This window comes from Oncorhynchus mykiss, chromosome 29, assembly GCF_057628025.1.
Source record: "Oncorhynchus mykiss isolate SJ-2025 chromosome 29, ASM5762802v1, whole genome shotgun sequence".
Taxonomy (NCBI): domain Eukaryota; kingdom Metazoa; phylum Chordata; class Actinopteri; order Salmoniformes; family Salmonidae; genus Oncorhynchus; species Oncorhynchus mykiss.
This window is the reverse complement of record NC_143050.1, coordinates 5355254-5427342: the sequence shown is the minus strand read 5'-3', so window position 1 is coordinate 5427342 and position 72089 is coordinate 5355254. Positions and strand designations below refer to the sequence as shown.

General features: G+C 42.5%; 2 protein-coding genes across 2 annotated transcripts; one reads left to right on the top strand and one right to left on the bottom strand.

The window, feature by feature from the left end:
* The first annotated feature begins 4903 nt into the window (after window positions 1-4903).
* cfap298 (cilia and flagella associated protein 298) lies at window positions 4904-22983 on the top strand. Its single transcript, XM_090226359.1, has 8 exons — window positions 4904-4965; window positions 5361-5502; window positions 8374-8541; window positions 11547-11614; window positions 12914-13072; window positions 16973-17104; window positions 18911-19006; window positions 22763-22983. Exons 2-8 carry the CDS (start codon window positions 5364-5366, stop codon window positions 22871-22873), a joined length of 873 nt encoding a protein of 290 aa, XP_090082485.1. The 5' UTR covers window positions 4904-4965; window positions 5361-5363; the 3' UTR covers window positions 22874-22983.
* Window positions 22984-30276: 7293 nt separating this feature from the next.
* On the bottom strand, window positions 30277-52541 carry eva1c (eva-1 homolog C (C. elegans)). Its single transcript, XM_036968124.2, has 8 exons — window positions 51858-52541; window positions 48502-48701; window positions 44172-44295; window positions 43435-43581; window positions 42504-42647; window positions 33397-33462; window positions 32719-32910; window positions 30277-32531 (listed from the first exon to the last, which is right to left on the bottom strand). The coding sequence occupies exons 1-8, from the start codon at window positions 51988-51990 to the stop codon at window positions 32143-32145; spliced, it is 1395 nt and encodes a 464-aa protein (XP_036824019.2). The 5' UTR covers window positions 51991-52541; the 3' UTR covers window positions 30277-32142.
* Between the last annotated feature and the right edge of the window lie 19548 nt (window positions 52542-72089).

The following is a 72089-nucleotide window of genomic DNA, read 5'->3' as shown; positions in this document are numbered from 1 at the left end:
CTTCTACCACGTCCCTGTCATTGGTCGCCGGAGGAAGACGATAGAACCACCTTAAATGCATTTCTTGTTATGCTTTTAATCAGTGGTGTGCAGTATAGCCAATGGCATTAATCATTCTAGGAGGCTAGCTACTAACGCTTAGCGTCATGTTCTGTTCAAGATGATATTTTATAGGAAACAAAAGTGACTCTTTTTTTTCGTTTGTGTGTGTGTGTGTGGGTTGGTGTCCCTTTTTATAACCCATAGTCGAGAGTCATCTGTGTTGTTGATCATAATACTATATAAAGAAAAATGAAAACTACAATTCATATATTAGTAACTAAGGTTCCATCATTTTAAGTGCACCGCTAAAACTGCACATTTATGTATAAAGCAATGTGTGTTGTATGTATAATAAATGTCTATTGAACCTGAATGCTGTTGACTGCACTGGACTCGTGTTGACGACAACTTGTTTGTGTGTCATATTTACACGGCTGTGTAACTACTCGTCTTTGTCACAATACACATTCTTCTTCTGGTCTAGCCTTAGAACATGACTCTCGGTTCCATTACATTGGGGCTCCCGAGTGGCTCAGCCGGGTCTAAGGCACTGCATCTCAGTGCAAGAGGCGTCACTACAGTCCCTGGTGCGAATCCGGGCTGTATCACATCCGGCCGTGATTGGGAGTCCCATAGAGCGTCGTCCGGGTTTGGCCGTCCGTTGTAAATAAGAATTTGTTTTTAACTGTCTTGTCTAGTTACATAAAGGTTCCATACATAAAATACAAATAAATTAAGAGCCCAGACATTCGGTCTGAACATCAACGTACATCGCTTGCGGTACGGTTTTGGTGCGTATCTTTCATATCCGTGAGAAATCGTTTTCAGAAAACAAAAAGGTTAAATTACTTACACACCTTTTATAGGGTTAGTGTTCCCACAAGGCCATAACTCCATGTTACAGCGCGTTGTTTATGGAAAACAGACGGAAGACAGAGTGGACAATCTGTGCTAATTAGCTATCTGTTTCTGTCTATAAACGGAAGACAGAGTGGACAATCTGCTAATTAGCTATCTGTGTCTCTGAACACCTGTCTATAAACGGAAGACAGAGTGGACAATCTGCTAATTAGCTATCTGTGTCTCTGAACACCTGTCTATAAACGGAAGACAGAGTGGACAATCTGCTAATTAGCTATCTGAGTCTCCGAACACCCGTCTATAAACGGAAGACGGACGCAGTAAACATGTTTTTACTGAAAAATACTGTGTTAACCTGTTAAAACACTGCACATAAGTGTGTAATTTGCATTTGTGAAATTATTTTAATGTGATATGAGAGTAGAGTGATTTATTGTTTCTAGAACCGTACCACAATTGACAATCGATTGACGTTTAGGATGGAGCATTTGGCTGTTTTGGCTTCTAGAGCCAATTCACCTTTAAAAACAGAACATGTTCAAGGACCTTTTGGACTAGAAGGGGTAACGTTAGGCTTCTTTATTCTGCTTCTGGACCAAATGCATTTGTGTCAATTGTTATAATAATAAAAAAACAGCACCATCCTTGCCAACGTCTGGGTCAAAGGTTAATTGGAGGTTGGGCTGTTTTGAAGAGCGAATGGTGAGTCTGCACTCATGTGTTAGCAATTTTATGATTAATTTGGTAATGGAATGCGCAGTTTTAAAACCTGTCACTGGTGTTACACAGTTTATAGTATAGGGAAAGGAAATAATATTGATATGCCAAATTATTTTAATGTGATATGAGAGTAGAGTGATTTATTGTTTCTAGAACCGTACCACAATTGACAATCGATTGACGTTTAGGATGGAGCATTTGGCTGTTTTGGCTTCTAGAGCCAATTCACCTTTAAAAACAGAACATGTTCAAGGACCTTTTGGACTAGAAGGGGTAACGTTAGGCTTCTTTATTCTGCTTCTGGACCAAATGCATTTGTGTCAATTGTTATAATAATAAAAAAACAGCACCATCCTTGCCAACGTCTGGGTCAAAGGTTAATTGGAGGTTGGGCTGTTTTGAAGAGCGAATGGTGAGTCTGCACTCATGTGTTAGCAATTTTATGATTAATTTGGTAATGGAATGCGCAGTTTTAAAACCTGTCACTGGTGTTACACAGTTTATAGTATAGGGAAAGGAAATAATATTGATATGCCATCTTGTCATCAGATTTGTCACTGGCGTTACTGTTCCTGCTGTTAACACCATTGACAATCAATAACACTGCTAACTTTTTTATATCAACGTTAAGGTTTTGTACTGTTTCAATATTGTAATTTGTAACATAATAAGGCTTTCTTTTAGATATGGCAACAACAAAAATACATGTAATTAAGTGCTGCTGAAAAGCAAAGACTCTCCAGACAGCGCAGGGATGCTGACCTGGGGGAAGAGCAAAGACTCTCCAGACAGCGCAGGGATGCTGACCCGGGGGAAGAGCAAAGACTCTCCAGACAGCGTAGGGATGCTGACCGGGTGAAGAGCAAAGACTCTCCAGACAGCGCAGGGATGCTGACCCGGTGAAGAGCAAAGACTCTCCAGACAGCGCAGGGATGCTGACCCGGTGAAGAGCAAAGACTCTCCAGACAGCGCAGGGATGCTGACCCAGTGAAGAGCAAAGACTCTGGGGAACCTCTGGTAACCAAGTAAAGCACAGAAGGTTTCTGGGGAACCTCTGGTAACCAAGTAAAGCACAGAAGGTTTCTGGGGTACCTCTGGTAACCACAAAAGGAACCATGCGAATGAACCAGGAATGCACCAGAAAATAAATCACTCTCCCGACGGTGCCGGCTAAATGGCCACTGTCTCTCACCTCCACATCAAACAGATGTCATCGACCCGGATACCTCAGCTCCACCTCGCCCAGACGTCACTGAGGATCACCGCGGTGGTGCATTGTGAACCATGATGAACCACCATACCGTTTATACTGGAGGTTGAAGAACATAACATCACAGTCGTTGAAAATAAGAATTAGTTCTTAACTGACTTGCCTAGTTAAATAAAGGTAAAATAAAAAAAAACATGGCAAGACAAACTTTAGGACAAACTTTTCAAACATCACAAGTAAAAGTTAATTTAGTAGGCAAACTGTTAGTACTGGAAACAGGCCTATTCCATGAACATGTTTCACTGCACACACTGTTTATCATCAGCCCTTTTGGGAAAACCTAGTCTTAGTTTTACATTCAATGTTGTTTCTATTGTTCTTGTGTATCTATAGATCTCATAGACACGTTTTTATATCTGTACGACAACGTTAGGAAATGTTTATGGCTCGAGTGTTGTTGACTGGAGCAATAGAAAAACAAATATATCCTACTGATGAGTCAACGAGGTTTAATATGTATGTTCTGGTGGTCAGACACGTTCCTGATGAGTCAACGAGGTTTAATACGTATGTTCTGGTGGTCAGACACGTTCCTGATGAGTCAACGAGGTTTAATACGTATGTTCTGGTGGTCAGACACGTTCCTGATGAGTCAACGAGGTTTAATACGTATGTTCTGGTGGTCAGACACGTTCCTGATGAGTCAACGAGGTTTAGTACGTATGTTCTGGTGGTCAAACACGTTCCTGATGAGTCAACGAGGTTTAATACGTATGTTCCGGTGGTCAGGTCTTGACACGTTCCTGAATAATCAAGCAAACAACACCTGAGGGAATTGGCATCGAAAACAATTGCAACATCTTTAGTTGTTTACTGGGATCTTCTAAAGTAATAAAGAATTCCTTATAATTAAGTAAACGACCCTCTGCATTTACACGTTGGCTCACTAATAGGATATTATTTAGGAACCAATACTCTAAAAACAAAGAAGCATGTTTATACAATATGTCTGGATTATTCCATATATAATATCTGTGTGGAGAAAAATGATGCTTATTCATTAAAGGACAATGATAAGAAAACCACACAATATTTGACAGCCATGAGTTCACATTTATTAATGTTAAAACATAGACCAGACGCTTTGGGAAAGGATTCTATCACATTTGATCGATATGGGAATCTGACTAGCTTCTTTCAGAAAAAGTGTAGTATCGCCAGCCAGCTGGCTAATAATTATTTCTTTACCAGCTATGGAAATACTTTGTACAGGACTATTATTTAAAGAATTTGTAAGAAGTTGGGTGATTAATAAAATCAGACACAGTGAGATAGGACAATCTTGCCTAATTCCTCTCTAACTCACTTCTAGGTGAGGTGCCATGTTTCAGTTTGATAGAGCTGTTACCATTCGTATAGAGAGTCTTAATAGCCTTACAGAAAACGTGTCTAACTGTTGTGCCTTCAGATTTCGAGAAAAATTAACAACTAATGAAGAATTTTTCACTTCTCAAACCCCAACCTCAGGCTGGTCAGAAATATTTTTGGAGAAAGGAGGAGATAGGAATCCCTTTGACAAATGATTTGAAATAAACGTGCAACGCTCCATCAACAGACTGTCGACCAATCGTGTTTACGGTGTCATGCTGCGTCACGCCGTTGGTAAACTAATCGTCACGCAATCCCTTCTCAAAGTCAGTGTGAGTCGAGAAATGTGCCTATTTTCCTCGAAAGTACGTAATGTCACGATTCCAAAGCTATACAAAACCACAGATAGAAAGTTGATTATCTTACATCTTGGAAAATATTTGTAATGTTGTACTTATTGAAGAAGTTCATGCTTATATTGGATTTTTGAGTTAGCGTCCAATTAACTCACATTCACACCTTGAAGGAGAGCTTTTCTTGTCCCAGAATGAACAGCGTGGCTCTTCAACGTAATATTGGCAACGTACACAATGGGCGTTAATACTATTCCAATAAGAGTTTCCCCATCTCTTCAAAATTATCTCTGGTGTTTCGCCAGGGTTCCCGGATGTCTCGCGATACTTTGTTTACAAACGATTGAACACTGCGACACCTCTGGTACGCTGCTATTTTGTGTCCTTCCTGACGCTGCCTTTTCCACAGCGGTAGGTTTTTTGTCTATTGTTATAAAGTTAACTCTTATCCATGTCACAATATTCATTTGCCTGTAAAATGTTAGTAATTTGTATGTAGCTAAAAAATAAAAGTTGACGCTCAAGTTGTTTCACAGCTAACGCTACTTAGTTATCAACAAAGGGAAGTTGGTGTTTAGTTGCTATGGTAACTTAATTCCTGATTGAGCTTTCTAGCTTGGTAGCTATAACTTTTAGACTAGTCCGCCAGCTGACATAGTTAACGTTACCTACCGGCTCTATAAAATCTGTCTAGTTAGCTAACAACTTAGGGGGGGGGGGGGGTATATATAACCTAATATAATAGTTTAGGATTCACAACTGGATGGCTAGCTAGTTAGCTAGCTAATACTTTGACATCATTGCAGAGAATGGTGCAGCTGCACGTGAAACGTGGTGACGAAAGCCAGTTCCTGTTCAGCACGTCAGTCGACGTCCCGTTGGAAACCCTGACCCAGCAGGTCACAGCCATCTATAACACCAGGCTCAAAGTAGACAGGATATGCTCAGGTGAGTAACGTTAGTGGGTGTAAGAAGATGTAGCTATAAACCCTGCCTCTGTCTTGTGCCAATTAGTGGTCTTCACGGATCCACCTGTACCCCGAGACTCGATCCGGGCCCAGAATTCTAAATAACCTGTCTGGGTCGGATCTGATATGATTGTAACGGGTATGGGTTGTGTAATTTTAACTGGCTTGTCCGGAAGGGCCCCACACAGATCCAGAGAGAGAGACATTGTATCAATCAAATGTATTTATAAAGTCCTTCTTACATCAGCTGATGTCACAAAGTGCTGTACAGAAACTCAGCCTAAAACCCCAAACAGCAAGCAATGTAGGTGTAGAAGCAGGGTGGCTAGGAAAAACTGGACTGGGGACAGCAAGGAGTCATCAGGCCAGGTAGTCCTGAGGCATGGTCCTAGGGCTCAGGTCCCCCGAGAGACAAAGAAGGAGAGAATTAGAGAGAGCATACTTACATTCACACAGGACTCCGGATAAGACCGGAGAAATACTCCAGATATAACAGACTGACCCTAGCCCCCCGACACAAACTACTGCAGCATAAATACTTGAGGCTGAGACAGGAGGGGTCGGGAGACACCGTGGCTCCATCCGACGACACCCCCCGGACAGGGCCAAACAGTATACTTTACGCTGATGCTCTCGCTTTGCACAGGAGTGGCACATGTAGGTTGTTGTAGGCCAATCGTAAGTCATCAAAGCGGCAATAAGCTACAGTCACAGAACATCCATGTGTGGCAAAAGTTACAAGATATCTAATCAATGGACGATGGAATTAAAGATCCGCCATGCAAAAATGATGGAGTTAAATGGAGAAGTATAGGCTTCAACGACCAACAGGTAGGCTGCTACTTAATATTCTGAATGGAGTTGTTGTTATTTGTAACTGTAGGATCAGAAAGTCCTGCCTCAATTAGCCTTTCTATCTAACATTAGCTAGCTTAACTATCTTCTCCCGGTTTGACTACGTAGTCATAGTTGATTATAAATAACCTAGGCAGCTAGTAGTCTACTATAGTGAGAAGGGTTCAATAGCGGCCTGCAATTCAGGGCGTTCCTGCATGTTGGTATTCCTGCATCTGCAGGAACCCCTCTATATTTCTATTGGTCAATTTTTAAGCTAAGACAGGCAGGTGATGGGGGTGCTCCAGTACAGTAGGTGGCGTTAATGCACAATAACGTTGGATGCCAGCTGCCGATATACCCCACAGAAGGGGGCAACGGTTGCTAGCTAACCGTACACCGGTAGACAGTGTTCTTTGTCTCTGCCTATCGGTCACTGTTTTTCTGCAGTTCTGTTAACGACGGTGAGAGCAGTTGTTCGGCAGGCGGGAGCGAAGGACACTGTGTGCTAGCTTGGTCAGCTAGTCCGATACACAGCAGGCCGGTGGCGGGGGCGACATGTGCCATCTAACTAGCAAGCTAGCACATGGTGTCGCTAAATAGCAAGCTAGCTAGTTAGCTAGCACACGGTGTCCCCCCCCCCCCACCTGCTGTGCTAGCGGTAGGCGGGGGCATCACAGGTAGACAGCAGGCGGGGTGACACCGTGTGGTACATAACTAGCAAGATGGCACACGGTGTCACTAACGATGTCGCCCCAGCCTCGCACCTGTTGTGCTAACGGGGGAGACCGTTAGGCAGTGTCCTTCGCCCCGGCCTGTCAGTTCTGTTATTGACGGTCAAGTGCAGGTGTTTGGCAGTTTGGAGCGAAGGACACTGTCTACCGGTGTCGCTCCTTCTAGTTAGCAAGAAGGACTCTGGGAGGTGGGGGCGAAACAATTCGTGCCCCATTTTCAGAAGTGTCACACTCTCTCAAAATATGGCACTTCCCCCGCCTGCTAGATCGGCACCTCTCTCTACCTCCCTGTGTCCCTCTCTCACAGTACGACACCTCTCTCTCCCTTCTCTCGTGTCTTATCAGCTCCGCTTATTAAAGTAGCTTAATAAATTACCTTTTCTGCTGCTTCCCTCACTCGGACCGGGCCAGGTCTGGATCCGACCAGGTCTATACAGAACGGGTCTAGTTGTCCTCTGGTCCGTTTGGAACGAGTCTCTATATATATTTTTTTTATGAACTTTAGCAGAAGCTCCATACATAGCTGCATTTGTACACCATAGACCAGTATAGGCATTACATGGCTACATGTACAGTACCAGTTTGGACACACCTACTCAGAGTGTGCAAAGCTGTTATCAGGGCAAAGGGTGGCTACTTTGAAGAATCTCAAATATAAAATATATATGTTTAACACTTTTTTGGTTACTACATTATTCCATGTTTTATTTCATAGTTTGTCTTCACTATTATTCTGCAATGTAGAAAACCCTGGAATGAGTAGGTGTGTCAAACTCTTGACTGGTACTGTACGTTATACACAATAGAGCTAATTAGCTAGCTCTACACTATGTTGTATACAATACAGTACATTAGCTAGCTCTACACTGTTGTATACAATACAGATAATTAGCTAGCTCTACACTATGTTCTACACAATACAGCTAATTAACTAGCTCTACACTGTTCTACACGATACAGCTAATTAGCTAGCTCTACACAATACAGCTAATTAACTAGCTCTACACTATGTTCTACACAATACAGCTAATTAGCTAGCTCTACACTATGTTGTATACAATACAGCTAATTAGCTAGCTCTACACTGTTGTATACAATACAGCTAATTAGCTAGCTCTACACTGTGTTATACACAATACAGCTAGCCCTGCACTATATAATACACAATACAGCTAACTAACTAGCTCTACACTTTATACAAGACACACACAGCTTCCTTTGGCCAAAAAAAATGTATGGGTGTTAACGTGTCTGTGTTCCATTCTCCTGTCTCCTCCCTCAAGAGTTCCCAGAGCTGGTGGACCACGGAGTGACGCTGCCCCCCAACATGCAGGGTCTGACGGATGAACAGATTGTTGACCTGAAGCTAAAAGACGAGTGGGAGGAGAGGTGTGTCCCCAGCGGAGGACCTGAATTCAACAAGGATGAGATCGGAAGGAGGAACGGACACGGTGAGTCCAGAGGTGTATTCTTAGTCGGAACAGATTACTCCAGAACGTGAAAATGTATAATAAATAAAATCACACTTGTCCATTGGACAATTTATGTACGTTCCTCCCCATTTTGTTCCATTTGCTTCTGTTTGATTCCGTATGGTTCTATTTGGTCCTCTTTGGTTCTGTTTGTTTCCGTATGGTTCTATTTGGTCCTCTTTGGTTCTGTTTTGTTCCGTATGGTTCTGTTTGGTCCTCTTTGGTTCTGTTTGGTCCTCTTTGGTTCTGTTTGGTTCCGTTTGGTTCTATTTGGTTCTATTTGGTTCTGTTTGTTTCCGTATGGTTCTATTTGGTCCTCTTTGGTTCTGTTTGGTCCTCTTTGGTTCTGTTTGGTCCTCTTTGGTTCTGTTTGGTCCTCTTTGGTTCTGTTTGGTTCCGTTTGGTTCTGTTTGGTTCCGTTTGGTTTGATTTGGTCCTCTTTGGTTCTGTTTGGTTCTATTTGGTTCTATTTGGTCCTCTTTGCTTCTGTTTGGTTTAGGGATGCAAATTCTGGTCAAGTTTGCTTCCGACTAGCTAACCCTCATTAATTCGTCAACAAACGGTAAAAATAAAATCCGAAAACAGGAAAATGACGTGAACGACAGAAAATACCATGCATGCATACAAGGAGCTAGCGTAAGAACACTCAACTCCATTGCAGAGTTGAGTGATAACTGGTCCCGCGATTTGATAGCAACAAAATTGAGTCCCCATCAGCCGATACTTGTTAAATATGTACATTCTGAAAACGCTGACCTGTACAACTGTGGTCCTTCCATGGGATGCTGAAATGTATACTTTTTAATAAAAACCGTATTGAATTCATCCACCGACTTTTTAACAAATTTCTGTAGCTCAACTGGAGACAGACTCCTTGGCATACTACGTAAGCTGAAATTTAAATCCACACAGGTGGTTTCGCGCTAAATTGAGCAACAAAAATGAGGGGGAAAAAAAGTCTATGGTTGTATTCAATAAAAGTTTTTATTAAAAGTAGTAATGTCAGGACCATGCGGAAGGACCGCAGTTGTACAGGACAAACATAGGTACAGGTAAGCATGTATTGATCGGTGACTCCATGTTTTTTTTTTTTATATGAATAGCGTGATGAGTTATCAATATTGAACTCCGCCTCGTAATAAGAGAACGGACTTGAGCATTCCTCGGGCTAAACAAGCGAACAGATATTTTTCATTAAGAGCTTAATGTAAACATGGCCACAACGACAAACACCTATCGTCCTTACAGTCAAAAGGCTATAGTCTTATTATCGAACACGCAACTCCTTTTAATGAAGAAGCGAATAAAACGTCATTTTCAAACATTTGCCAAAATCTAATTGGCTGGAAAACACTGTTCTAAACATCACACATGTATTGTGAGCGGTTCTACATGTGCCAGAAAAGAGCATTTCCATTAGAAAGAGGGGGAATCTAATTGCAACAACTAGGATGTGTTGCTAATATCACTAGAATTGTGACTTTTGTCTTCTGGGCAAATGAAAAGAAAGTTGATATAGAAACCAATAGAACAGGAGAGAAATGCTGGTTAATGGCTTGAAGTCTTTATGAAAGAATTGCCTCCATGTTTCTATGTTCTGATTTTTGGCTAAGCTGCTTTGAACCGAGGTAAGACATTTTTAATCGTGGTCATCAAAACTGGGTTTTTTTTTTAAATAGGAGATGGCGTTTAGAATTGTTATTTGTTGCGCAATTAGTTTTCAAAAGCATGTTTCATTCTCTTACCAGATTTTTGAGGAGTTGCTATCACGCTGTCTGACAGGTGGTAGACTATTCCTCTCCTCAAACTAGGCTGTGGAGCTCCTCTGGTCCTGTCTGACAGGTGGTAGACTTCCTCTCCTCAAACTAGGCTGTGGAGCTCCTCTGGTCCTGTCTGACAGGTGGTAGACTATTCCTCTCCTCAAACTAGTCTGTGGAGCTCCTCTGGTCCTGTTTGACAGGTGGTAGACTTCCTCTCCTCAAACTAGGCTGTGGAGCTCCTCTGGTCCTGTCTGACAGGTGGTAGACTATTCCTCTCCTCAAACTAGGCTGTGTATGCTGTGGCATGTAATAAATTGGATATATGATGACTAACGCAAATACACACATTCGCCAATGGAATTCCACTAAATTATGCAAAAGAACCTATAGAAATGTATTTTCGTCAGCTAACCAATTAAAGCAGCTAACCAATTAAAGCAGCTAACCAATTAAAGCAGCTAACCAATTAAATCAGCTAACCAATTAAAGGTTAACCGTTAACATCCCTAGTTTGGTTCCGTTTTCTTCCATACACACTGTATATGTGACAAATTTGATGGCCACCATAATTTGGTCTGGGCCTGGATCCTGCTCTTTGTGGCCAGTGTCTTGGTCAAGGTGGGCTCCCTAGTGGCCCAGCGGTCTAAGGCACTGCATCTCAGTGCTAGAGGCGTCTCTACAGACGCCCTGGTTAGATTACAGGCTGTATCACAGCTGTCTAAGGCACTGCATCTCAGTGCTAGAGGCGTCACTACAGACGCCCTGGTTAGATTCCAGGCTGTATCACATCCGGCCGCGATTGGGCGCCGCACAATTGGCCCAGCGTCGTCTGGGTTGGGCCGGTGCAGGCCATCGTAGTAAATAAGAATTTGTTCTTAACTGACTTGCCTAGTTAAATTAAAGGTCAAAAAAAAATCTTGGCTTTAGTAAAGAGGACAATTGACACTTGTTCTAGCTGACATACAGAAGTTCTGTGTGCTCTTACCTCCACCAGTCTGGAGCCTGCTCTCTCTGCCCAGGGGCTTGGCTCTTGTATAGAGACTGGCAAGAGTCCTCCTGGCTATATTGTTGTGAACCTGAGAGAGTTGGGATCAATTCAGAAAGTACCACTGAAATTCCAATTTTCTCAATGCTTTTCAATTAGGAACATTTGTAATTTGGTTTACTTTCTGTAAATGGAATTAACCCTGAACCTGAGTGTGCTCCCTCTTCCTCCTCTTCCAGCTCCTAACCAGAAGATGAAGGAGGTGCTGAGGAACACTATGGAGGAGGCCAAGGCGGTCATCTCTAAGGTAGCTACGGTATTTAAATATCCAACACACAGACACTCATCTCTAAGGTAACTACTGTATTTAAATATCCAACACAGACAGTCATCTCTAAGGTAACTACTGTATTTAAATATCCAACACAGACAGTCATCTCTAAGGTAACTACTGTATTTAAATATCCAACACAGACAGTCATCTCTAAGGTAACTACTGTATTTAAATATCCAACACAGACAGTCATCTCTAAGGTAGCTATGGTATTTAAATATCCAACACACAGACAGTCATCTCTAAGGTAACTACTGTATTTAAATATCCAACACAGACAGTCATCTCTAAGGTAACTACAGTATTTAAATATACAACACACAGTCATCTCTAAGGTAACTACGATATTTAAATATCCAACAGACACTCATCTCTAAGGTAACTACAGTATTTAAATATCCAACAGACACTCATCTCTAAGGTAACTACAGTATTTAAATATACAACACACAGACACTCATCTCTAAGGTAACTACTGTATTTAAATATCCAACACAGACACTCATCTCTAAGGTAACTACGATATTTAAATATCCAACACACAGACACTCATCTCTAAGGTAACTACAGTATTTAAATATACAACACACAGACACTCATCTCTAAGGTAACTACTGTATTTAAATATCCAACACAGACAGTCATCTCTAAGGTAACTACAGTATTTAAATATCCAACACACAGACAGTCATCTCTAAGGTAACTACTGTATTTAAATATCCAACACAGACACTCATCTCTAAGGTAACTACGATATTTAAATATCCAACACACAGACACTCATCTCTAAGGTAACTACAGTATTTAAATATACAACACACAGACACTCATCTCTAAGGTAACTACTGTATTTAAATATCCAACACAGACAGTCATCTCTAAGGTAACTACTGTATTTAAATATCCAACACAGACACTCATCTCTAAGGTAACTACGATATTTAAATATCCAACAGACAGTCATCTCTAAGGTAACTACAGTATTTAAATATCCAACACAGACAGTCATCTCTAAGGTAACTACGGTATTTAAATATCCAACACAGACAGTCACGTCATCTCACATTCTAGGCCTACACCAGATATGAAAAACTACATCTAATGGATCACACCACACACGTTATACTGAGTCCCAAACGGCACCCTATACGGTGCATTACTTTGAACCTGGGCCCTATAGGGGAAGTAGTGCACTATGTAGGGTTTAGGGTGTCCTTTGGTGACGCAGGCCCCTTTTTTTTTTCTTATTTCTCCTCCTTTTGTGCTCTTCAGAAACAGGCGGTGGCTGGTGTGTGTGTTACCATGGAGACGGTGAAGGAGGCGCTGGACCAGCTGAGGGGCGCGGTGATGATAGTCTACCCCATGGGCTTGCCGCCACACGACCCAATCAGGATGGAGCTGGAGGACCAGGAGGACCTGTCAGGAACACAGGTAGGTAAACAGCAGGCCTCTTCCTGGGTCGTCACGTCACCACCAGATGGCTTCCCCATGGAGATCATCTATCCTTCTATTTATTAATACATTTATTAAATATTTATCTCAGTTGTTGTTAATTCTGTGGACTGGGTCTGTACATGGGATCACCTCCCTGACGTTACAGTGTATGGCAGGCATCACCTCCCTGACGTTCCAGTGTATGGCAGGCATCACCTCCCTGACGTTCCAGTGTATGGCAGGCATCACCTCCCTGACGTTCCAGTGTATGGCAGGCATCACCTCCCTGACGTTACAGTGTATGGCAGGCATCATCTCCCTGACGTTCCAGTGTATGGCAGGCATCACCTCCCTGACGTTCCAGTGTATGGCAGGCATCACCTCCCTGACGTTCCAGTGTATGGCAGGCATCACCTCCCTGACGTTCCAGTGTATGGCAGGCATCACCTCCCTGACGTTCCAGTGTATGGCAGGCATCACCTCCCTGACGTTCCAGTGTATGGCAGGCATCACCTCCCTGATGTTACAGTGTATGGCAGGCATCACCTCCCTGACGTTACAGTGTATGGCAGGCATCACCTCCCTGACGTTACAGTGTATGGCAGGCATCACCTCCCTGACGTTACAGTGTATGGCAGGCATCACCTCCCTGACGTTACAGTGTATGGCAGGCATCACCTCCCTGACGTTACAGTGTATGGCAGGCATCACCTCCCTGACGTTACAGTGTATGGCAGGCATCACCTCCCTGACGTTACAGTGTATGGCAGGCATCACCTCCCTGACGTTACAGTGTATGGCAGGCATCACCTCCCTGACGTTAGTGTATGGCAGGCATCACCTCCCTGACGTTAGTGTAAGGCAGGCATCACCTCCCTGACGTTAGTGTAAGGCAGGCATCACCTCCCTGACGTTAGTGTATGGCAGGCATCACCTCCCTGACGTTAGTGTAAGGCAGGCATCACCTCCCTGACGTTACAGTGTATTGCAGGCATCACCTCCCTGACGTTACAGTGTATGGCAGGCATCACCTCCCTGACGTTAGTGTATGGCAGGCATCATCAACTACATTTAACCGCGGGAAGATGGTCGGGGGCCTGGAACATAATAACAAATCATTTGTTAACCTCAAATTGACCTCAATAAGCCCTAACGTATACTGTACAGTGCATTCGGAAAGTATTCAGACCCCGTGACATTTTCCACATTTTGTTACGTTACAGCCTTACTCTAAAATGGATTAAATTGTTTGTTTTTTTCCCCATCATTAATCTACACACAATACCCCATAATGACATCACAATACCCCATAATGACATCACAATACCCCATAATGACATCACAATACCCCATAATGACATCACAATACCCCATAATTACAAAGCAAGAACAGGTTTTTCGAGAATTTTTGATTAAATATTAACTGAAATATGACATTTACATAAGTATTCAGACCCTTTACTCAGTACTTTGATGAAGCACGTTTTGCAGTGATTACAGCCTTGATTCTTCTTGGGTATGACGCTACAAGCTTGGCACACCTGTATTTGGGGAGTTTCTCCCATTCATCTCTGCAGAGCCTCTCAAGCTCTGTCAGGTTGGATGGGGAGCGTTGCTGCACAGCTATTTTCAGGTCTCTCCAGAGATGTTTGATCGGGGTCAAGTCCAGACTCTGGCTGGGCCACTCAAGGACACTGAGGCTTGTCCCGAAGCCACTCCTGCATTGTCTTGGCTGTGTGTTTAGGGTCATTGTTCAGTTGGAAGGTGAACCATCGCCCCAGTCTGAGGTCCTCAGTGCTCTGGAGCAAGTTTTCCTCAAAGATCTCTCTGTACTTTGCTCTGGTCATCTTTCCCTCAAACCTGACTACTCTCCCAGTCCCTGCCGCTGAAAAACATCCCCACAGCATGATGCTGCCACCACCATGCTTCACCATAGGGATGGTGCCAGGTTTCCTCCAGACGTGATGCTTGGCATTCAGGGCAAAGAGTTCAATCGTGGTTTCATTAGACCAGAGGGTCTTGTTTCTCATGGTCTGAGTCCTTTAGGTGCCTTTTGGCAAACTCCAAGCGGGCTGTCATGTGTCTTTTACTGAGGAGTGGCTTCTGTCTGGCTCTCTACCTTAAAGGCCTGATTGATGGAGTGCTGCAGAGATAGTTGTCCTTCTGGAAGGTTCTCCCATCTCCACATAGGAACTCTGGAGCTCTGATCAGGTTGTTGGTCACCTCCCTGACCAAGGCCCTTCTCCCGATTGCTCAGTTTGACCAGGCGGCCAGCTCTAGGAGAGTCTTGGTGGTTCCAAACATCTTCCATTTAAGAATGTTGTAGGTCACTGTGTTCTTGGGGACCTTCAATGCTGCAGAATATTTTTGGTACCCTTCCCCAGATCTGTGCCTCGACACAATCCTGTCTCTGAGCTTTACAGACAGTTCCTTCGACCTCATAGCTTGGTTTTTGCTCTGACATGCACTGTCAACTGTGGGACCTTATATAGACAGGTGTGTGCCTTTCCAAATCATGTCCAGTCTATTGAATTTACCACAGGTGGACTCCAATCAAGTTGCAGAAACATCTCAAGGATGATCAATGGAAACAAGATGCACCTGAGCTCAATTTTGAGTCTCATAGCAAAGGGTCTGAATATTTATGTAAATAAGGTATTTCTGTTTTTTATTTTTAATACATTTGCAAAAATGTCTAAAAACCTGTTTTCACTTTGTCATTATTGTCGATAATGACAAATAATTTAATCAATGTTAGAATAAGGCTGGAATGTAACAAAATGTGGAAAAAGTGAAGAGGTCTGAATACTTTCTGAATGCACCGTATAATGTTGGTCTAAAACATAGTAATTTGCAACCTTGCTTACATTTGTATAAGATCACGTCTCTCTACTATGTGTGAGAATACTTGGGAACAGATTTCTGAAATTAAAATAATTTGGAGCTGATTTACTGCTGTTTTTTACAGTCTTATGTCCAACAATTAATTTTGTTTAAATATATTTTTATTGCTCAGAATCCTGGTGTGTGTGTTGTCCAGATGTACAAAACCCCTGATTATCAGTTGAGATAACACCGAACCCTCTCCCTCTTTGTCCAATTGTCTCTCTGTCTATCTCCCCCTCTATTTGTCTCTCTCCCCTCCCTCCATTCTCTCTCCCCCTCCTCTCTCTCTCCCCCTCCTTCCCTCCTCTCTCTCTCTCCCCTCACTCCCTCCCCCTCCCCCTCCTCTCTCCCTCCTCCCTACCCCTCCCTCCCCCTCCTCTCTCCCTACCCCTCCCTCCTCTCTCTCTCTCTCTCCTCCCTCCCCCTCCCTCCCTCCTCTCTCCCTCCTCCCTCCCTCCTCTCTACCCCTCCCTCCTCTCTCTCTCCCCCTCCCTCCTCTCTACCCCTCTCTCTCTCCCCCTCCTTCCTCTCTGCCTCCTCCCGTATCTCTCTCTCCCTCCTCCCCTCCCTCCCCCTCTCTCCCTCCTCCCTCCCGCCTCTCTCCCTCCTCCCTCCCTCCTCTCTGCCTCCTCCCATATCTGTCTCTCTCCCTCCTCCCCTCTCTACCCCACCCTCCTCTCTCCCCCTCCCGTATCTCTCTCTCTCTCCCTCCTCCCTCCCTCCTCTCTACCCCTCCCTCCTCTCTACCCCTCCCTCCCTCCTCTCTCCCTCCTCCCTCCCGCCTCTCTCCCTCCTCCCTCCCTCCTCTCTGCCTCCTCCCATATCTGTCTCTCTCCCTCCTCCCCTCTCTACCCCACCCTCCTCTCTCCCCCTCCCGTATCTCTCTCCCTCCTCCCTCCCTCCTCTCTACCCCTCCCTCCTCTCTACCCCTCCCTCCTCTCTACCCCTCCCTCCTCTCTGCCTCCTCCCTCCTCTCTCTCTCTCCCTCCTCCCCTCCCTCGTCTCTCCCAGGCATCTCTCCAGGTGATTCCAGTGGAGGAGGCTCAGCTGTGGTGGGCTGCTAAGGAGTTGCATAGAGGGAAGAAACTACAGGATTACATCGGCAAGAACGACAAAACCAAGATCGTAGTCAAAATACAGAAGGTGGGTGGAGCTACACAACTTGTCAGTAGGGACAGGTGGGTGGAGCTACACTACAACTAGCCGGTAGGGACAGGTGGGTGGAGCTACACTACAACTAGCCGGTAGGGACAGGTGGGTGGAGCTACACTACAACTAGCCGGAAGGGACAGGTGGGTGGAGCTACACTACAACTAGCCGGTAGGGACAAGTGGGTGGAGCTACACTACAACTAGCCGGTAGGGACAGGTGGGTGGAGCTACACTACAACTAGCCCGTAGGGACAGGTGGGTGGAGCTACACTACAACTAGCCCGTAGGGACAGGTGGGTGGAGCTACACTACAGCTAGCCGGTAGGGACAGGTGGGTGGAGCTACACTACAACTAGCCGGTAGGGACAGGTGGGTGGAGCTACACTACAACTAGCCGGTAGGGACAGGTGGGTGGAGCTACACTACAGCTAGCCGGTAGGGACAGGTGGGTGGAGCTACACTACAGCTAGCCGGTAGGGACAGGTGGGTGGAGCTACACTACAACTAGCCGGTGGGGACAGGTGGGTGGAGCTACACTACAACTAGCCGGTAGGGACAGGTGGGTGGAGCTACACTACAGCTAGCCGATAGGGACAGGTGGGTGGAGCTACACTACAGCTAGCCGGTAAGGACAGGTGGGTGGAGCTACACTACAGCTAGCCGGTAGGGACAGGTGGAAGGAGCTACACTACAACTAGCCGGTAGGGACAGGAGGGTGGAGCTACACTACAACTAGCCGGTAGGGACAGGTGGGTGGAGCTACACTACAACTAGCCGGTAGGGACAGGTGGGTGGCGCTACATTACAACTAGCCGGTAGGGACAGGTGGGTGGAGCTACATTACAACTAGCCGGTAGGGACAGGTGGGTGGAGCTACACTACAACTAGCTGGTAGGGACAGGTGGGTGGAGCTACACTACAACTAGCCGGTAGGGACAGGTGGGTGGAGCTACACTACAACTAGCCGGTAGGGACAGGTGGGTGGAGCTACACTACAACTAGCCGGTAGGGACAGGTGGGTGGAGCTACACTACAACTAGCCGGTAGGGACAGGTGGGTGGAGCTACACTACAACTAGCCGGTAGGGACAGGTGGGTGGAGCTACACTACAACTAGCCGGTAGGGACAGGTGGGTGGAGCTACACACTGGTGCGTTACTGACTGGAGGAGATGCACACTGGTGCGTTGCTGATTGGAGGAGATGCACACTGGTGCGTTTACCTGTTACACTGAACGTTTATCTGTTTGCCCGCTTGAGCAGAGCGCGAGCCACTTTATCAGCTGTTCTCGGGTGTGACTGAGCTACGCGTCGTCGACATCTTGAAAATGGAGACAGAGTACATTTTTACATGTCAATAATCCAAAGTGGTTTCTTCTCTCATCTCCATATAAAAACACAGGATAGTTCAGATCACATCAGAGCCAATAAGATGAGGTAAGGAGAGGAAACCAGGAAGCAATAGTCCATGCTTTTCAGTTCGCTGTAGGCCTAGCCCTTGGTCGTAGCCTGGAGAGATAGATCTAGATGTTCTAGAGAGAGATAGATCTAGGATTGTTCTAGAGAGAGATTTAGACATTCTAGAGCGAGAGAGATAGATCTAGACGTTCTTGGGAGACAGATCTAGACGATCTAGATGGGGGATAGAGCTAGACGTTCTAGACGGGGGGATAGATCTAGACGTTCTAGACGGGGGATAGATTTTGATGTTCTAGGTCCCACAAATGGATATAATAGATTGATCACCCATGACCCAGTGGTGTAGCTCGTCCTGATGTTTTGACCATGTGTTTCTGTCAGAGGGGCCAGGGGGCGCCAGCCAGAGAACCTGTGGTCACAGAGGAACAACAGAAACAGATGATGATGCACCACTACAAGAGACAACAGGAACTCAAGGTGGGACTCACACACACACACACACACACACACACACACACACACATATATACACACATACATATACAGTGCATTGCGAAAGTGTTCGGCCCCCTTGAACTTTGCGACCTTTTGCCACATTTCAGGCTTCAAACATAAAGATATAAAACTGTATTTTTTTGTGAAGAATCAACAACAAGTGGGACACAATCATGAAGTGGAACGACATTAATTGGATATTTCAAACTTTTTTAACAAATCAAAAACTGAAAAATTGGGCGTGCAAAATTATTCAGCCCCTTTACTTTCAGTGCAGCAAACTCTCTCCAGAAGTTCAGTGAGGATCTCTGAATGATCCAATGTTGACCTAAATGACTAATGATGATAAATACAATCCACCTGTGTGTAATCAAGTCTCCGTATAAATGCACCTGCACTGTGATAGTCTCAGAGGTCCGTTAAAAGCGCAGAGAGCATCATGAAGAACAAGGAACACACCAGGCAGGTCCGAGATACTGTTGTGAAGAAGTTTTAAGCCGGATTTGGATACAAAAAGATTTCCCAAGCTTTAAACATCCCAAGGAGCACTGTGCAAGCGATAATATTGAAATGGAAGGAGTATCAGACCACTGCAAATCTACCAAGACCTGGCCGTCCCTCTAAACTTTCAGCTCATACAAGGAGAAGACTGATCAGAGATGCAGCCAAGAGGCCCATGATCACTCTGGATGAACTGCAGAGATCTACAGCTGAGGTGGGAGACTCTGTCCATAGGACAACAATCAGTCGTATATTGCACAAATCTGGCCTTTATGGAAGAGTGGCAAGAAGAAAGCCATTTCTTAAAGATATCCATAAAAAGTGTTGTTTAAAGTTTGCCACAAGCCACCTGGGAGACACACCAAACATGTGGAAGAAGGTGCTCTGGTCAGATGAAACCAAAATTGAACTTTTTGGCAACAATGCAAAACGTTACGTTTGGCGTAAAAGCAACACAGCTCATCACCCTGAACACACCATCCCCACTGTCAAACATGGTGGTGGCAGCATCATGGTTTGGGCCTGCTTTTCTTCAGCAGGGACAGGGAAGATGGTTAAAATTGATGGGAAGATGGATGGAGCCAAATACAGGACCATTCTGGAAGAAAACCTGATGGAGTCTGCAAAAGACCGGAGACTGGGACGGAGATTTGTCTTCCAACAAGACAATGATCCAAAACATAAAGCAAAATCTACAATGGAATGGTTCAAAAATAAACATATCCAGGTGTTAGAATGGCCAAGTCAAAGTCCAGACCTGAATCCAATCGAGAATCTGTGGAAAGAACTGAAAACTGCTGTTCACAAATGCTCTCAATCCAACCTCACTGAGCTCGAGCTGTTTTGCAAGGAGGAATGGGAAAAAATGTCAGTCTCTCGATGTGCAAAACTGATAGAGACATACCCCAAGCGACTTACAGCTGTAATCGCAGCAAAAGGTGGCGCTACAAAGTATTAACTTAAGGGGGCTGAATAATTTTGCACGCCCAATTTTTCAGTTTTTGATTTGTTAAAAAGTTTGAAATATCCAATAAATGTCGTTCCACTTCATGATTGTGTCCCACTTGTTGTTGATTCTTCACAAAAAAATACAGTTTTATATCTTTATGTTTGAAGCCTGAAATGTGGCAAAAGGTCGCAAAGTTCAAGGGGGCCGAATACTTTCGCAATGCAATGTACACACACACATATACACACACACACACATACATTCAGTTGAAGTCAGAAGTTTACATACTTAGGTTGGAGTCCATTAACTCGTTTTTCAACCACTCCACAAATTTCTTGTTAACACACTATAATTTTGGCAAGTCTGTAAAAATATCTACTTTGTGCATGACACGAGTAATTTTTCCAACAATTGTTTACAGACAGATTATTTCACTTATAATTCACTGTATCACAATTCCAGTGGGTCAGAAGTGCCTTTAGACAGCTTGGAAAATTCCAGAAAATTATGTCATTGCTTTAGAAGCTTCTGATAGGCTAATAGACATCATTAGAGTCAATTGGAGGTGTACCTGTCGAGGTATTTCAAGGCTTGCCTTCAAACTAAATGCCTCTTTGCTTGACATCATGGGAAAATCAAAAGAAATCAGCCAAGACCTCAGAAAAAAAAATGGTAGTCTGGTTCATCCTTGGGAGCAATTTCCAAACGCCTGAAGGTACCACGTTAATCTGTTTAAACAATAGTACGCAAGTATAAACATCATGGGACCACGCAGCCGTCATACCGCTCAGGAAGGAGACGCCTTCTGTCTCCTAGAGATGAACGTACTTTGGTGCGAAAAGTGCAAATCAATCCCAGAACAACAGCAAAGGACCCTTGTGAAGATGCTGGAGGAAACAAGTACAAAAGTATCTGTATCCACAGTAAAACAAGTCCTATATCGACATAACCTGAAAAGGCCGCTCAGCAAGGAAGAAGCCATTGCTCCAAACCTCCATAAAAAAGCCAGACTACGGTTTTCAACTGCACATGGGGACAAAGATCGTACTTTTTGGAGAAATGTCCTCTGTTCTGATGAAACAAAAATAGAACTGTTTTGCCATAATGACCATCGTTGTGTTTGGAGGAAAAAGGGGGATGCTTGCAAGCCGAAGAACACCATCCCAACTGTGAAGCACGGGGGTGGCAGCAGGAGGCCTTCAAACCTGACTCAGTTACACCAGCTCTGTCAGGAGGAATGGGCCAAAATTCACCCAACTTATTGTGGGAAGCTTGTGGAAGGCTACCTAGAACATTTGACCCAAGTTAAACAATTTTAAGGCAATACACTCAATTAGTATTTGGTAGAATGTAAAACTTCTGACCCACTGGGAATGTGATGAAAGAAATAAAAGCTGAAATAAATCATTCTCTCTACTATTATTCAGACATTTCACATTCTTCAAATAAAGTGGTGATCCTAACTGACCTAAAACAGGGATTTTCTACTAGGATTAAATGTCAGGAATTGTGTATTTGGCTAAAGTGTATGTAAACTTCTGACTTCATCTGTACATATACAGTCTATATAGTCTATACAGTCTCCCTGTCCTACAGTGAATATATATTTTTCAGTCTATACAGTCTCCCTGTCCTACAGTGAATATATATTTTTCAGTCTATACAGTCTCCCTGTCCTACAGTGAATATATATTTTTCAGTCTATACAGTCTCCCTGTCCTACAGTGAATATATATTTTTCAGTCTATACAGTCTCCCTGTCCTACAGTGAATATATATTTTTCAGTCTATACAGTCTCCCTGTCCTACAGTGAATATATATTTTTCAGTCTATACAGTCTCCCTGTCCTACAGTGAATATATATTTTTCAGTCTATACAGTCTCCCTGTCCTACAGTGAATATATATTTTTCAGTCTATACAGTCTCCCTGTCCTACAGTGAATATATATTTTTCAGTCTATACAGTCTCCCTGTCCTACAGTGAATATATATTTTTCAGTCTATACAGTCTCCCTGTAATTTCTATAAAACACGTGCCATGTTTTATATTCCCACCTCCCTACCAATCTGGTTCCCACCTCACCTTAATAATCTGCTTTATCTGAGTACATTACCATAAACCTTAGTGTATTGTCTGGTTTTATCTGAGTACATTACCGTAAACCTTAGTGTATTATGTCTGTGGTTTTATCTGAGTACATTACCGTAAACCTTAGTGTATTATGTCTGGTTTTATCTGAGTACATTACCGTAAACCTTAGTGTATTATGTCTGTGGTTTTGACAGATGCTGGACGAGGTGGAAGACGACAGTCACCTCCACTCAGACTGGTCAGACAGACAGGCCTTAAAGAGACAGTTCCAGGGCCTCAGCAACATCAAGTGGGGTCCCAGATAGACACACGGCTTTATTTATGTATTTTTTAATGCAAATTGTAAGCTTAAGTTTACAAAAAAAAATTAGGTTGGTTCTGCAATGTTGAAAATAAAGTGTGTTGACAAAAAAAAGTGTTTTTAAATATATATTTAGCCGTAACTATATACACACACGCCAACACACAGAGGGAGACCGACATGGATATGAACCCACACACTCACTATTGATGCCGTAACCCAATGGACTGTTGTTCTACAGAAACATTGTTCTCTCCAACCTCTGTTGTTCCACCTGGAATCTGTTCACTGTTGTCTGTGTGCCTGTTTTTTTTAAATGTTTTTAAAATGTTCTGTCCATCATCTTTATTTAAACTTAGGCCACGTGACAATGTCATAGAAATGTCACATTGGAAATGGTCAATAATACGTATTGTAATGAACTGAACAATCTTGCGTGTATGGATCCCAATGTCCTCTCTCTCTTTGGCCGGGGCTCAACCCTTTTTTCCTATTTTTTTTACCCCGTTTTCTCCCCAATTTCGTGGTATCCAATTGTTTTTAGTAGCTACTATCTTGTCTCATCGCTACAACTCCCGTACGGGCTCGGGAGAGACGAAGGTTGAAAGTCATGCGTCCTCCGATACACAACCCAACCAAGCCGCACTGCCTTCTTAACACAGCGCGCATCCAACCCGGAAGCCAGTCGCACCAATGTGTCAGAGGAAACACCGTGCACAGGAGTCGCTGGTGCGCGATGAGACGAGGACATCCCTACCGGCCAACCCCTCCCTAATCCGGGCGACGCTAGGCCAATTGTGCGTCGCCCCACGGACCTCCCGGTCGCATGGGCGCGAACCCAGAGTCTCTGATGGCGCTGCAGTACAGCCACTGCGCCACCTGGGAGGCCCCGTGTTTCAACCTTTTTTAAAGGTGCTACATATCTCCTGCGGAAGCAAGGTGAATTGACGCAACAACACATCCCATTTCCCCGTAACGTGGTGTAGACGTTACTATTTTACTTTCAGTTTCGTCCACCAACTTCAAACAGCAGTAAAAAATGATCGTTTTTGTTATTGAAAATATTCCACAGGGATTTAGATTTAATACAGGGACCTACATTATTCAGTGCTTGTTTTTCTTACATAAACTGAAATTGAGCGAAGAGTGTAGAATTTTAGCAACCAGGAAATTACAGAGCGATTTTTTTTTTTCTTCCATTCTGTCATTGTTGGTTGTGCTCGAGGAGGAGAGGACACCGCCTCCTAGTGACACCGATGGAAGAGAGTGAGGGTGCAGTTTCCCCATCGTGACAACAAAGGCAGTTCTGGCTTTTGTTGTCTAATAGAAAGTTTACATTTTTGAATGTAATTTAAAAATATATATATATATATATTGTGAAACACTATCATTCCACTATTACTGCAGATGTATTATGTAAATGTCCTTAAATTACAATGCAAAAGTCATTTTTTTTAAATGATCTTTAAAAGTCTGATGTAGTGTGCAGTGTTATAACGAGTCTGGCATTGAATCCCGACCTTTCTCTCTCTCTCTCTCTCTCTGTGTGTTCACTGACTCCCTGTTGAGTCATGGGTAGTTGACGTCCGGTATTCTGGGTGTATCAATCAGAACTTTCACTGAGGAGGATGCACCACGTTTCCTCTCTTTGTCCCAGCCTGGGCAAACCAGGCCTCTGTAACCCAGTGCTTCAAACAGCCAGGATGCACCACACTCCCTCTCTTTGTCCCAGCCTGGGCCAACCAGGCCTCTGTAAGCCAATGCTTCATACAGCCAGGATGTTACCACACCACAATTACACCCTATTCACTATGGAGTGCATAGTGAATAGGGGGCCTGGTCAAAAGTAGTGCACTATATAATCTATATGGGATACACCCACAGCCTCACTCACAGGGGGAAGTTCTAGAGTTCACACGGAAGGTTCCAGAACAACAGAGGAGGGGTGAAGGTTCCAGGACAACAGAGAAGGGGTAAAGGTTCCAGAACAGTGAAGGGAACTGTCCCTTGGGGGGGGGGGGGGGGTAGAAAGACTAGGATTCCAAACAGGTGTGAACTACAGAGCTGTTTACAAGCAGGACAGGGTAGAAAGACTAGGATTCCAAACAGTTATGAACTACATAGCTGTTTACAAGCAGGACATGGGTAGGAAGTGGAAACCTGGACACATAAGAGTGGAACATTTCTCAACCTTCTGAAGCAACATACTATACCAAAGGAACACCTTCCTAATATTGAGTTGCACCCCCCTCCCACCCCCCTTTTGCCCTAGGCATGGACTCTACAAGGTGTCGAAAGCGTTCCACAGACATGCTGGCCCATGTGTAGACTCCAATGCTTCCCACAGTTGTGTCAAGTTGGCTGGATGTCCTTGGGGTGGTGGACCATTCTTGATACACAGAGGAAACTGTTGAGTGTGAAAAACCCAGCAGCGTTGCAGTTCTTGACACAAACCGATGCGCCTGACACCCTCTACCATACCCCTTTAAAAGCACTTCAGTCTTTTGTCTTGCCCCATACACAATCCATGTCTCAAGGCTTCAAAATCCTTCTTTAACCCGTCTCCTCCCCTTTATCTACACTGATTGAAGTGGATTTCACAAGTGACATCAATAAGGGATTATAGCTTTCCTCCTGGTCAGTCTGTCATGGAAAGAGCAGGTGTTCTTAATGTTTTGTAAACTCAGTGTATATTGCTAACCGATACAGTCTCAGACTGTGTAATATTTAACGTCTTGAAAAGCGTCCCGAAAGACACCCTTATCCCCTATATAGTGTGCTGGTTCAGACCAGCACTCAGCCATGTGGGACTCAGACGCAAGTGTTTTTCATCGTCTCTGTATACCGTGAAAAAAGATAAACAATGTGCTCGGATCCACTTTATACAAAGTTAAATCTGCTGCCGGCTCCTCCTGTATAAAATCCAAAGAACAAAAAGAAAAAAAAATACAATATCCAATATGCCAACCTGTCATTGTGATGTCATTCCCTGTCATTGTGATGTCATTCCCTGTCATTATGATGTCATTAACCTAAATGTTTGGCCTATTCAGAACTTATTACAAAAAAACAAGCTGCAAGAAAAATGTAATTTCTCATTAAGGACTGCTGGGTGCAAGAGTCCATTTAAGATTATTTACCGGAGGTCTGTCCTACTTCTGTTCTAAAGTATGTCATGGAACATCTTGACCGACCTGAGTCTTGGAGGGCTGAGTGTTTTGTCATTTGATTTGTCAAGCGGGGGGGACCAACTCCATATTAACGCCCATGATTTTGGAATGAGATGATCGACAAGCAGGTGTCCACGTATCTTTGGTCATGTTGTGTACTTCAATTCTTTATTTCACCACTTCTTCCCCTTCTGGAAACCTTGGTTACAACCGCTCTCAAAAATCATCAGTAAAAAATACAAAATAAAGTATTTTTTGACACCAAACTCCACAAAGTAAGTCCTGCAGGCTCTAGTTTAGTCTAATCTTGATTATTGTCCAGTCTTGTGGTCCAGTGCTGCAAGGAGAGACCTAGTTAAACTGCAGCTGGTCCAGAACAGAGCAGCACGCCTTGCTCTTCATTGTAATCAGAGGGCTGATATAAATATTATGCATGCCAGTCTCTCTCTTGGCTAAGAGTTGAGGAGAGACTGACTGCATCACTTCTTTTAATAACATTGTGTTGAAAATCCCAAATTGTTTGCCTAGTCAACTTAAACACAGCTCTGACACACACACACTTATGCCACCAGGGGTCTTTTCACAGTCCCCAAAACCAGAACAAATTCAAGAAAGCGTACAGTATTATATAGAGCCCTTATTGCATGTAACTCCGTTTCATCTCATATTGCTCAAATAAACAGCAAACCTGGTTTCAAAAAACAGATAAAGCAACACCTAGTGGCACAACGCCTCTCCCCTATTAGACCTAGACAGTTTGTGTGCATGCATTGATATGTAGGCTACGCATGCCTATTATTAATTGATGTAGTTCTGTTCTTGTCTATTAATGTTCTGTGTTCTGTGTTTCATGTTCTGTGTTCTGTGTTCTGTGTTCTGTGTGGACCCCAGGAAGAGTAGCTGCTGCTTTTGCAACAGCTAATAGAGATCCTAATAAAATACCCTGAACAACAATGAATACGCTCTTGTCGTCTTTCTAGGTTGATCTAGAATGTTTGACACGGTTGATCATGAAACAATACTTGCTAAATTGCATTATTATGGTGGTCCTGATTATACATATAAATGGCTATATAATTATGTTTATGATTAGAAAACAATTTCTGTATGCAAATGGTTGTTCGTCTACCATCTAAGTGCGAAGATTTCCTGTGGCGTTCCACAGGGATCGATCCTTGGACCTTTGTTATTCCTAATCTGTATATCAATGACCTACCGTACTTCACATTCTTTTTTTTTGCCGATGATACCAACTTGATTTGATCACACACACAAAAAAAATGTCAATTCACAAATCAATGAAGCCAAGTCAGGCGTGGTGGCCACATTTTCCCGAATGGTTCCAGATTAACAAATGATCTTTAAATATCGATAAATCCCACTACATTGTATTCACAGGTAAGAATCTGAACTATATAATATATGTAAATGTGTATATATACAAAAAAGAGCCAGAATATCAAAATGGAATGAAATCTACTAGATTCCTCGGTGTACTAGTTGATGAAAAGTTGTCCTGGAAAGATATTTGTTTCCTACCTACACAAATTACTCATCACACAAAAGACATTGGCCAGACTAGCCACCTCCTCTAACTACTGGGCTCCATTTGCCCCTCCGTTTAAGAAACTCAATATATTATCTTTCCAAATACAACATTAATATACTCCAATTATTCACCTTCATCTACAAATATACATACTTCCCCGACAACCTAGCTAAACCCTTCAATGTATTCTTCCAGGTTCATTCCCAAATCCATAAAACCAGAGAGAATTCTCTTATCAGATACAGAGGTTCCAAACTCTGGAATTCTTATATTCACATTACCAAAACATCCCTCAATCACTTAGTGTAGACTAGGGGTCAGTCTGATGGACCAGACGATCCAGTAATCCCCTCCCTGTAGCATAACTGGGGTGTCAGGGTAGCCTAGTGGTTGGACTAGTAACCGAAAGGTTGCAAGTTCAAATCCCCGAGCTGACAAGGTAAAAATCTGTCGTTCTGCCCCTGAACAAGGCAGTTAACCCACTGTTTCTAGGCCGTCATTGAAAATAAGAATGTGTTCTTAACTGACTTGCCTAGTTAAATAAAGGTAAAAAAAAAATAACTCTCTCTCACACACACACACACATATAATCAAACATGTTTTTTTCTTGTATACTGAGTATATAAATATGTACATAATTATAATTAGTATGTTCTGTTTAACTGGTTTTTTTGTACTTCTATTTGTATGTTGTTTATCAACATATCAGTCCTTTTGGCTTTCCAAGTGGTGTTTTCATATGTTCTATATCTGCACTGTTTTGGTCTTTAACATGTGTTCTTACCTGTGAATAAACCACACCTAAAACCTACTCCAGCTGTGTATAACTGAGTAGTAGATAAGGAGTCTGGTTCTGTTACTCCAGCTGTGTATAACTGAGTGGTAAATAAGGAGTCTGGTTCTGTTACTCCAGCTGTGTATAACTGAGTGGTAGATAAGGAGTCTGGTTCTGTTACTCCAGCTGTGTATAACTGAGTGGTAAATAAGGAGTCTGGTTCTGTTACTCCAGCTGTGTATAACTGAGTGGTAAATAAGGAGTCTGGTTCTGTTACTCCAGCTGTGTAACTGAGTAGTAGATAAGGAGTCTGGTTCTGTTACTCCAGCTGTGTATAACTGAGTGGTAAATAAGGAGTCTGGTTCTGTTACTCCAGCTGTGTATAACTGAGTAGTAGATAAGGAGTCTGGTTCTGTTACTCCAGCTGTGTATAACTGAGTAGTAGATAAGGAGTCTGGTTCTGTTACTCCAGCTGTGTATAACTGAGTGGTAAATAAGGAGTCTGGTTCTGTTACTCCAGCTGTGTATAACTGAGTGGTAGATAAGGAGTCTGGTTCTGTTACTCCAGCTGTGTAACTGAGTAGTAGATAAGGAGTCTGGTTCTGTTACTCCAGCTGTGTAACTGAGTGGTAGATAAGGAGTCTGGTTCTGTTACTCCAGCTGTGTAACTGAGTAGTAGATAAGGAGTCTGGTTCTGTTACTCCAGCTGTGTAACTGAGTGGTAGATAAGGAGTCTGGTTCTGTTACTCCAGCTGTGTAACTGAGTAGTAGATAAGGAGTCTGGTTCTGTTACTCCAGCTGTGTAACTGAGTGGTAGATAAGGAGTCTGGTTCTGTTACTCCAGCTGTGTATAACTGAGTAGTAGATAAGGAGTCTGGTTCTGTTACTCCAGCTGTGTAACTGAGTAGTAGATAAGGAGTCTGGTTCTGTTACTCCAGCTGTGTAACTGAGTGGTAGATAAGGAGTCTGGTTCTGTTACTCCAGCTGTGTATAACTGAGTAGTAGATAAGGAGTCTGGTTCTGTTACTCCAGCTGTGTAACTGAGTGGTAAATAAGGAGTCTGGTTCTGTTACTCCAGCTGTGTAACTGAGTGGTAGATAAGGAGTCTGGTTCTGTTACTCCAGCTGTGTAACTGAGTAGTAGATAAGGAGTCTGGTTCTGTTACTCCAGCTGTGTAACTGAGTGGTAGATAAGGAGTCTGGTTCTGTTACTCCAGCTGTGTAACTGAGTAGTAGATAAGGAGTCTGGTTCTGTTACTCCAGCTGTGTAACTGAGTGGTAGATAAGGAGTCTGGTTCTGTTACTCCAGCTGTGTATAACTGAGTGGTAGATAAGGAGTCTGGTTCTGTTACTCCAGCTGTGTAACTGAGTAGTAGATAAGGAGTCTGGTTCTGTTACTCCAGCTGTGTATAACTGAGTGGTAGATAAGGAGTCTGGTTCTGTTACTCCAGCTGTGTAACTGAGTAGTAGATAAGGAGTCTGGTTCTGTTACTCCAGCTGTGTATAACTGAGTAGTAGATAAGGAGTCTGGTTCTGTTACTCCAGCTGTGTATAACTGAGTAGTAGATAAGGAGTCTGGTTCTGTTACTCCAGCTGTGTAACTGAGTGGTAGATAAGGAGTCTGGTTCTGTTACTCTAGCTGTGTAACTGAGTGGTAGATAAGGAGTCTGGTTCTGTTACTCCAGCTGTGTATAACTGAGTGGTAAATAAGGAGTCTGGTTCTGTTACTCCAGCTGTGTAACTGAGTAGTAGATAAGGAGTCTGGTTCTGTTACTCCAGCTGTGTATAACTGAGTAGTAGATAAGGAGTCTGGTTCTGTTACTCCAGCTGTGTAACTGAGTAGTAGATAAGGAGTCTGGTTCTGTTACTCCAGCTGTGTAACTGAGTGGTAGATAAGGAGTCTGGTTCTGTTACTCCAGCTGTGTAACTGAGTGGTAGATAAGGAGTCTGGTTCTGTTACTCCAGCTGTGTAACTGAGTAGTAGATAAGGAGTCTGGTTCTGTTACTCCAGCTGTGTAACTGAGTGGTAGATAAGGAGTCTGGTTCTGTTACTCCAGCTGTGTAACTGAGTAGTAGATAAGGAGTCTGGTTCTGTTACTCCAGCTGTGTAACTGAGTGGTAGATAAGGAGTCTGGTTCTGTTACTCCAGCTGTGTATAACTGAGTGGTAGATAAGGAGTCTGGTTCTGTTACTCCAGCTGTGTAACTGAGTAGTAGATAAGGAGTCTGGTTCTGTTACTCCAGCTGTGTATAACTGAGTGGTAGATAAGGAGTCTGGTTCTGTTACTCCAGCTGTGTAACTGAGTAGTAGATAAGGAGTCTGGTTCTGTTACTCCAGCTGTGTATAACTGAGTAGTAGATAAGGAGTCTGGTTCTGTTACTCCAGCTGTGTATAACTGAGTAGTAGATAAGGAGTCTGGTTCTGTTACTCCAGCTGTGTAACTGAGTGGTAGATAAGGAGTCTGGTTCTGTTACTCTAGCTGTGTAACTGAGTGGTAGATAAGGAGTCTGGTTCTGTTACTCCAGCTGTGTATAACTGAGTGGTAAATAAGGAGTCTGGTTCTGTTACTCCAGCTGTGTAACTGAGTAGTAGATAAGGAGTCTGGTTCTGTTACTCCAGCTGTGTATAACTGAGTAGTAGATAAGGAGTCTGGTTCTGTTACTCCAGCTGTGTAACTGAGTAGTAGATAAGGAGTCTGGTTCTGTTACTCCAGCTGTGTAACTGAGTGGTAGATAAGGAGTCTGGTTCTGTTACTCCAGCTGTGTATAACTGAGTGGTAAATAAGGAGTCTGGTTCTGTTACTCCAGCTGTGTAACTGAGTAGTAGATAAGGAGTCTGGTTCTGTTACTCCAGCTGTGTAACTGAGTAGTAGATAAGGAGTCTGGTTCTGTTACTCCAGCTGTGTATAACTGAGTGGTAAATAAGGAGTCTGGTTCTGTTACTCCAGCTGTGTAACTGAGTAGTAGATAAGGAGTCTGGTTCTGTTACTCCAGCTGTGTAACTGAGTAGTAGATAAGGAGTCTGGTTCTGTTACTCCAGCTGTGTATAACTGAGTGGTAAATAAGGAGTCTGGTTCTGTTACTCCAGCTGTGTAACTGAGTAGTAGATAAGGAGTCTGGTTCTGTTACTCCAGCTGTGTATAACTGAGTAGTAGATAAGGAGTCTGGTTCTGTTACTCCAGCTGTGTAACTGAGTAGTAGATAAGGAGTCTGGTTCTGTTACTCCAGCTGTGTAACTGAGTGGTAAATAAGGAGTCTGGTTCTGTTACTCCAGCTGTGTATAACTGAGTAGTAGATAAGGAGTCTGGTTCTGTTACTCCAGCTGTGTAACTGAGTAGTAGATAAGGAGTCTGGTTCTGTTACTCCAGCTGTGTATAACTGAGTAGTAGATAAGGAGTCTGGTTCTGTTACTCCAGCTGTGTATAACTGAGTAGTAGATAAGGAGTCTGGTTCTGTTACTCCAGCTGTGTAACTGAGTGGTAGATAAGGAGTCTGGTTCTGTTACTCCAGCTGTGTAACTGAGTGGTAGATAAGGAGTCTGGTTCTGTTACTCCAGCTGTGTATAACTGAGTGGTAAATAAGGAGTCTGGTTCTGTTACTCCAGCTGTGTAACTGAGTAGTAGATAAGGAGTCTGGTTCTGTTACTCCAGCTGTGTATAACTGAGTGGTAAATAAGGAGTCTGGTTCTGTTACTCCAGCTGTGTAACTGAGTAGTAGATAAGGAGTCTGGTTCTGTTACTCCAGCTGTGTAACTGAGTGGTAAATAAGGAGTCTGGTTCTGTTACTCCAGCTGTGTGTAACTGAGTGGTAAATAAGGAGTCTGGTCCTGATCACAGGACGTCCCGTAGAGATCAGAGTTCATCCAGATCTCCTGGATCACCATGTCCCTCCTCTCCATGCGTTCTAGCCTCTCCGCGTCCGCTGTCCTGTAGCTCACTTCCTCCCAGCAGTAAGCCAGCTGCCTGTCTGAGTCCGACAGCAGCGAGCAGTCAGTCATCTCCTCCTCTTCTTCATCATCATCATCCTCCTCTTTCTGGCTCCTGCGTGTTTGTGTTTTGTGTGTGTGGCGGAGCCCCCTACAGGTCAGTCTGATAGACACAGCCAGCAGGGTGAGTAGCAGACCAACACACACACTGGAGGTGAACAACAACGCCGCAGTCTCTGGGTGCTCTGGAGAGGAGAGGAGAGGAGAGGAGAGGAGAGAGGAGGAGAGGGGAGAGGAGAGGAGGGGAGAGGAGAGGAGGGGGAGAGGAGAGGAGGGGAGAGGGGTTAATACAGAGATGGATGATTTGTGTGTGTGTGTGCATACGTGTGTGTGTGTGTGTGTGTGTGTGTTAGCGTGTGTGTGTGCCTGTACCTTTAATATAGGAGTAAGTCATAACAGAGTTACTCATCATGACTCCTGTGTTTCCTGGTGTTCTGGAGTCCTTAGGATAGACAGCCACATCTGCAGGACCAGGGTGGGCTGGGGGAGGACCGGGGTGGGCTGGGGGAGGATCTGGTTGGGCTGGGGGAGGACCAGGGTGGGCTGGGGGAGGACCAGGGTGGGCTGGGAAAAATCATGAAAGAAAATAAATGAGTATTTCTCTTATTCTAATGGAGGTGTAGATTAGATCTCACATTCCAGTGTTGGAACTTGGAAACAAGGCTGCATGGAATTTCTGTTAATAGGGGACTCTGTGTAGCCAATGGCAACGTCCGCTTTAGGTGTAATGCCGGGAGCCACTGCTGGATTTGATCACTCTAATACAGTCCCACCTCCTCCAACAACACCACCAAAACAACAGCTATGCGAATGTTGGCTAAAGCGGATCTGACTGTATAGAGCCCTAATCCTAGTTCTGGATTAAAACAAGTTTGATGGAGATTCTCCATACAGTATGCTTTTTAGTCCAGAACTCAGCTTAATGGACATCCGGGAAACCAGACCGTAACCACCTGAATAAAGCCATTTCCTGTTGTTTGGGTCCTCGCATAGTTGTCATGTCACAGTTGAGGAATCAACTGGGTATTATTTATATATCGATGACAGTACCTTTTGGGTGTGAGGTGGGTCTGTGTAGTACCCCTGGGTCTGCTTCCTGCAGTAATGTCTGTGGTACTGTACGGGGAAAGCACAAAGAGTGTTACCTGTGAGGAAAGTACTCCTATACTTCTCTGTCATACGCACACACACTTCTCGCTCGTAACTACTCTTACAGTCCATCCAAAAGAGGACTCTCTAAAGAGTCAAACACACAGAGATGAGCAGTGTTTTCTGTTAGACTTGTTGCGTTGGTAAGTAACCAGCGAAGGGAAACTGGCATTGTTTTGTGTATCAATGGAGATTATATGATCTGTCCAAAGGGAACTTTCAACACTGGTCGAAAGTTTAAATCCCCCAAATGATTATATTCACAACAATGTCTATCAGCTGATGGTCTCACAAAGAGCCTGGCATTTGAACCAATCACAGGAAGCGCCACAGGAAGGGGCCGTATCCACAAAGCATCTCAGAGTAGGAGTGCCTGATTTAGGACCAAGTCCCCCCGTCCATATGAATCTAATTCATTATGATCTGTCCATATGAATCTAATTCATTATGATCTATCTATGATCTGTCCATATGAATCTAATTCATTATGATCTATCTAGGATCTGTCCATATGAATCTGATTCATTATGATCTATCTATGATCTGTCTATATGAATCTAATTCATTATGATCTATCTAGGATCTGTCTATATGAATCTAATTCATTATGATCTATCTAGGATCTGTCCATATGAATCTAATTCATTATGATCTATCTAGGATCTGTCTATATGAATCTAATTCATTATGACCTGTCCATATGAATCAAATTCATTATGATCTGTCTAGGATCTGTCCATATGAATCTGATTCATTATGATCTATCTAGGATCTGTCTATATGAATCTAATTCATTATGATCTGTCTAGGATCTGTCCATATGAATCAAATTCATTATGATCTATCTAGGATCTGTCCATATGAATCTAATTCATTATGACCTGTCCATATGAATCAAATTCATTATGATCTGTCTAGGATCTGTCCATATGAATCTAATTCATTATGATCTATCTAGGATCTGTCCATATGAATCTAATTCATTATGATCTATCTAGGATCTGTCCATATGAATCTAATTCATTATGATCTATCTATGATCTGTCCATATGAATCTAATTCATTATGACCTGTCCATATGAATCTAATTCATTATGATCTGTCTAGGATCTGTCCATATGTATCTGATTCATTATGATCTATCTAGGATCTGTCCATATGAATCTAATTCATTATGATCTGTCCATATGAATCTAATTCATTATGATCTATCTAGGATCTGTCCATATGAATCTAATTCATTATGATCTATCTAGGATCTGTCCATATGAATCTAATTCATTATGACCTGTCCATATGAATCAAATTCATTATGATCTTTCTAGGATCTGTCCATATGAATCTAATTGATTAGGATCTGTCCATATGAATCTAATTCATTATGATCTATCTAGGATCTGTCCATATGAATCTAATTCAGAATTTTCTAATTTACTCCTATTCAACTCGTGAGTTGAAATTTTAATTGAATTGGCCACACCCCACAGGAAGTAGAATTTAATTCAGTGCAATTCAAAGAAATTCCACTCAGTCATACAACATGATCGTTTCATTGAATCACACACTGCACTCCAACTCAGACACCTCATGAATACGGCCCTGGTCCTAGATTAGTGCTCCAACTCTGAGACTTCATGAATACGGCCCTGGTCCTAGATTAGTGCTCCAACTCTGAGACTTCATGAATACGGCCCTGGTCCTAGATTAGCGCTCCAACTCTGAGACTTCATGAGTTACGGCCCTGGTCCTAGATTAGTGCTCCAACTCTGAGACTTCATGAATACGGCCCTGGTCCTAGATTAGCGCTCCAACTCAGACAACTCATGAATACAGCCCTGGTCCTAGATTAGAGCTCCAACTCAGACACCTCATGAATACGGCCCTGGTCCTAGATTAGTGCTCCAACTCTGAGACTTCATGAATACGGCCCTGGTCCTAGATTAGTGCTCCAACTCTGAGACTTCATGAATACGGCCCTGGTCCTAGATTAGCGCTCCAACTCTGAGACTTCATGAGTTACGGCCCTGGTCCTAGATTAGTGCTCCAACTCTGAGACTTCATGAATACGGCCCTGGTCCTAGATTAGTGCTCCAACTCAGACACCTCATGAATACGGCCCTGGTCCTAGATTAGCGCTCCAACTCTGAGACTTCATGAGTTACGGCCCTGGTCCTAGATTAGTGCTCCAACTCTGAGACTCTTCATGAGTACGGCCCTGGTCCTAGATTAGTGCTCCAACTCTGAGACTCTTCATGAGTACGGCCCTGGTCCTAGATTAGCGCTCCAATTCTGAGACTCTTCATGAGTACGGCCCTGGTCCTAGATTAGTGCTCCAACTCTGAGACTCTTCATGAGTACGGCCCTGGTCCTAGATTAGTGCTCCAACTCAGACACCATGAATACGGCCCTGGTCCTAGATTAGCGCTCCAACTCTGAGACTCTTCATGAGTACGGCCCTGGTCCTAGATTAGAGCTCCAACTCTGAGACACTTCAAGCCATAATCCAATTACCATTCGCACGACATCGTCTGTTAGCCGATGACCTCACAAAGGGCCTGGCATTTGGTCCAATCACAGGAAGCTCCACAGGAAGTGTGTCTGTCGGCGGAGCACTGTAGATGCCATTCTCCAGGTCTATTTCTAGCCTGGTGTTTTCTCTGTTTTCTTTGTGCTGTGTGAGGTCTGGGGTCTGATGTCTGATGTCTGATGTCTGGGGTCTGATGTCTGGGGTCTGATGCCTGGGGTCTGGGGCCTGATGTCTGATGTCTGGGGTCTGATGCCTGGGGTCTGGGGTCTGATGTCTGATGTCTGGGGTCTGATGCCTGGGGTCTGGGGTCTGATGTCTGATGTCTGATGCCTGGGGTCTGATGCCTGGGGTCTGATGTCTGGGGTCTGATGCCTGGGGTCTGATGCCTGGGGCCTGGGGTCTGATGCCTGGGGCCTGATGTCTGGGGTCTGATGCCTGGGGTCTGATGCCTGGGGTCTGATGCCTGGGGTCTGATGTCTGGGGTCTGATGTCTGGGGTCTGGGGTCTGATGTCTGGGGTCTGATGTCTGGGGTCTGATGTCTGGGGTCTGATGCATGGGGTCTGATGTCTGGGGTCTGATGCCTGGGGTCTGATGCCTGGGGCCTGGGGTCTGATGCCTGGGGCCTGATGTCTGGGGCCTGATGCCTGGGGTCTGATGTCTGGGGTCTGATGTCTGGGGTCTGATGTCTGGGGTCTGATGCATGGGGTCTGATGTCTGGGGTCTGATGCCTGGGGTCTGATGCCTGGGGCCTGGGGTCTGATGCCTGGGGCCTGATGTCTGGGGCCTGATGCCTGGGGTCTGATGTCTGGGGTCTGATGCCTGGGGTCTGATGTCTGGGGTCTGATGTCTGGGGTCTGATGCCTGGGGTCTGATGTCTGGGGTCTGATGCCTGGGGTCTGATGTCTGGGGTCTGATGCCTGGGGTCTGATGTCTGGGGTCTGATGCCTGGGGTCTGTAATCGCTGCCAAAGGTGCTTCAACAAAGTATCTGAATACTTATGTGAAATGTGATATTTCCATTTTTTATATTTAATACACATTTGCAAAAATGTCTAAAAACCTGTTTTTGCTTTGTCTTTATGGGGTATTGTGATGTCATTATGGGGTATTGTGTGTAGATTGATGAGGGAAAAAACTATTTAATCAATTTTAGAATGGGTGTAACGTAACAGAATGTGGAAAAAGTGAAGAGGTCTGAATACTTTCCGAATGCCCTATATTCCCTCTCAGGAGACTGAAAATATTTGGCATGGGTCCCCGAAACCTCAAAAAGTTCTACAGCTGCACCAACAAGAGCATCCTGACCGGTTGCATCACCGCCTGGTATGGCAACTGCTCGGCCTCCGACCACAAGGCGCTACAGAGGGTAGTGCGTACGGCCCAGTACATCACTGGGGCCGAGCTTCCTGCCATCCAGGACCTCTATACCAGGCGGTGTCAGAGGACTTAACTCTTATTTTTCTTAAAACTACATTGTTGGTTAAGGGCTTGTTAGTAAGTATTTCACAGTAAGATCAACACCTGTTGTATTCAGCGCATGTGACAACGCTGGTCTGACCAATCGGAATCCACGCTTCAAGATTTGTTTTGATCACACAGACATGTTTCGGGTAGCCTCAGAGAATAATATCGACGTACACTCTGATTCGGGTGAGTTTATAAGGAACTGTATGGGAGATGTTGTACCCACTGTGACTCTTAAAACCTACCCTAACCAGAAACCGTGGATAAGATGGCGGCATTCTCGCTAAACTGAAAGCACGAACCACCGCATTGAACCATGGAAAGGTGATTGGGAATATGGCCGAATACAAACGGTGTACTTATTCCCTCCACAAGACAATCAAACAAGTGAAATGTCAGTATAGAGATAAAGTGGAGTCTCAAATCAACGGCTCAGACACGAGACGTATGTGGCGGGATCTATTAGTTATATTCTATTAGTTCTATTCTACTAGTCCATTTCTATTAGTTCTACTAGTCATATTCTATTCTATTATTTCTATTAGTCATATTCTGTTAGTTCTATTAGTCAAATTCTATTAGTTCTACTAGTCATATTCTATTAGTTCTACTAGTCATATTCTATTAGTTCTACTAGTCATATTATATTCTATTATTTCTATTAGTCATATTCTGTTAGTTCTATTAGTCAAATTCTATTAGTTCTACTAGTCATATTCTATTCTATTATTTATATTAGTCATATTCTATTAGTTCTATTAGTCATATTCTATTATTTATATTAGTCATATTCTATTAGTTCTATTAGTCATATTCTATTAGTTCTATTGATTTGTCATATTCTATTAGTCATATTCTATTATTTCTATTCTATTAGTTCTATTCCATTAGTCATATTCTATTAGTCATATTCTATTAGTCATATTCTATTAGTCATATTCTATTCTATTATTTCTATTAGTCATATTCTATTAGTTCTACTAGTCATATTCTATTCTATTATTTATATTAGTCATGTTCTACTAGTCATATTCTATTATTATTATTAGTCATATTCTATTAGTTATATTAGTCATATTCTATTAGTTCTATTAGTCATATTCTATTCTATTATTTATATTAGTCATATTCTATTATTTATATTAGTCATATTCTATTATTTATATTAGTCATATTCTATTAGTTATATTAGTCATATTCTATTATTTATATTAGTCATATTCTATTCTATTATTTATATTAGTCATATTCTATTATTTATATTAGTCATATTCTATTAGTTCTATTAGTCATATTCTATTAGTTCTATTAGTCATATTCTATTAGTTCTATTAGTCATATTCTATTAGTTCTATTAGTCATATTCTATTAGTCATATTATATTAGTTCTATTAGTCATATTCTATTAGTTCTATTAGTCATATTCTATTAGTCGTATTCTATTAGTTCTACTAGTCATATTCTATTAGTCATATTATATTAGTTATATTAGTCATATTCTATTAGTCATATTCTATTAGTTCTATTCTATTAGTTATATTATAATAGTCATATTCTATTAGTTATATTATATTAGTTATATTATATTAGTCATATTCTATTAGTTATATTAGTCATATTATATTAGTCATATTCTATTAGTTATATTCTATTAGTTATATTAGTCATATTCTATTAGTTCTATTCTATTAGTCATATTATATTAGTTCTATTCTATTAGTTCTATTCTATTAGTCATATTATATTAGTCATATTCTATTAGTTCTATTCTATTAGTCATATTCTATTAGTTCTATTCTATTAGTTATATTCTATTAGTCATATTATATTAGTCATATTATATTAGTCATGTTCTATTAGTTGTATTGGTCATATTCTATTAGTTATATTAGTCATATTCTATTAGTTCTATTTTATTAGTCATATTCTATTAGTCATATTCTATTAGTTCTATTCTATTAGTCATATTCTATTAGTCATATTCTATTAGTTCTATTCTATTAGTTATATTAGTCATATTATATTAGTCATATTCTATTAGTTCTATTCTATTAGTTCTATTCTATTAGTCATATTCTATTAGTTCTATTCTATTAGTTCTATTCTATTAGTCATATTATATTAGTCATATTCTATTAGTTCTATTCTATTAGTTATATTCTATTAGTCATATTATATTAGTCATATTATATTAGTCATGTTCTATTAGTTGTATTAGTCATATTCTATTAGTTATATTAGTCATATTCTATTAGTTCTATTTTATTAGTCATATTCTATTAGTTCTATTCTATTAGTTCTATTCTATTAGTTATATACTGTTAGTTCTATTAGTCATATTCTATTAGTTCTACTAGTCATATTCTATTCTATTATTTATATTAGTCATGCTCTACTAGTCATATTCTATTATTTATATTAGTCATATTCTATTAGTTATATTAGTCATATTCTATTAGTTATATTAGTCATATTCTATTAGTTCTATTAGTCATATTCTATTAGTCATATTATATTAGTTCTATTAGTCATATTCTATTAGTTCTACTAGTCATATTCTATTAGTCATATTATATTAGTTATATTAGTCATATTCTATTAGTCATATTCTATTAGTCATATTCTATTAGTTCTATTCTATTAGTTATATTCCATTAGTCATATTCTATTAGTCATATTATATTAGTCATATTCTATTAGTTATATTATATTAGTTATATTATATTAGTCATATTCTATTAGTTATATTAGTCATATTCTATTAGTTCTATTCTATTAGTCATATTCTATTAGTTCTATTCTATTAGTTCTATTCTATTAGTCATATTATATTAGTCATATTCTATTAGTTATATTCTATTAGTTCTATTCTATTAGTCATATTCTATTAGTTCTATTCTATTAGTTCTATTCTATTAGTCATATTATATTAGTCATATTATATTAGTCATGTTCTATTAGTTGTATTAGTCATATTCTATTAGTTATATTAGTCATATTCTATTAGTTATATTTTATTAGTCATATTCTATTAGTTCTATTCTATTAGTTCTATTCTATTAGTCATATTCTATTAGTCATATTCTATTAGTTATATTAGTCATATTAGTTATATTCTATTAGTCATATTCTATTAGTTATATTAGTCATATTCTATTAGTTATATTAGTCATATTCTATTAGTTATATTAGTCATATTCTATTAGTTATATTAGTCATATTCTATTAGTTATATTCTATTAGTTATATTATATTAGTCATATTCTATTAATCATATTATATTAGTTGTATTAGTCATATTCTATTAATCATATTATATTAGTCATATTAGTTATATTCTATTAGTCATATTCTATTAGTTCTATTCTATTAGTCATATTCTATTAATCATATTATATTAGTCATATTAGTTATATTCTATTAGTCATATTCTATTAGTTATATTAGTCATATTCTATTAGTTATATTAGTCATATTCTATTAGTTATATTAGTCATATTCTATTAGTTATATTAGTCATATTCTATTAGTTATATTCTATTAGTTATATTATATTAGTCATATTATATTAATCATATTATATTAGTTGTATTAGTCATATTCTATTAATCATATTCTATTAGTTCTATTAGTTATATTCTATTAGTCATATTCTATTAGTTCTATTCTATTAGTCATATTCTATTAATCATATTCTATTAGTTCTATTAGTTATATTCTATTAGTCATATTCTATTAGTTCTATTTTATTAGTCATATTCTATTAGTTCTATTCTATTAGTTATATTCTATTAGTCATATTCTATTAGTCATATTCTAATAGTTATATTAGTCATATTCTATTAGTTATATTAGTCATATTCTATTAGTTATATTAGTCATATTCTATTAGTTATATTCTATTAGTTATATTAGTCATATTATATTAATCATATTCTATTAGTTATATTCTATTAGTCATATTCTATTAATCATATTCTATTAGTTATATTAGTCATATTCTATTAGTCATATTCTATTAGTTATATTCTATTAGTCATATTCTATTAATCATATTCTATTAGTTATATTAGTCATATTCTATTAATCATATTATATTAGTTATATTAGTCATATTCTATTAATCATATTCTATTAGTTATATTCTATTAGTCATATTCTATTAATCATATTCTATTAGTTATATTAGTCATATTCTATTAGTCATATTCTATTAGTTATATTCTATTAGTCATATTCTATTAGTTCTATTAGTCATATTCTATTAGTCATATTCTATTAGTTATATTAGTCATATTCTATTAGTCATATTCTATTAGTTCGATTAGTCATATTCTATTAGTTATATTAGTCATATTCTATTAGTCATATTCTATTAGTTCTATTAGTCATATTCTATTAGTTCTATTCTATTAGTCATATTCTATTATTTATATTAGTCATATTCTATTAGTTTTATTAGTCATATTCTATTAGTTCTATTCTATTAGTCATATTATATTAGTTCTATTAGTCATATTCTATTAGTTCTATTCCATTAGTCATATTATATTAGTCATATTCTATTAGTTCTATTAGTCATATTATATTAGTCATATTCTATTAGTTCTATTAGTCATATTATATTAGTCATATTCTATTAGTTATATTAGTCATATTATATTATTCTATTTGTTTTATTAGTCATGTTCTATTAGTTATATTATATTAGTCATATTATATTAGTCCTATTAGTCCTATTATATTAGTTATATTCTATTAGTCATATTATATTAGTCATATTCTATTAGTTCTATTCTATTAGTCATATTCTCTTAGTTATATTAGTCATATTATATTATTCTATTAGTTTTATTAGTCATATTCTATTAGTTATATTCTATTAGTCATATTATATTAGTCCTATTAGTCCTATTATATTAGTTCTATTCTATTAGTCATATTCTATTAGTTCTATTCTATTAGTCATATTCTATTAGTTCTATTAGTCCTATTAGTCATAAAGGTTTTTTCCTACCACAGGAGTAGAGGACAGTCAGGTACTTCCTGGTTCCAGGGTAGCAGGGGTCTCTGAAGGTCTGGTTGTCTACGGCGACAACACACCTCTGTTTGCTGTAGCAGCTCTGTGACAGAGTGTGAACCGCATTGTGGTTCAAACACTCTACACACATACACACAGAAAGAGAGAGAGAGAGAGAGAGAGAGAGATATCAACTAAAGACAAGCACAGAGGCATGTTAAGGGCCCAACTCCATCAAGCATTTAATTATTGTATCAGTTTTTGTATCTTTGCGTGTGATACATAGTACCTGAAAGTGTGCCACGTGCATTCCCATAACTTTCAGAGTAAATGTTTTGACAGTGTTGAAAGTGAATTGATGCTGATGCTGCATTCATCACCAAGTGAGAAAGTGGAAATTACCAGTCATATCATAAATACCAGTTGGATGCATTCACGTGCTTTGAACTGGTGGAGAAAAGCTGATTGGCTAATGAACAACAAACTGATTGGCTAATGAACAACAAACTGATTGGCTAATGAACAACAAACTGATTGGCTAATGAACAACAAACTGATTGGCTAATGAACAACAAACTGATTGGCTACCATAAACTAAAAGTACAGATATCATGCTTGTACATTTTTTTACATTGTCAAGCCAATCTCATGTTTAAAAAACATATTTAGACCCCAGACCCCATATTTATAGCTTTTTATAAATGATGTTATGTTGTAGCATTTAACGGCCCAAAAAAAGCTGTTATCGAGGTGACGTCAGAGCTCAGGGATGATAGACGAGTTAACCACAAGTTAACCACTAGTTAACCACTAGTAATTACCAGTTGGAAGGGCGTTCAAGTAGATTTCTACCAGTTTTATGTGGTAAATACCACCATCCCACTTGGTTATGAACACAGCGTGAGTCTCTCCTCTGCTGTCCACTCACCAAACGGGGGTGTTCCTCTGTCCTGTGAGGGACAGGTGTGGCCCAGACCCCTACCGTAAGCAGCTGTATAGATGATCAGCACTCTGGGAGGCTTACAGTGTAACGTCAGCTTCTCTCCCTCACACACCACACTGCTCTTATGCTCAGCTGACAAAGAGGGGGAGGGGGGGGGGGGGGGGGCAACAGGAAAGACAAGAACAAACACAAACTTGCTTTGTGATGTATATTTTTTTGACAGAAATACTGCTTACTGCAGATATGTGGGCGAGGGAGAGAGAAAGACATGGACAGTGAGAGAGAGAGAGAGAGAGAGTGAGAGAGGTGACCATAGAGAAAGAGGGACAGGGAGGGACAGAGAGACAGCGATGGAGAGAGACAGGGAGGGGGATAGAGAGAGACAGGGAGGGGATAGAGAGAGACAGGGAGGGGGGAGAGAGAGACAGGGAGGGGGAGAGAGAGAGACAGGGAGGGGGAGAGAGAGACAGGGAGGGGGAGAGAGAAAGACAGGGAGGGGGAGAGAGAGAGACAGGGAGGGGGAGAGAGAGAGACAGGGAGGAGATAGATAGAGAGAGAGAGAGAGGGAGGGAGATAGAGAGAGACAGGGAGCGGGATAGAGAGAGAGAGACAGGGAGGGGGAGAGAGAGAGACAGGGAGGGGGAGAGAGAGAGACAGGGAGGGGGATAGAGAGAGACAGGGAGGGGGATAGAGAGAGAGGAGTGGTAGTGTACAGTACTCACTAGGTTTACACTTGTAGGTGACGTGGAGGTACTTGATGGTCCCAGGACAGGGGTCGGGCCCAAACACCAGGTGATTGACAGGTAGCTGACAGTCTCTGTGGCTCTGACACTCTGACAGTAACTTCTACAGAAAACACCAGGTGATTGACAGGTAGCTGACAGTCTCTGTGGCTCTGACACATTGACAGTAACTTATACGGCAAACAACAACATGGTGACCCTAACAGACACGTTTTGGCCGGGATTCAATCCGATTGCCCCATTCAGGCTATGCACCTCTTAAAGGTAATGTTCCTGGCTTCGAAGAGACTGCATTCATGGTAAACGCTGCAAATTACCTTTAAATGTCAAGCGTGCTATAACCCATCTCTACTACTGATCTATAACCCATCTCTACTGATCTATACCACATCTCTACTGATCTATAACATCTCTACTGATCTATACCACATCTCTACTGATCTATACCACATCTCTACTGATCTATAACACATCTCTACTGATCTATAACCCATCTCTACTGATCTATAACCCATCTCTACTGATCTATAACCCATCTCTACTACTGATCTATAACACATCTCTACTGATCTATAACCATCTCTACTGATCTATAACACATCTCTACTGATCTATAACCATCTCTACTGATCTATAACACATCTCTACTGATCTATAACCCATCTCTACTACTGATCTATAACCCATCTCTACTGATCTATACCACATCTCTACTGATCTATAACACATCTCTACTACTGATCTATAACACATCTCTACTGATCTATACCACATCTCTACTGATCTATAACCCATCTCTACTGATCTATAACCCATCTCTACTACTGATCTATAACACATCTCTACTGATCTATACCACATCTCTACTGATCTATACCACATCTCTACTGATCTATAACACATCTCTACTGATCTATAACCCATCTCTACTGTTCTATAACCCATCTCTACTACTGATCTATAACCCATCTCTACTGATCTATAACCCATCTCTACTACTGATCTATAACCCATCTCTACTGATCTATACCACATCTCTACTGATCTATAACATCTCTACTGATCTATAAACCATCTCTACTACTGATCTATAACCCATCTCTACTGATCTATACCACGTCTCTACTGATTAATACCACATCTCTACTGATCTATAACCCATCTCTACTGATCTATACCACATCTCTACTGATCTATAACACATCTCTACTGATCTATAACACATCTTTACTGATCTATACCACATCTCTACTGATCTATAACACATATCTACTGATCTATACCACATCTCTACTGATCTATACCACATCTCTACTGATCTATACCACATCTCTACTACTGATCTATACCACATCTCTACTGATCTATACCCCATCTCTACTGATCTATAACCCATCTCTACTGATCTATACCACATCTCTACTGATCTATAACCCATCTCTACTGATCTATACCACATCTCTACTGATCTATAACCCATCTCTACTGATCTATACCACATCTCTACTGATCTATAACCCATCTCTACTGATCTATAACACATCTCTACTGATCTATACCACATCTCTACTGTTCTATACCACATCTCTACTGATCTATAACACGTCTCTACTGATCTATACCACATCTCTACTGATCTATAACTCATCTCTACTGATCTATACCACATCTCTACTGATCTATAACCCATCTCTACTGATCTATACCACATCTCTACTGATCTATAACCCATCTCTACTGATCTATACCACATCTCTACTGATCTATAACCCATCTCTACTGATCTATACCACATCTCCACTGATCTATAACCCATCTCTACTGATCTATACCACATCTCTACTGATCTATAACCCATCTCTACTGATCTATACCACATCTCTACTGATCTATAACCCATCTCTACTGATCTATAACACATCTCTACTGATCTATACCACATCACTACTACTGATCTATACCACATCTCTACTGATCTATACCACATCTCTACTGATCTATAACACATCTCTACTACTGATCTATAACCCATCTCTACTGATCTATACCACATCTCTACTGATCTATAACACATCTCTACTACTGATCTATAACACATCTCTACTGATCTATACCACATCTCTACTGATCTATAACCCATCTCTACTGATCTATAACCCATCTCTACTACTGATCTATAACACATCTCTACTGATCTATACCACATCTCTACTGATCTATACCACATCTCTACTGATCTATAACACATCTCTACTGATCTATAACCCATCTCTACTGTTCTATAACCCATCTCTACTACTGATCTATAACCCATCTCTACTGATCTATAACCCATCTCTACTACTGATCTATAACCCATCTCTACTGATCTATACCACATCTCTACTGATCTATAACATCTCTACTGATCTATAAACCATCTCTACTACTGATCTATAACCCATCTCTACTGATCTATACCACGTCTCTACTGATTAATACCACATCTCTACTGATCTATAACCCATCTCTACTGATCTATACCACATCTCTACTGATCTATAACACATCTCTACTGATCTATAACACATCTTTACTGATCTATACCACATCTCTACTGATCTATAACACATATCTACTGATCTATACCACGTCTCTACTGATTAATACCACATCTCTACTGATCTATAACCCATCTCTACTGATCTATACCACATCTCTACTGATCTATAACACATCTCTACTGATCTATACCCCATCTCTACTGATCTATAACCCATCTCTACTGATCTATACCACATCTCTACTGATCTATAACCCATCTCTACTGATCTATACCACATCTCTACTGATCTATAACCCATCTCTACTGATCTATACCACATCTCTACTGATCTATAACCCATCTCTACTGATCTATACCACATCTCTACTGATCTATAACCCATCTCTACTGATCTATAACACATCTCTACTGATCTATACCACATCTCTACTGTTCTATACCACATCTCTACTGATCTATAACACGTCTCTACTGATCTATACCACATCTCTACTGATCTATAACCCATCTCTACTGATCTATACCACATCTCTACTGATCTATACCACGTCTCTACTGATTAATACCACATCTCTACTGATCTATAACCCATCTCAACTGATCTATACCACATCTCTACTGATCTATAACACATCTCTACTGATCTATAACACATCTTTACTGATCTATACCACATCTCTACTGATCTATAACACATATCTACTGATCTATACCACGTCTCTACTGATTAATACCACATCTCTACTGATCTATAACCCATCTCTACTGATCTATACCACATCTCTACTGATCTATAACACATCTCTACTGATCTATACCCCATCTCTACTGATCTATAACCCATCTCTACTGATCTATACCACATCTCTACTGATCTATAACCCATCTCTACTGATCTATACCACATCTCTACTGATCTATAACCCATCTCTACTGATCTATACCACATCTCTACTGATCTATAACCCATCTCTACTGATCTATACCACATCTCTACTGATCTATAACCCATCTCTACTGATCTATAACACATCTCTACTGATCTATACCACATCTCTACTGTTCTATACCACATATCTACTGATTTATAACACGTCTCTACTGATCTATACCACATCTCTACTGATCTATAACCCATCTCTACTGATCTATACCACATCTCTACTGATCTATAACCCATCTCTACTGATCTATACCACATCTCTACTGATCTATAACCCATCTCTACTGATCTATACCACATCTCTACTGATCTATAATCCATCTCTACTGATCTATACCACATCTCTACTGATCTATAACCCATCTCTACTGATCTATAACACATCTCTACTGATCTATACCACATCACTACTACTGATCTATACCACATCTCTACTGATCTATACCACATCTGTACTGATCTATAACACATCTCTACTACTGATCTATAACACATCTCTACTGATCTATAACACATCTCTACTGATCTATACCACATCTCTACTGAGAGAGAGAGAGAGAGAGAGAGAGAGAGAGAGAGAGAGAGAGTCTAATAATTCACGATCAAGGAGTTCAACTTAAATCAACTTGAAAGAGTTGGTCGAACTGTTTCTATATGATTCCTTGCCTATGGGGATTGAACAACTCAGGCATACATGTCATGGATCCTTACCAGGTTACACAAAACACTGAATGACTGGATCATCTGCGGAAAAATACCTATTCTGGAGCAACAAAAGGATTCCTACATCGGAACGATGTCTGACCACAAAAACAACACACCTGTAAGGTCGTAAACGCGGAACAGCTGTAGTTTGCCGCTCTGACACCCGCAGCCGTCCCATTGGTGCAGAGCCTTGCGTCGGCACGTCCGTAAAACGCCGACTGGATAGAGATGGTGGAGTGGCGTGGACAGTAGAGACGTACCTGCTGCCCGTCGCACGCATGCACAGAGTGACTGGTAATGATCCGGGACAGGTATTCTGTTAGAGAAATCAATTGATCCTTATAACACAGTGACATCACCACACCTATCATTATTACCATCACCACACCTATCATCATTACACCATCACCACACCTATCATTATTACCATCACCACACCTATCATCATTACACCATCACCACACCTATCATCAGTACACCATCACCACACCTCTTATCATTACACCATCACCACACCTATTATCATTACACCATCACCACACCTATCATCATTACACCATCACCACACCTATTATCATTACACCATCACCACACCTATTATCATTACACCATCACCACACCTATCATCATTACACCATCACCACACCTCTTATCATTACACCATCACCACACCTATTATCATTACACCGTCACCATACCTATTATCATTACACCATCACCACACCTATTATCATTACACCATCACCACACCTATCATCATTACACCATCACCACACCTATCATCAGTACACCATCACCACACCTCTTATCATTACACCATCACCACACCTATTATCATTACACCATCACCACACCTATTATCATTACACCATCACCACACCTATCATCATTACACCATCACCACACCTCTTATCATTACACCATCACCACACCTATTATCATTACACCATCACCACACCTATCATCATTACACCATCACCACACCTATTATCATTACACCATCACCACACATATTATCATTACACCATCACCACACCTATTATCATTACACCATCACCACACCTATTATCATTACACCATCACCACACCTATTATCATTACACCATCACCACACCTATCATCATTACACCATCACCACACCTATCATTATTACACCATCACCACACCTATTATCATTACACCATCACCACACCTATCATCATTACCATCATTAAACCTATTATCATTACACCATCACCACACCTATTATCATTACACCATCACCACACCTATTATCATTACACCATCACCACACCTATCATCATTACACCATCACCACACCTATCATTATTACACCATCACCACACCTATTATCGTTACACCATCACCACACCTATCATCATTACCATCATTAAACCTATTATCATTACACCATCACCACACCTATCATCATTACACCATCACCACACCTATTATCATTACACCATCGCCACACCTATCATCATTACACCATCACCACACCTATCATTATTACACCACCACCACACCTATTATCATTACACCATCACCACACCTATCATCATTACACCATCACCACACCTATTATCATTACACCATCACCACACCTATCCTCATTACGCCATCACCACACCTATCATTATTACACCATCACCACACCTATTATCATTACACCATCACCACACCTATCATCATTACACCATCACCACACCTATCATTATTACACCATCACCACACCTATTATCATTACACCATCACCACACCTATCATCATTACACCATCACCACACCTATCATTATTACACCATCACCACACCTATTATCGTTACACCATCACCACACCTATTATCATTACACCATCACCACACCTATCATCATTACACCATCACCACACCTATCATCATTACCATCACCACACCTATCATCATTACACCATCACTACACCTATTATCATTACACCATCACCACACCTATCATCATTACACCATCACCACACCTATCATCATTACACCATCACCACACCTATTATCATTACACCATCACCACACCTATTATCATTACACCATCACCACACCTATTATCATTACACCATCACCACACCTATTATCATTACACCATCACCACACCTATTATCATTACACCATCACCACACCTATTATCATTACACCATCACCACACCTATTATCATTACACCATCACCACACCTATTATCATTACACCATCACCACACCTATCATCATTACACCATCACCACACCTATTATCATTACACCATCACCACACCTATAATTATTACACCTATTATCATTACACCATCACCACACCTATTATCATTACACCATCACCACACCTATTATCATTACACCATCACCACACCTATCATCATTACACCATCACCACACCTATCATCATTACACCATCACCACACCTATTATCATTACACCATCACCACACCTATCATTATTACACCATCACCACACCTATTATCATTACACCATCACCACACCTATTATCATTACACCATCACCACACCTATCATCATTACCATCACCACACCTATCATCATTACCATCACCACACCTATCATTATTACACCATCACCACACCTATCATTACCACCATCACCACACCTATCATCATTACCATCACCACACATATCATTATTACACCATCACCACATCTATCATTATTACACCATCACCACACCTATCATTACACCATCACCACACCCATCAGTATTACCATCGCCACACCTATCATTACACCATCACCACACCTATCATTATTACACCATCACCACACCTATCATCATTACACCATCACCACACCTATCATCATTACACCATCACCACACCTATCATCATTACACCATCACCACACCTATCATCATTGCACCATCACCACACCTATTACCGTTACACCATCACCACACCTATCTTTATTACCATCACCACACCTATCATCATTACCATCACCACACCTATCATTATTACACCATCACCACACCTATCATTGTTACCATCGCCACACCTGTCGTTATTACCACCACCACACCTATCATCATTACACCATCACCACACCTATCATTATTACCATCACCACACCTATCATTATTACCATCACCACACCTATCATCATTACCATCACCACACCTATCATCATTACCATCACCACACCTATCATCATTACCATCACCACACCTATCATCATTACCATCACCACACCTATCATTATTACACCATCACCACACCTATCATTACCACCATCACCACACCTATCATCATTACCATCACCACACCTACCATTATTACACCATCACCACACCTATCAGCATTACACCATCACCACACCTATCATCATTACACCATCACCACGCCTATTATCGTTACACCATCACCACACCTATCATCGTTACACCATCACCACACCTATCATCATTGTCACCACACCTATCTTCATCATCATCATCACACTAACTTGAGAAATCAGCCAGTCCGTCCATGCCAGAGCAGGAGCTCCAGAGCAGCAGCGAGAGGTAGACCAGGTTAATCCCGGCGCCAGAGCAGCTCAGCCCGCCGTGGGAACCCGACCAGCTCATGGCTCCTCGCATTCCCGCTCCGTGAGATCATGTTCGGGGGCTCGCCCCTCTCTCTCTCTCTCTCTCTCTCTCAACTCTCCAGGCTTCCGACAGGAAAGGCAGACTTATCGGGAAACGGTGTTTGGAATGTTACACGACCACACCACATAGCCTTCAACTACACCTGCGCCAAGTTATGACTTTGACTCCATACAGACATTCAGAAATAAAGGGAAATAACAATCTATGTAGTTTATATCAAATTACAGCAGTTAACAACACAGTTACGGTGCGTTGATGTTCCCGAAACAAAACCGTTTTCTCTTTTTTTTCAGCGTAGTCCCTTTAAAATAAAAGAATCGCCCCAGTGCCTACACCCAAAACGTCCGGAAAAGAAGGAAAACTGTCAAATTACTTTAATTATATCTCCTTCCTGTAGGATGCTAATAGTAGTAGTCTGGTTGACACCAGATCCAGAATATCCTATATGTGTAGTCAGTCGGGTTAGCCAGGCTGTATAGTCCCTAGAATGGACGTCACCGGACAGGGTCTTTCCCGAATGATTTTTGTCTAAACCGGGAGTCGTTTTTCCTTTCCGGGGATGGTGTAAAACCAGCTAGGTTACACTGTATTACACACTGCGATGAATACTCTAAACATGAACCCTGGCCTGTCTTTTGTTCTTCTTCTTTACGGAGGCACTTCAGGAGGCCAAAGTGGTTTCCAAAAGTCTTTCTTTCTATTCGTCAGAAATACATATATATTTCTGTGGAAACTGGCGAGCGAGAGAGCTCAGAGATGACAAGGACAACCTGAGGTACACTTTGTTAGCTTGCTATTACTATAGCATATTTTTTGTTAGATTATGATGATGTTATTCACAGAGTTATTGACTTCATATTTAACCGGATTCGAGTCATTTACATTTCAATATGATGTTGACTCAAAAGCTGCCCTGACAGATGACGTTATGCTAACTAACTAACTAATGGACTACCTAGTCTAGCTAATAGTGCTGCTTCATTAATTATAAACATAGCAAATTTTACGAGCAGGGTTTTGACAGTACAGTACAATTCATTAACGTAAACTCACTCACTTTTGTACATCGCCTTGGTCCTTACAGTTGACCTTATTTTAGCTCCCCAAAACGTAATACATTCCAGATCAACTGTAATGTCAATACCATTGTAAAGCACAATTTCTCCCCTTTCCAACAAAATCAATGACATGACCTCCACGCTGCCCGTTTCTGCATCATTCAACAAGGCAATGAGCCCTGTGGGGAAGCGAAACTAATGTGTTGTTGTGTGGGAAAACTGCTTTTTTTCAATCGATCTGTCCAAATTATCAACCTTATCGCCTCTAAAATGTAAATAAAACACTATAAAGAGTTTATATAATGTTTCATTACATACCTATTTGAAGATTTGTGTCGAATTTGAATCAGGGTTTTTAGGGCGGTGCTAAAGTGATCTTCAAAAGATAACAGCGGCTTTTGAGAGTCATGATAGCATGCAGTGATGACGCAAAAAATGACTAGGTATCCTCCCCTTACCCCCGTCCCTGTCTCCGTCTTGTTTGTAAACGATGAGAGAAGGGCTACACCTGGTGGAGAGAGATTGTAAGACAGAAATAGTTGCTTTATGCGTGCTGTAATTTACAACATGACACGTCATGATGTAACAGAGGGTCCGTTTTTTTCCAACTTTTCTCCAATACTATTGTAACGCTCCTCGTTGGAATGAGGTGAGGACCAATGCGCAGGGTGGTAAGTGTCCATATTGTTTTAATAAGAATAGTGAACACTGAAACAAAAACAATAAAACGACAGTCCTGAACGGTGAAATAAAACACAGAACATAAAATAATCACCCACAACACACAGGTGGGAAAAGGCTGCCTGAGTATGATTCTCAAGCGTCTGCGTTGCCAAGGGCTAAAATAGAAGTCAGTTATATTTCTGACGCAGATCGCACTGCAAGTCCCGCCTCTCTCATCTCCTCATTGGTTTATAGAAGCAGGTACCCACGTGCCATCTCCTCATTGGTTATACCCACCTGGGTGATTGATAGACAAACTGTTTTGCCAGTCGTCGTGGTAATACAATGAAAAGTGTAGACGCCAATCACCATATAAGTACAAAGATGAAAAAAGCCTGGAAGGAGGAGAGATGACTAGAAACGATTTGGTTGGCCGTTTTATGTGTGGATTAATTGGTCCGAGTAGAGGACCTTGTGCATTTCAGGTAAAATAACAACTCAATGTTTATATCCCAGGACAAATTAGCTAGCAACAGCAAGCTAGCTAAATATGACAAATTAGCTAGCAACAGCAAGCTAGCGAAATAGGACAAATTAGCTAGCAAGTGCAAGCTAACTAGCTAAATTGCCATACATGTTTAATGCTTTTCGACCTGTCCCCAAAGTAATGTCATTTGTTCAGAGTTTGTTTTGATATTCTAACCTGTGTGTCGTGATCACATTTGTGGTAGGGGGACAAAATAAATGTATGCACGATAGCGCACGCGCGCAGCCGGTTTGGGTTCCGTGTCAAGTCAACCTGTTGTAATTCTGAATGGCCAGATATCTAGCAAGAATGACACTGCCATGTGTGGGAATCATAAGTGGTTTCATTTCAGCATGTTTCATTATGTTGTTGATACCATGTCTTGTTTTGACTGATTTCATGTCAATGTAAATATGCCAAACATTCGCTAGTTAGTTAACCAACAACTGTAACAATGTATTTGAAACAACAAGTGGTCATTGTGCAAATGTATTTATTTTCAATAAAACACAACCATCTACACACCAACCTCATCTGCAGTTATGTGGCCAACATCAACATGAGACTGTTTTTTTATTGCCAATCAAATATTGGACATGGTTTATTTAAACATTGCAACAAAATTATAAATACTTTTTCCAACAAATTGTTCTTAATGGAAAATTATTATGGTTATGCACTTGTAAGTTGTACTTGATAATATATACAAAAACATTATTGACACGATATTCCATGGGTTTACAGACTACAATCCATTGAATTAATATTAAGAAGTGTTAATTATTTGGCCGTCAGGAGAGCACAGCTCATGGAAGATATCAGTGAGATATGCAACATAGAGTTATGTTACTGCAAAATGTTAATTGCTAGCGTTTTATTTGCGCATGGATCTTTGGGGCTGAGCCCCCGGATGTTCAGAATGTCTCGTGACGTACCAGGACCCAAGCACCACCAGTGCAGGGCAGCAGCGAATCAAGGTAGAAAAATAACCTGCACAAATCAGAACTGACAGAGACTGGGCGCAATCGAGCGGATCACTTTTGTCAGGTCATCGCCAATTATGTGTATAAACACTGGATGACTGACACTGGGCGATATGTTTTTTTTATTTTTATAAAAACTGGTGTGCTGCATCAAGAGAAGGAAATGGTAAATTGACCTCATGTTAAGCTGTCGACCCTTTTATCTACATATAGTTCTCATCCAGACATTATCATGTCTCCATCCCGCCACAATTTAATTCAAAGGGCTTTATTGGCATGGGAAACCTACATGCCAACACCACTCTGGCACTCAACAAACTGTATGAGGCCGTTAAACAAACCAGAATCCACTCACCCAGAGGCATTGTTTCTGTTGGGCGGAAACTTTAACACATCTCCTGCGCCACTAGAGGGCGCTTAAAACTCGAGTCAAAAAGAGAACCGTCGCGCTCTCTCAGAAGCTTGGCTGGTGTGTAAAACGTGCGAATTCAGACGTAAGAGGTGTAATGGGTTCACACTCAAAAATGTGTCTCATAAAGCTTACTTCATTATTGCGTAGTTTTTTTTTTTTTTTTTTTTACTGCATCAGGGATAGCGTACACAGACGTTTCAGCTCTACAGCCTTCTTCAATGTGTCGTATTAAATAATTCTGCGAATGTCTTCTATCGTGTAAATGACGTAGAATTGCATGAAATGCGTTTATAAAAAGGTAATTCTAAAAACGCGTCTGCTCAACGGTGTGCCACTACGCAAATGCGATTTATAGATGTATGCAATGCTTTATAATAAGGAGATTTTTTTCTTCACCCCCTGCAGCAACACCCTACGAACTCAAAACATCTTCCAGCGGCCATGCAATCATACGACAGATAAACAGTGCCTTCAGAAAGTATTTAAAATGTTGTTAGTCTGAATATAAAATGTGTTACATTATGCCCCATAATATCAAAGTAGAATTATGTTTTTTAGAAATGTTTACAAATAAAAAAATGAAAAGCTGAAAGATCTTGAGTCAATAAGTATTCAACCCCTTTGTTATAACAAGCCTAAATAAGTTCAGGGGGAAAAATGTGCTTAACTCACTCTGTGCAACAATATTGTTGAACATGATTTTTTGACTGACTACCTCATCTCTGTACCCCACACATACAATTATCTGTAAGGTCCCTCAGTCGAGCAGTGAATTTTAAACACAGATTCAACCACAAAGACCAGGGAGGTTTTCCAATGCTTCGCAAAGAAGGGAGCCTATTGATAGACGGGGTAAACAAAACAAAAACAGACATTGAATATCCCTTTGAACATGGTGATTGTAGTAATTACACTTCGAATACACCCAGTCACTACAAAGATACAGGCGTCCTTTCTAACTCAGTTGCCGGAGAGAAAGGAAACTGCTCAGGAATTTAACCCTGAGGCCAATGATGACTTTAAAAACAGTTACAGAGTTTAATGGCTGTTACAGGAGGAAACTGAGGATGGCTCAACAACATTGTAGTTACTCCACCATTCTAATCTAAATGTGAAAAGAAGGAAGCCTGTACAGATAAATAAATATTCCAAAACATGCAACCTGTTTGCAATAAGGCACTAAAAAATCCAACACATCACAGAGTACCACTCTCCATATTTTCAAGCATGGTGGTGGCTGCATCATGTTATGGGTATGATTGTCATCAGCAAGGACTTGGGATTTTTTTTTATTTTGATAAAAATAAAATGTAAATAGAGCTCAGCACACACAAAATCCTAGAGGAAAACCTTGTTCAGTCTGCTTTCCAAATCAAATGTTATTGGTCACATGCCTCGAATACAACAGTGAAATGCTTACTCACGAGCCCATTCCCCATGGTGCAGAGTTAAAAGGTAAGACAAATATTTGCTAAATAAAAAAAAGGAAACAGTAACACAATAGAAACAATAACGAGGCAATACACAAGGAGTACCGGGACCGATTCAATGTGCAGGGAGACGAAGTAACTGAGGTAATACAGTATCTACATGTGGGGAAGGGTAAAGTGACTAGGCAGAGTACGAGCAGCAGCGTGTGTGTGTGTGTGGTGCTTCATTCTATATCTGGAGGATTCCTGATATCTCCAGGAGTTACAAGTATAACATTTTGTCTTTATCTGTTGTGGTCTAGTACTGTCTTTATCTGTTGTGGTCTAGTACTGTCTTTATCTGTTGGGGTCTGGTACTGTCTTTATCTGTTGTGGTCTAGTACTGTCTTTATCTGTTGGGGTCTGGTACTGTCTTTATCTGTTGTGGTCTAATACTGTCTTTATCTGTTGTGGTCTAGTACTGTCTCTATCTGCTGTGGTCTAGTACTGTCTTTATCTGTTGTGGTCTAGTACTGTCTCTATCTATTGCGGTCTAGTACTGTCTTTATCTGTTGTGGTCTAGTACTGTCCTTATCTGTTGTGGTCTAGTACTATCTTTATCTGTTGTGGTCTAGTACTGTCTTTATCTGTTGTGGTCTAGTACTGTCTTTATCTGTTGTGGTCTAGTACTGTCTATCTGTTGTGGTCTAGTACTGTCTTTATCTGTTGTGGTCTAGTACTGTCTTTATCTGTTGTGGTCTAGTACTGTCTCTATCTGTTGTGGTCTAGTACTGTCTTTATCTGTTGTGGTCTAGTACTGTCTCTATCTATTGCGGTCTAGTACTGTCTTTATCTGTTGTGGTCTAGTACTGTCTTTATCTGTTGTGGTCAAGTACTGTCTTTATCTGTTGTGGTCAAGTACTCCCTTTATCTGTTGTGGTTTAGTACTGTCTTTATCTGTTGTGGTCTAGTACTGTCTATCTGTTGTGGTCTAGTACTGTCTTTATCTGTTGTGGTCTAGTACTGTCTTTATCTGTTGTGGTCTAGTACTGTCTCTATCTGTTGTGGTCTAGTACTGTCTTTATCAAATCAAATCAAATTTATTTATATAGCCCTTCGTACATCAGCTGATATCTCAAAGTGCTGTACAGAAACCCAGCCCAAAACCCCAAACAGCAAGCAATGCAGGTGTAGAAGCATGGTGGCTAGGAAAAACTCCCTATAAAGGCCAAAACCTAGGAAGAAACCTTGAGAGGAACCAGGCTATGTGGGGTGGGCAGTCCTCTTCTGGCTGTGCCGGGTGGAGATTATAACAGAACATGGCCAAGATGTTCAAATGTTCATAAATGACCAGCATGGTCGAAAAATAATAAAGCAGAACAGTTGAAACTGGAGCAGCAGCACGGTCAGGTGGACTGGGGACAGCAAGGAGTCATCATGTCAGGTAGTCCTGGGGCCTTTATCTGTTGTGATCTAGTACTGTCTTTATCTGTTGTGGTCTAGTACTGTCTTTATCTGTTGTGGTCTAGTACTGTCTCTATCTGTTGTGGTCTAGTATTGTCTTTATCTGTTGTGGTCTAGTACTGTCTCTCTGTCTTTATCTGTTGTGGTCTAGTACTGTCTCTCTGTCTTTATCTGTTGTGGTCTAGTACTGTCTTTATCTGTTGTGGTCTAGTACTGTCTTTATCTGTTGTGGTCTAGTACTGTCTTTATCTGTTGTGGTCTAGTATTGTCTTTATCTGTTGTGGTCTAGTACTGTCTTTATCTGTTGTGGTCTAGTACTGTCTTTATCTGTTGTGGTCTAGTACTGTCTATCTGTTGTGGTCTAGTACTGTCTTTTTGTCTCTATCTATTGTGGTCTAGTACTGTCTCTTTGCTAGCTAGGACCATCTACTTTAAGTGCTGCCTGTCTTCCCAGTGGTCTACTTGGTGTGTGAACTGCTGACTACTCCTAAGTTGTGTCAGTGGAGGCTCCTCAGAGGAGAAAAGGGAGGACCATCCTCAGTGAATTTCATTTAAAAAAAAATAGTAAAACATTTAAACAGTTATCTTTGTAGATAAAACTATACTAAATAAATGCAGGTCACCAAATAATTGATTAAAACACATTGTTTTGCAATGAAGGTCTACAGTAGTGTAACAATGTTCGTCTGAGGAAGAAGGTGAGGACCAAAGTGTTCGTAATTTATTAAATAGAACTGACACTAGATACAAAGTAACAAAAGAGAACAACCGAAACAGCTCCGTCAGGTGCAAAACACAAAAACAGAAAGCAACTACCCACAAACACCAGGTGGGAACAGGCTAAGTATGGTTCTCAATCAGAGACGACGATAGACAGCTGCCTCTGATTGGGAACCATACCAGGCCAAACACAGAAATACAAAACATAGAACAAAAACATAGAATGCCCACCCCAACTCACGCCCTGACCAAACCAAAATAGAGACATAACAAAGGAACTAAGGTCAGGACGTGACAAGTAGCCTCAACAGCACTCTGTAGGGTAGCACCATGGTGTAGCCGGAGGACAGCTAGCTTCCATCCTCCACTGGATACATTGACTTCAATACAAAACCTAGGAGGCTCATGGTTCTTTTCCCCTTCCACAGTAATTATGACAACTTCCGGGGGACATCCTCCAACCTATCAGAGCTCTTGCAGCATGAACCGACATGTTGTCCACCCAATCAAAGGATCAGAGAATAAATCTAGTACTGAAAACATAAGCTACAGCTAGCTAGCACTGCAGTGTATAACATGTGGCAAGTAGTTGACTCACAGAGAAAGACAATAGTTTAACAGATTTGAACAAATTCATTTCTTCAAAAATGGAGAAGCTAGAGAGAGCTATGTTTTGTCATTTTACTTTCTCTTCCTTAGCTAGAAAATGCAGCTAGCTAGTTTAGCCTACTCAAACACCTGGCTCAAACAGAGGGATGCTCTGTTAGCTAGCTGGCTATAACAGAGGGATGCTATGTTGCTAGCTGGTTATAACAGAGGGATGCTATGTTAGCTAGCTGGCTATAACAGAGGGATGCTATGTTGCTAGCTGGTTATAACAGAGGGATGCTATGTTAGCTAGCTGGCTATAACAGAGGGATGCTATGTTAGCTAGCTGGCTATAACAGAGGGATGCTATGTTGCTAGCTGGTTATAACAGATGGATGCTATGTTAGCTAGCTGGCTATAACAGAGGGATGCTATGTTAGCTAGCTGGCTATAACAGAGGGATGCTATGTTAGCTAGCTGGCTATAACAGAGGGATGCTATGTTAGCTAGCTGGCTATAACAGAGGGATGCTATGTTAGCTAGCTGGCTATAACAGAGGGATGCTATGTTAGCTAGCTGGCTATAACAGAGGGATGCTATGTTAGCTAGCTGGCTATAACAGAGGGATGCTATGTTAGCTAGCTGGCTATAACAGAGGGATGCTATGTTAGCTAGCTGGCTATAACAGAGGGATGCTATGTTAGCTAGCTGGCTATAACAGAGGGATGCTATGTTAGCTAGCTGGCTATAACAGATGGATGCTATGTTAGCTAGCTGGCTATAACAGAGGGATGCTATGTTAGCTAGCTGGCTATAACAGAGGGATGCTATGTTAGCTAGCTGGCTATAACAGAGGGATGCTATGTTAGCTAGCTGGCTATAACAGAGGGATGCTATGTTAGCTAGCTGGCTATAACAGAGGGATGCTATGTTAGCTAGCTGGTTATAACAGAGGGATGCTATGTTAGCTAGCTGGCTATAACAGAGGGATGCTATGTTAGCTAGCTGGCTATAACAGAGGGATGCTATGTTAGCTAGCTGGCTATAACAGAGGGATGCTATGTTAGCTAGCTGGCTATAACAGAGGGATGCTATGTTAGCTAGCTGGCTATAACAGAGGGATGCTATGTTAGCTAGCTGGCTATAACAGAGGGATGCTATGTTAGCTAGCTGGCTATAACAGAGGGATGCTATGTTAGCTAGCTGGTTATAACAGAGGGATGCTATGTTAGCTAGCTGGCTATAACAGAGGGATGCTATGTTAGCTAGCTGGCTATAACAGAGGGATGCTATGTTAGCTAGCTGGTTATAACAGAGGGATGCTATGTTAGCTAGCTGGCTATAACAGAGGGATGCTATGTTAGCTAGCTGGCTATAACAGAGGGATGCTATGTTAGCTAGCTGGCTATAACAGAGGGATGCTATGTTAGCTAGCTGGCTATAACAGAGGGATGCTATGTTAGCTAGCTGGCTATAACAGAGGGATGCTATGTTAGCTAGCTGGCTATAACAGAGGTATGCTATGTTAGCTAGCTGGCTATAACAGAGGGATGCTATGTTAGCTAGCTGGCTATAACAGAGGGATGCTATGTTAGCTAGCTGGCTATAACAGAGGGATGCTATGTTAGCTAGCTGGCTATAACAGATGGATGCTATGTTAGCTAGCTGGCTATAACAGATGGATGCTATGTTAGCTAGCTGGCTATGACGATCCAACACAACACTGGAACTCTTCCAAGTCAAGGTAAGCTTTTGGTTTTATTAATTGTGCTAAACTGCTTACTCACTGTAACGTTACTGCATGATTGTAGCGGATTTACTAACACGTTAGTTCTATTAGCTATGTTGACTATGATGTTACTTTAGCTAATATGAGGACAACGATGTTGGCTGTGTGTAGCGGTTATGATAGGGTTTGGCTTGGAAAGTTTTTTTTCTTTTTTCACCTGGTCTCACACAGCTGATGTGTTGTGCATTGAAGTCCACAAGCGAAGGGAAAATGTGAGAGGAGGAGAGCGCGTAGATGCAAGAAGGAATTATACAACGTGGCTGCTATGAAAGTGAACTGTGTTTGTGAGATCAGGGGTGTATTCATTCCGCCAATTCTGTTGAAAAACATGCACTGGTATTTTTCCTGAGTAAAAAAAGAACAGGTGTATATCCAGAGATGAACTGTAGGTGGCGATGATGACCAGTAATTCCAGCCAGACAGCCCTTTGTACTGTACTGTACCAGCAGGAACAATAGAAGCTATAGAGGAGGAAAAACATATTTTGCTCATATGGTGTCTAGGATTATGACCAATATGGAGTAGATTTAACACCATGCATGTTTGTTTGGTCTACTAAGTTAAACACTTTGTCTTTGGGATGGATGGATGGATGAAGATTGATACAGAGAGAGAAAGCGATGGATAAAGATAAAGAGATGGCTAAAGATAGATAAAGATATGGATAGAGAGAGATAAATAGATGGATAGAGAGAGATAAAGAGATGGATAGAGAGAGATAAATAGATGGATAGAGAGAGATAAAGAGATGGATAGAGAGAGAAAGCGATGGAGAAAGATAGATGCAGAGAGATGCCTTGGTCCTCATTTATGATGGAGAATGATGGATGCAGAGAGATGCCTTGGTCCTCATTTATGATGGAGAATGATGGATGCAGAGAGATGCCTTGGTCCTCATTTATGATGGAGAAAGATGGATGCAGAGAGATGCCTTGGTCCTCATTTATGATGGAGAATGATGGATGCAGAGAGATGCCTTGGTCCTCATTTATGATGGAGAAAGATGGATGCAGAGAGATGCCTTGGTCCTCATTTATGATGGAGAAAGAAGGATGCAGAGAGATGCCTTGGTCCTCATTTATGATGGAGAAAGAAGGATGCAGAGAGATGCCTTGGTCCTCATTTATGATGGAGAAAGATGGATGCAGAGAGATGCCTTGGTCCTCATTTATGATGGAGAAAGATAGATGCAGAGAGATGCCTTGGTCCTCATTTATGATGGAGAAAGATGGATGCAGAGAGATGCCTTGGTCCTCATTTATGATGGAGAAAGATGGATGCAGAGAGATGCCTTGGTCCTCATTTATGATGGAGAAAGATGGATGCAGAGTGATGCCTTGGTCCTCATTTATGATGGAGAATGATGGATGCAGAGAGATGCCTTGGTCCTCATTTATGATGGAGAATGATGGATGCAGAGAGATGCCTTGGTCCTCATTTATGATGGAGAAAGATGGATGCAGAGAGATGCCTTGGTCCTCATTTATGATGGAGAATGATGGATGCAGAGAGATGCCTTGGTCCTCATTTATGATGGAGAAAGATGGATGCAGAGAGATGCCTTGGTCCTCATTTATGATGGAGAAAGAAGGATGCAGAGAGATGCCTTGGTCCTCATTTATGATGGAGAAAGAAGGATGCAGAGAGATGCCTTGGTCCTCATTTATGATGGAGAAAGATGGATGCAGAGAGATGCCTTGGTCCTCATTTATGATGGAGAAAGATAGATGCAGAGAGATGCCTTGGTCCTCATTTATGATGGAGAAAGATGGATGCAGAGAGATGCCTTGGTCCTCATTTATGATGGAGAAAGATGGATGCAGAGAGATGCCTTGGTCCTCATTTATGATGGAGAAAGATGGATGCAGAGTGATGCCTTGGTCCTCATTTATGATGGAGAAAGATGGATGCAGAGAGATGCCTTGGTCCTCATTTATGATGGAGAAAGATGGATGCAGAGAGATGCCTTGGTCCTCATTTATGATGGAGAAAGATGGATGCAGAGAGATGCCTTGGTCCTCATTTATGATGGAGAAAGATGGATGCAGAGTGATGCCTTGGTCCTCATTTATGATGGAGAAAGATGGATGCAGAGAGATGCCTTGGTCCTCATTTATGATGGAGAAAGATGGATGCAGAGTGATGCCTTGGTCCTCATTTATGATGGAGAAAGATGGATGCAGAGAGATGCCTTGGTCCTCATTTATGATGGAGAATGATGTTGAATTTAAAATAAAGGATTTGTAATTAGAGAATATTTCATATTAAAACGTCCATCACAACAATGACTTCTCTTTGTGATAACGTCAATAAAGATAGCATTATAATAAAACAATACTTTTTATAAAGTATAAAGAAAATATACTATTTTAAAAAGGTTACTTTCTACTATTTCTACATTAGTATACAAAATATATGTATGTATGCATACTGTTGATGTTTATGAATTATTTTTCTGTAAATAACGTCCCCAAATTCCTTGGTTTTCCAGACATCCTAGTTTGAGTATTGTCAGATTTCCTGCTTATTTCCTGATGACCTGTTGTGTCTGCAGCTCTCGGCTAGGAATTGTCTACATCTCCACACCCAGGAAACTGGACTGCCTCGGGTCTCTGTTCTGTCTCAATAGGGCGGCCATGTAGTGAATTAAGGAGCAGGGCTTGAACCAGTGACTCTGATGTTAGGCTGCATGGCAGGGTGCATTACTTAGGCCTGCCTCTCGTGCCATCGAGTTCCAGACCTCTTGGTAGAGGGTGCAGGTATGGTTACATTGACACACAGACACAGACAGTGGGAGGTTTCACTAGTAAAGTTTCTCTCTGGGACGTCAATGCTGCTGGTAACTTCACAGGAGAATCCCAGGATAACATCTACAAAGCCTTCAGAAGTATCCATACCCCTTGACTTATTCCACATTTTGTTTTTACTGCCTGAATTCAAAATGGATCAAATTGACCCCCCCCCCCCCACACACACACACACACACACACACTCATCTACACACAATAATGAGAAAGTGAAAACATGTTTTTAGAAATGTTTGAAAATTTACTGAAAATGAAATACAGAAATATCTTATATATATTTATTTAAATATTTTATTCATATCCCTGAGTTGATACTTTGTAAAAAAAAGCGCCTTTGGCATTTGATTACAGCTGTGAGTCTTTCTGGGTAAGTCTCTAAGAGTGATTACAGCTGTGAGTCTTTCTGGGTAAGTCTCTAAGAGTGATTACAGCTGTGAGTCTTTCTGGGTAAGTCTCTAAGAGTGATTACAGCCGTGAGTCTTTCTGGGTAAGTCTCTAAGAGTGATTACAGCCGTGAGTCTTTCTGGGTAAGTCTCTAAGAGTGATTACAGCTGTGAGTCTTTCTGGGTAAGTCTCTAAGAGTGATTACAGCTGTGAGTCTTTCTGGGTAAGTCTCTAGAAGTGATTACAGCTGTGAGTCTTTCTGGGTAAGTCTCTAAGAGTGATTACAGCCGTGAGTCTTTCTGGGTAAGTCTCTAAGAGTGATTACAGCCGTGAGTCTTTCTGGCTAAGTCTCTAAGAGTGATTACAGCTGTGAGTCTTTCTGGGTAAGTCTCTAAGAGTGATTACAGCTGTGAGTCTTTATGGGTAAGTCTCTAAGAGTGATTACAGCCGTGAGTCTTTCTGGGTAAGTCTCTAAGAGTGATTACAGCCGTGAGTCTTTTTGGGTAAGTCTCTAAGAGTGATTACAGCCGTGAGTCTTTCTGGGTAAGTCTCTAAGAGTGATTACAGCCGTGAGTCTTTCTGGGTAAGTCTCTAAGAGTGATTACAGCTGTGAGTCTTTCTGGGTAAGTCTCTAAGAGTGATTACAGCTGTGAGTCTTTCTGGGTAAGTCTCTAAGAGTGATTACAGCCGTGAGTCTTTCTGGGTAAGTCTCTAAGAGTGATTACAGCCGTGAGTCTTTCTGGGTAAGTCTCTAAGAGTGATTACAGCCGTGAGTCTTTCTGGGTAAGTCTCTAAGAGTGATTACAGCTGTGAGTCTTTCTGGGTAAGTCTCTAAGAGTGATTACAGCTGTGAGTCTTTCTGGGTAAGTCTCTAAGAGTGATTACAGCTGTGAGTCTTTCTGGGTAAGTCTCTAAGAGTGATTACAGCTGTGAGTCTTTCTGGGTAAGTCTCTAAGAGTGATTACAGCCGTGAGTCTTTCTGGGTAAGTCTCTAAGAGTGATTACAGCCGTGAGTCTTTCTGGGTAAGTCTCTAAGAGTGATTACAGCCGTGAGTCTTTTTGGGTAAGTCTCTAAGAGTGATTACAGCCGTGAGTCTTTCTGGGTAAGTCTCTAAGAGTGATTACAGCCGTGAGTCTTTCTGGGTAAGTCTCTAAGAGTGATTACAGCTGTGAGTCTTTCTGGGTAAGTCTCTAAGAGTGATTACAGCTGTGAGTCTTTCTGGGTAAGTCTCTAAGAGTGATTACAGCCGTGAGTCTTTCTGGGTAAGTCTCTAAGAGTGATTACAGCCGTGAGTCTTTCTGGGTAAGTCTCTAAGAGTGATTACAGCCGTGAGTCTTTCTGGGTAAGTCTCTAAGAGTGATTACAGCTGTGAGTCTTTCTGGGTAAGTCTCTAAGAGTGATTACAGCTGTGAGTCTTTCTGGGTAAGTCTCTAAGAGTGATTACAGCTGTGAGTCTTTCTGGGTAAGTCTCTAAGAGTGATTACAGCTGTGAGTCTTTCTGGGTAAGTCTCTAAGAGTGATTACAGCCGTGAGTCTTTCTGGGTAAGTCTCTAAGAGCTATTACAGCTGTGAGTCTTTCTGGGTAAGTCTCTAAGAGTGATTACAGCTGTGAGTCTTTCTGGCTAAGTCTCTAAGAGTGATTACAGCCGTGAGTCTTTCTGGGTAAGTCTCTAAGAGTGATTACAGCCGTGAGTCTTTCTGGGTAAGTCTCTAAGAGTGATTACAGCTGTGAGTCTTTCTGGGTAAGTCTCTAAGAGTGATTACAGCTGTGAGTCTTTCTGGGTAAGTCTCTAAGAGTGATTACAGCTGTGAGTCTTTCTGGGTAAGTCTCTAAGAGTGATTACAGCTGTGAGTCTTTCTGGGTAAGTCTCTAAGAGTGATTACAGCCGTGAGTCTTTCTGGGTAAGTCTCTAAGAGCTATTACAGTTGTGAGTCTTTCTGGGTAAGTCTCTAAGAGTGATTACAGCTGTGAGTCTTTCTGGCTAAGTCTCTAAGAGCTTTACACACCTGAATTGTTTCATTATTTTATTTAACCTTTATTTAATTAGGCAAGTCAGTTAAGAACACATTCTTATTTTCAATGACGGCCTATCGGGGAACAGTGGGTTAACTGTCTTGTTCAGGGGGCAGAATGGCAGATTTTTATCTTGTCAGTTCAGGGATTTGATCTTACAACACTTTCGGTTATTAGTCCAACGCTCTAACCACTAGACTACCTGCCGCATCTACACTCTAACCACTAGGCTACCTGCCACCTCTACACTCTAACCCCTAGGCTACCTGTCGACTCTACACTCTAACCACTAGGCTACCTGCCGCCTCTACACTCTAACCACTAGGCTACCTGCCGCCTATACACTCTAACCACTAGGCTACCTGCCGCCTCTACACTCTAACCACTAGGCTACCTGCCGCCTCTACACTCTAACCACTAGTCTACCTGCCGCCTCTACACTCTAACCACTAGGCTACCTGCCACCTATACACTCTAACCACTAGTCTACCTGCCACCTCTACACTCTAACCACTAGGCTACCTGCCGCCTCTACACTCTAACCACTAGGCTACCTGCCACCTCTACACTCTAACCACTAGGCTACCCTGCCGCCTCTACACTCTAACCACAAGGCTACCTGCCGCCTCTACACTCTAACCACTAGGCTACCTGCCGCCCCTACACTCTAACCACTAGGCTACCTGCCGCCTCTACACTCTAACCACTAGGCTACCTGCCGCCTCTACACTCTAACCACTAGGCTACCTGCCGCCCCTACACTCTAACCACTAGGCTACCTGCCGCCTCTACACTCTAACCACTAGGCTACCTGTCGCCCCTACACTCTAACCACTAGGCTACCTGCCACCCCTACACGCTAACCACTAGGTTACCTGCCACCCCTACACTCTAACCACTAGACTACCTGCCGCCGCTACACTCTAACCACTAGTCTACCCTGCCGCCTCTCCACTCTAACCACTAGGCTACCTGCCGACTCTACACTCTAACCACTAGGTTACCTGCCGCCTCTACACTCTAACCACTAGGCTACCTGCCACCCCTACACTCTAACCACTAGGCTACCTGCCGCCTCTACACTCTAACCACTAGGCTACCTGCCGCCTCTACGCTCTAACCACTAGGCTACCTGCCGCCTCTACACTCTAACCACTAGGCTACCTGCCGCCTCTACGCTCTAACCACTAGGCTACCTGCCGCCTCTACACTCTAACCACTAGGCTACCTGTCGCCCCTACACTCTAACCACTAGGCTACCTGCCACCCCTACACGCTAACCACTAGGTTACCTGCCACCCCTACACTCTAACCACTAGACTACCTGCCGCCGCTACACTCTAACCACTAGTCTACCCTGCCGCCTCTCCACTCTAACCACTAGGCTACCTGCCGCCCCTACACTCTAACCACTAGGTTACCTGCCGCCTCTACACTCTAACCACTAGGCTACCTGCCACCCCTACGCTCTAACCACTAGGCTACCTGCCGCCTCTACACTCTAACCACTAGGCTACCTGCCGCCTCTACGCTCTAACCACTAGGTTACCTGCCGCCTCTACACTCTAACCACTAGGCTACCTGCCGCCTCTACACTCTAACCACTAGGCTACCTGCCGCCTCTACACTCTAACCACTAGGCTACCTTGCGCCCCCAGACGTTGTAATTATGCACTAATTAATTCACATACGAAATAAGAATGGAACCTTGAACTCCAACAGAATGTGTCTGTTAACAGTAAAAAGTGTAATTATTTAATTAGAAGTTCTACTGAAGATATTTTACATTGACGTCAATTAGCAGACGCTCTTATCCAGACTGACAGTAAGTAGTGAGTTCATACATGTTCATATTAGTTCCCCCCCCCCCCCCCGTGGGAATTGAACGCACAACCCTGGCGTTGCCAGGCCGATGCTCTACCAGCTGCTGGGCACAGGTGTGTAGGCCACGGACAGAGGACCAGCCGGTGGTGGAGTAGTCCGTAGCCGGAGCGGAGGACTGATGTGGGTGGTGGGTTGGCGCTCAGTACAGCCCTCCAGTACAGCCCTCAGTACAGCCCTCCAGTACAGCCCCCAGTACAGCCCCCAGTACAGCCCTCAATACAGCCCTCAGTACAGGCCTCCAGTACAGCCCCCAGTACAGCCTCCAGTACAGCCCCCAGTACAGCCCCCAGTACAGCCCCCCAGTACAGCCCTCCTGTACAGCCCTCCAGTACAGCCCCCCAGTACAGCCCTCCTGTACAGCCCTCCAGTACAGCCCCCAGTACAACCCTCCTGTACAGCCCTCCAGTACAGCCTCCAGTACAGCCCCCAGTACAGCCCTCCAGTACAGCCCCCCAGTACAGTCCCCAGTACAGCCCTCAGTACAGCCCTCCAGTACAGTCCCCAGTACAGCCCCCCTAGTACAGCCCCAGGACAGCCCCCAGTACATCCCGCAGTACAGCCCCCAGTACAGCCTCAAGTACAGCCCCCAGTACAGCCCCCAGTACAGCCCTCCAGTACAGCCCTCCAGTACAGCCCCCCAGTACAGCCCCAGTATAGCCCTCCAGTACAGCCCCCAGTACAGTCCCCAGTACAGCCCCCCAGTACAGCCCCAGTACAGCCCCCAGTACATCCCCCCAGTACAGCCCCCAGTACATCCCCCAGTACAGCCCCATGTACAGCCCCCCAGTACAGCCCCCAGTACAGCCCCCAGTACAGCCTCCAGTACAGCCCCCAGTACAGCCCTCAGTACAGCCCCCCAGTACAGCCCTCCAGTACATGCCCCAGTACAGCCATCCAGTACAGCCCCCAGTACATCCCTCAGTACAGCCCCCAGTACAGCCCTCCAGTACAGCCCTCCAGTACAGCACTCCAGTACAGCCCCCAGTACAGCCCTCAGTACAGCCCTCCAATACAGCCCCCAGTACAGCCCCCAGTACAGCCCCCAGTACAGCCTCCAGTACAGCCTTCAGTACAGCCTCCAGTACAGCCCCCAGTACAGCCCCCCAGTACAGCCCCCCAGTACAGCCCCCAGTACAGCCCTCCAGTACAGCCCTCCAGTACAGGCCTCCAGTACAGCCCTCCAATACAGCCCTCCAATACAGCCCTCCAATACAGCCCTCCAGTACAGCCCTCCAGTACAGCCCTCAGTACAGCCCCCAGTACAGCCCTCCAGTACAGCCCTCCAGTACAGCCCTCCAGTACAGCCCTCCAGTACAGCTCTCCTGTACAGCCCCCAGTACAGCCCCCAGTACAGCCTCCAGTACAGCCCCCAGTACAGCCCTCCAGTACAGCCCTCCAGTACAGCCCCCAGTACAGCCCTCAGTACAGCCCCCAGTACAGCCCCCAGTACAGCCCTCCAGTACAGCCCTCCAGTACAGCCCCCAGTACAGCCCCCAGTACAGCCCTCCAGTACAGCCCTCCAGTACAGCCCTCCAGTACAGTCCCCAGTACAGGCCTCCAGTACAGGCCTCCAGTACAGCCCTCCAATACAGCCCTCCAATACAGCCCTCCAGTACAGTCCCCAGTACAGCCCTCCAGTACAGCCCCCAGTACAGCCCCCAGCACAGCCCTCCAGTACAGCCCTCCAGTACAGCCCTCCAGTACAGCCCCCAGTACAGCCCCCATTACAGCCCCCTAGTACAGCCCTCCAGTACAGCCCTCCAGTGCAGCCCTCCAGTGCAGCCCCCTAGTACAGCCCTCCAGTACAGCCCTCCAGTACAGCCCTCCTGTACAGACCCCAGTACAGCCCCCAGTACAGCCTCCAGTACAGCCTCCAGTACAGCCCCCAGTACAGCCCCCAGTACAGCCCTCAGTACAGCCCTCAGTACAGCCCCCAGTACAGCCTCCAGTACAGCCCCCAGTACAGCCCTCCAGTACAGCCCCCAGTACAGCCCCCAGTACAGCCCCCAGTACAGCCCTCCAGTACAGCCCCCAGTACAGGCCTCCAGTACAGCCCTCTAGTACAGCCCCCAGTACAGCCTCCAGTACAGCCTCCAGTACAGCCCCCAGTACAGCCCTCCAGTACATCCCTCCAGTACAGTCCCCAGTACAGCCCTCCAGTACAGGCCTCCAGTACAGCCCTCCAATACAGCCCTCCAATACAGCCCTCCAGTACAGTCCCCAGTACAGCCCTCCAGTAAAGCCCCCAGTACAGCCCCCAGTACAGCCCTCCAGTACAGCCCTCCAGTACAGCCCCCAGTACAGCCCCCAGTACAGCCCCCAGTAGAGCCTCCAGTACAGCCTTCAGTACAGCCTCCAGTACAGTCCCCAGTACAGCCCCCAGTACAGCCCTCCAGTACAGCCCTCCAGTACAGCCCCCGGTACAGCCATCCAGTACAGCCCTCCAGTACAGCCCCCAGTACAGCCCTCCAGTACAGCCCTCCAGTACAGGCCTCCAGTACAGCCCTCCAATACAGCCCTCCAATACAGCCCTCCGGTACAGCCCCCAGTACAGCCCTCCAGTACAGCCCTCAGTACAGCCCCCAGTACAGCCCTCCAGTACAGCCCTCCAGTACAGCCCTCCAGTACAGCCCCCTAGTACAGCCCTCCAGTACAGCCCTCCAGTACAGCCCTCCAGTACAGCCCCCTAGTACAGCCCTCCAGTACAGCCCTCCAGTACAGCCCTCCAGTACAGCCCCCTAGCACAGCCCTCCAGTAAAACCCTCCAGTACAGCCCTCCTGTACAGCCCCCAGTACAGCCCCCAGTACAACCTCCAGTACAGCCTCCAGTACAGCCCCCAGTACAGCCCCCAGTACAGCCCTCAGTACAGCCCTCAGTACAGCCCCCAGTACAGCCTCCAGTACAGCCCCCAGTACAGCCCTCCAGCACAGCCCCCAGTACAGCCCCCAGTACAGCCCCCAGTACAGCCCACCAGTACAGCCCCCAGTACAGGCCTCCAGTACAGCCCTCCAGTACAGCCCCCAGTACAGCCTCCAGTACAGCCTCCAGTACAGCCTCCAGTACAGCCCCCAGTACAGCCCTCCAGTACAGCCCTCCAGTACAGTCCCCAGTACAGCCCTCCAGTACAGGCCTCCAGTACAGCCCTCCAATACAGCCCTCCAATAGAGCCCTCCAGTACAGTCCCCAGTACAGCCCTCCAGTACAGCCCCCAGTACAGCCCCCAGTACAGCCCTCCAGTACAGCCCTCCATTACAGCCCCCTAGTACAGCCCTCCAGTACAGCCCTCCAGTACAGCCCTCCAGTACATCTCCCTAGTACAGCCCTCCAGTACAGCCCTCCAGTACAGCCCTCCAGTACAGCCCTCCTGTACAGCCCCCAGTACAGCCC

Excerpts from the sequence above, each read along its gene's own strand:
- cfap298 (XM_090226359.1), top strand. The coding sequence starts at position 5,364 with ATGGTGCAGCTGCACGTGAAACGTGGTGACGAAAGCCAGTTCCTGTTC. Across the intron at positions 17,105-18,910 it reads TCGTAGTCAAAATACAGAAG|AGGGGCCAGGGGGCGCCAGC; the intron begins GTGGGTGGAGCT and ends TGTTTCTGTCAG. Across the intron at positions 19,007-22,762 it reads AGAGACAACAGGAACTCAAG|ATGCTGGACGAGGTGGAAGA; the intron begins GTGGGACTCACA and ends TGGTTTTGACAG.
- eva1c (XM_036968124.2), bottom strand. The coding sequence starts at position 51,990 with ATGCGAGGAGCCATGAGCTGGTCGGGTTCCCACGGCGGGCTGAGCTGC. Across the intron at positions 44,296-48,501 it reads CCGCGTTTACGACCTTACAG|AAGTTACTGTCAGAGTGTCA; the intron begins GTGTGTTGTTTT and ends TGTTTTCTGTAG. Across the intron at positions 33,463-42,503 it reads GACTGTCCTCTACTCCTGTG|TACCACAGACATTACTGCAG; the intron begins GTAGGAAAAAAC and ends TTCCCCGTACAG.